Here is a 71,800-nt window from a genome sequence, read left to right on the forward strand (position 1 = left end):
CAGCGGAGAAGGGTGTCTCCTGGGGCTGCCTGGCTGACACCTTGATTTCTACTTCTTCAAGTGGCCACTTAGCAAAGACAGGAATCAATGGTTAATCAGGCTGAAGGAGTGTGGCTCTTTCCCGGTGAGGACAGTCACACTGCTTAGAGGAGAGGGAGTTGCAAAGGTGGAGGCCAATGGGGTGGGGGCACTGGGCAGACAGCAGGGTGTGGGAGATCTTCAGTCTGTGGAGCAGAAGCCAGGCTCCAGTGGGGACCAAAGGAGATGGTGCAGACTTGGGCTTTACAGGCTGGGGTTGGGTGTGGGACCTTCATGTTCTCCTGCCCTCTGACCAGCATGAAATGTTTAAGCTTCAGTGTCATTAGCGGCAAAATGGAGGTGACAGTTCTCCACTCCTATAAAAAGTATAAGAGGTGCTGTCTGTCCTCAACACCAAAAGGGATTCCAAGTAAGTCAGAGATGAGCTCTTCTGGGACCTTCCCCATCCTGAGTCTGCGTGTCACCACTTACCATAACGCTGGTGACAGCTGGTGTTTTGCTGAAGAGAAATCACAGCTTGCCACGGGTGCTTGGCTCTGGTTCTTCAGTGTGCTGTTCCCACGCTGCCTCGCTCCGTGCGCTGACTCAAGGCTCCCATGTCTCCAAGTCTGAATGAGCAGCCGGGGAATCCTCCTCCACACGGCACGTTCTGCCAACATTTGGAGTCACATGGAGTGAGCACAGCACTGTGTTTGTAATGGGGATAATATTTTGAAAATAATAACTGCATATTTTTTTTTTACTCCTCTCCAGGAAACAGCATGCCTCTGTCTATTCTGTGGATGGTGGGGGCAGAAGGAAGCCGGAACTTGGTGAAAGTTCTAGTCCGACAGGATGAGAAAATAGTACCCACCTCTTCTGGAAGCTAGTAGAATGCTGGTCGAAGGAAGGAGAGAAGAAAGGAGGGAGGGCTGGGAGGCCAGGGGATGTATCTCTATCTTTCCTCAAGAAGTTACATAGTTGCAGATCTAGACTTGCACCTGGGAGTATCTACCGTCCTTTCGCCCATGTGCCTGAGAAGAGGCCAGAATCCCCAAGAGTCCGGGACTAAGAAAATAAAATACATCAGGAGGACATTTCTAGCACAAGCACTAGGTGGGCAGCTAGTGACCCAGGAGCTAGAAGAGCGAGGCACTGCCTGGTCAGCCCAAGGAAGCAGCCAAGCCAGTCCTTCTGCAGCAGAGACTGGAGACTCCTGAGAAAAGTCATCGGGTCTACGACCAGCTGCTATGTACATGTCAGTGACTGACTGCACTGCCGTTGCCTGTCACTGGCCCAGGCGGGCGCCTTCTGGAGGTGAGTGGCCCTTGGGATGACGTCACAGTGTCTGGCCATGGGAAGCGAAGCTGACTGACTCTAGTGAAATAAGAGGACAAAATATCACCATGTGTAAATTCAGGTTCCACAACACCCAATTGTGGGCGGAAGGCCTTTGTAAGAAATAAAATGTTTTCTTCTCTATGCCCCTGTATACTGTGTTGAATTTGTAAACCACTGGGAACCGGTAAATTTAATGAACGTTTCCAACATCAGGCACTTTAGAGCGTTAGGAGGGCTGGAGATTTGGTAAGGAAGTAAGACCGGAACCCAGAGAGGGTACCTGTTCCCATACACCCCATCTTCTAACAGAGGTAGAGCAGGAAGTGTGTGCACAAGCCAGCCATTATTCACGGGGCAGCATTGTGATATTGTAGCTAGACGAATGGGATAGGCCAGAGAGAAACGAGGAGTGTTCAGAGGGAGTCACAAGGGATAAAAGAGAACCTGCCAGGCCTCATTCTCCCCCACACAGAGAGAGCTGAGGCTCTGAGACGAAGAGCCTGGCCAGAGGTCACCTGTTTAGCAACCTTTGTTAGATCCAGCTCTTGAGGCTGAGAGGGCTACAGGCCCTGCCCCTTTGCTGAGCTTTGAAGAAGTAACTCTTGATTGTTTGTTTGTGGTAGGGAAGTGGGGGAGGTATGGATCATTTGAAATCTGTGAGCCCATCTGAGTCGGAAGAGTTGGAACTTGTGGCCATGCAGAATTGTATCTTAACTATAGCGCTGCTCCCTCGAGCCCTCGCAGCCCCTTAACATTTCTGAAACGTAGTTAACCCTCTGTAAAGAGGGGTGATCCCTAGGCTTAAGGGAAGGGTTCAAGTCAAGGTATAGAGGTGCTGGAAAGCTGACCAGGGGTGTCTTTTGCCTCCATGTACTCATTCATCTGCTGCTACGTGCACATTGCTGAACTGTCACTGTCACCAGCTTAGTGACACTACCAGGATGGGGTCCCGCCATATCCCCAGGACACAGCATGAGTACGGGAGTGTGTGTCAAGAGTCTCAAGGGGCTTGCAGGGTCCCATGGCAGGGGATAATGGGAGGGGTCAGGCCCACGGGGGAGCAGAGAAAGTGAGAGTTACACTGAACTGAAGGGGCCCTGTGCAGGGTGCATGGACACTCTGTGGCACAGGAAGGAGGCAGCCTCTGGACAGGACTTGGATGGTAGAGAGAGAGACAAACCAAAAGAATCAAGGTTGACAAGGGCCGGTCAAGGAGTGGTGGTGACCTGCAGATATCCAGCTATGGGTGGGAGTGAGTGGAGGTGGGGTGGGGAGTTGGGCCCAGGGCAGCAAGACAGAAGGCCAAGACCAGAGAGGGAGATGCAGCAGCCAATGGATGGACTGGATGAATGGCAGGTGGACAGACAGTAGATGGAGGAAAAGTTACAGTCAGCTAGAGAGAACTGAAGTGGAATGGGTGGTTAGAAGGAGGAGCAAGGAGGGTGGATGTTGGTTTGCAAGGCTGCATGAAAGGCTGAGGCATATTCCAGTAGTCAAGGACCTCTGAGGAGTCCAGCTGGGCCGTCAAGGGTGGGGAAGCCGGGCTTGTTTACAGCATGGCTCCTGGGAGGTAGAGTCCCTTGTTGGAGTGGGGGTGGGCATAAAGAAAGAAGGAACTGGATGATGTGTTCAGGAGATCCCAGAGGTGTTCAGAGGACAGTTTTTGGCCAATGGCCCACCTAATATGGGAGACGGGGAGTGGGGGTCTGATTGACTGTGATGGGATAGACACAGGACTTCAAGTGACCCAGCAAGGGACTTCTCAGATGCCCTCCAAGTTGATATTTGGATGGACATGTGGATGGACACTAGTTGGGTGGATGGCCTACAGTAAGGCCATGACCAGCTGACATCCGGGACTGACTTCCAGGTGCCTAGGGTATGTTTGGGTGCCACACTTTATGAAAGGATAGAGGAAGGGTGGCCGGTTTCCACCAATCTCATGGGCCCAAGAATGGTTTTATGCCTCTTCTCCAGGGCCACTGTGTATCATGCCTGTGGCGGCAGACATGTTGCTGTCAGACTGGTCAGAGCAGTGCGCACTGTTGGTCGTTGGGCTGAAACTAGTAACAGAGACCTCCGAGAGGAGAACTGGGGCGGAACAAGACACCTAGGAGGGGTCTGGTGCCACTGCTCTGTGCTGAGAGCCTCTCCCCTTCCCCCGTCACCAAATCTGCCCTTAGAGCCCCATTCTGGGGGACAAATGGACAGAGCCTTATACACAGGCTGGCTGCTCTCTTGTCCTTGTCTGTTCCCCAGCTTGCTGCTGTGGAACACTGGCTGGGGTGGACAGGAGTGTGTATGAAGCTCAAGGTATTCCATCCCACACAGCATCAAGGTAGAGGAGCCACGTGGAAAGCCTGAGTGGTGTGGACACTTTTAATGACAGCTATATCCACAGTACCTGGCATGATAGTCCTTCCACTCTGCCTGCTTGAATGGGAATTCCCAGAGCTGGCAGCGTATCAGGTCTTACTGCTACCAGGAAAGGGCTGAGAAAAACATTTCCGGCTCAGCAGGGATCTCCACAATTCCTGGTGCCTGGAATACAGATGCTTGCCGGGGGTCCCTATCTTGAGGTGACAGCATTCTCAGCACGGGATCAGCTGGGAGACACATACACCCCTAGTTCAGGATGTGGAGGGCTCTTTTGTCCCTCCCCCACTCATTGAAGTCAGTGAGAGATTGGGGACCAGAAGGAAGTAGGGAAAAGCAGTTGTACCTCGATTATGGGGAGACAGTCTATGTTAGGGTCCTCTCGGTCCTTAGCAGAGACCAGTGCTGAAGGTTTAGGTACGAGCCCCATCCTTGTTGGCTGGTCTCTGTGTGACTTTGGCTATCAGAATTTTCCCTGATCCATCTTCCTACCCTAAAGTTGAGGACAATAGCATTCCTTCTCCCACTCTCCCTTCCGGCACAAGTGCAGGGACCCGACTGGTACACAGAGAGATGGAAGCTTGGTGAAGTTTTCCCGGTGAGGTCTGGAGCTTTGCACAGACCTCAGTGCTTCCTGCCCTGCTTCCTTCAGGCTCAGGCCAGTCTAGAGTGGACCTGCTCTTCCTGAGGCCCCTCTGCTGCACCATGGTTCAGGCCAGGGAACGGAGTACTGACATCCAGGCTGGATGGATGTCCTAGGACAGCAGTCACAGGCCCAATGCCCTTCCTCCTCCATCATGACAGGAAGATTCTCAATGCCCGGATACCCACAGCAAGGCCGGACCATTCTCCTGGAACCTTCTTAGTATGGTCCATGGGAGTCCTGCGTCTGAATTAGTTCCACCCAGGCAAAATGGAAAGGCTGTGGCTTTACCCTCGGCTTAGATGGAGGCAGTTGGTGAGAGGATGAGGAACAGGACGGAGCTTGGAAACGCCAGCCCTTGGGCTGGAGAGATGGTGCTTCATTAACAACACTTGATTCTCTTAGAAAGGGCACAGGTCTGGTCTCAGCACCCACATCGGGCAGCTCACAGCCATCTATAAACCCAGCTATAAACCCAGTTCCAGGGGATCTGATACCTGCTTCAGGCCTTCAAGGGCAAGGCCTTCAAGGGTACCAGGCATGTGTGTGTGTGTGTGTGTGTGTGTGTGTGTGTGTGTGTGTGTGTGTGTGTGTGTGTGTGTGTGTGTGTGTGTGTGTGTGTGTGTGTGTGTGTGGTGTGTGTGTCTCTGTGTGTGTGTGTGTGTGTGTGTGTGTGTGTATCTTGTGTGTGTGTGTGTGTGTGTATCTTGTGTGTGTGTGTGTGTGTGTGTGTGTGTGTGTGTGTGTGTGTGTGTGTGTGTGTGTGTGTGTGTGTGTGTGTGTGTGTGTGTGTGTGTGTGTGTGTGCGGTGTGTGTGTGTGTGTGTGTGTGTGTGTGTGTGTGTGTGTGTGTGTGTGTGTGTGTGTATGTGTGTGTGTGTGTGTGTGTGTGTGTGTGTGTGTGTGTGTGTGTGTGTGTGTGTGTGTGTGTGTGTGTGTGTGTGTGTGTGTGTGTGTGTGTGTGTGTGTGTGTGTATGTGTGTGTGTGTGTGTGTGTGTGTGTGTGTGTGTGGTGTGTGTGTGTGTGTGTGTGTGTGTGTGCGTGCCTATAATATGCATATACTATACCTGCTTCAGGCCTCCAAGGGCACCAGGCACACACGCACATATGTATATATGTGTGTATGTATATGTATATGTGTACACACACATATACACACATTCATTTATGTATATATATGTATATGCAGACAAAACATTCATACTCGCAAAAATGAAAAAAAAAAGTCTTCAAAAACCAAAGCGAATATAAACAGACCCCTGTGACTTTTGGATACACCAATAGACTTAAAGCACCTGCAAAGTGCCCAGCCCGCCCTGGGTTCACAGTAGCCTGCCTGCCCCTTCTTACTCCTGCTCAGGGTCCATCACCCATTACAGACAACAGTGAGGAGCCGTCTTTATAAGTACATTTTTATTGACAGTAAAAAAAACCTCGATGCCTCCTTCTTCGTAAGGAAGGGGCTGCTGAGTCTTGACGCGTGTACCTGCCCACCAAGGCCGTGTGCCAGCGGCAACAGTCGCCACACACACACACACACACACACACACACACACACACACACACACACACATTGCTAAGAAGGCAGAGTTCACGGTATTTACATTCATGCACTGCAGGTCACACACTACCTGGACTGTTTAGGTCATGTTTGTACAGATCAGAGTACAGTATTTATATATATATATATATATTTGTATAGATAGGTATCTCTTTATATATATATAACTATATATAGTATGCCTATATATTTTTTTACATCTACTTCTCTTTCATCCAAAATGTCTTCTAGAAGGCTTGTAGAAACACCTGGTAACTGGGAGAGCCTAAACGCTGTTGAGTTTTGACATGACTTAACCACAGTGAAAAGCGTCGGAGGAAACTCGTGGACACGGGCATTTCTTCTGACCTCTGCATCCATTCAGGCTGCACTGAGAACAGGTCTTCGTGGAGCTGACTCAGGGCCCTTTGAAGTGAAGGTCTAAGTTCAGGCTCTTGGTTGACATTGACTTTGTGTATGTTACAGCCATGTGGGCTTAAAAGCTACTGCCTTCTATTGTGATGTGAGACACGCCCTCTAAGTGGCCAAGCTTGAGCTTGAGAGGCCATTCTCCGGGGAACCCTTTTAAAACCTAGGCCCTTCCCTTGGTCTCCCCCTAACTGCGGGGTGGGGTAACGCAAGCCCACTAAAGAGAATTTACATGTACACTAGCCAAGCACAGTGCAATCTCAGCCATAGTCCCTGCTGGCTCATAGCACACACAAACACCGTGTGCTACCTAGGTTTAAGCCAAGGTCTGGACATAGGTACATGGAGATCTCAGACTCTACCCAGCCCTCAGGCCCCCTAGTAAGGAGCTCCTCTCCAGCTAGGAGTATTCCTTCCTCACTCCTGGGGCTTGATAACTGGAGGTGGGAATAGGAGGGTATTACTATCCCCTGTGAGGTTCCAAGGTGTGTATGTTTGCAACTAGGGCCAGGCCTCCTATCTGCCCAGTGTCTGCTGTGGGCACGGGCACCAGGAGACTCAGTTTAGATCAAGGTGTGATGGTGTGAGAGACAAGGCACTGGGGTGGAGCCTGACAGGCTTCTCACCCTTGTCGTGCCTGTCCCTGATCTACCTCCTCTGAGGTTTCATTTGGAATCCCATCCAGAGAGGATGGCCCAATGCTCCCCTGGGTGAGGCGGGGCAGCCCCAGAGAAGGATCTTGGCAACCCTGTGCTCCAGCACAGGGCAGGCTGTTAAAGGAAAATTCAAAACTAACCCAAAACCATGTCCTCAAGCAAAGGAAGGCAAATGTCATTTACAGGAGCTATGTCATGCTCTGGAACACCCTTTAACCTACACCTATTGACACAGGAGCAGAGCAGTGGCAACTTAAGGACACCCAGCTACATAGGACTGATCCTCATGTCTGTCAGTTTTACCTGGCTTTGAAATTCTCATGTAGCACAAACACCCACCAGAGATCTCTGGTGGCTGAGGAGGGGGCTAATGTGCCCAGCTAAATCTCTTCACTGTGGGAGCCTTGAACTCTCCAGTAGGTCTGCTTCCTTCTGGGCAAGTACATGTGGCTGGTGAGGAGAGTTGAGGGACAGGAGGCAAGGGATACAAAATCACAAGGGTCAAGGGATGGGCCTCACTGTGTGGGTGGCCTCCAGGGACACAAGCCTATGGGTGGAGGGTTATCAAGGCTAGACGACTCTTCTCCACTTTCTCTTCTACCCACATTCAGGAAGCGCGGGTGCCTTAAGAGTTCTGGCCCACAGAGAAAGCCTCCTCAGGGACACACAGAAGGCCACCTTCTCCTGGGAACTTTCTGATACCAAATTTAGGCTTCAGGGGACCGCTGGGAGTAAGCGGGTCGCAGAGCACTAGACCAGCATCAGCCTGGCACAGAGCGCTTGTAAGGTTTTGGCCCAAGTTTTGACCTCTGTCCAGTGAGGCAGGGCTTGGCTCACACCGATGCTTCCTGAAGATGCAGGGGTGGGTGTCAGAGTGGGCAAAGGGAACCTCTGACTTTCTTGAGACACCCTCTGCCTGGGCATCTGGAAGACACTGAGTTCACTCCCTGGGGGACTCTGTAGGCTGAACTCGCGGCTTCCAGAGGCAGGCTTGCCGTAAGGAGTCACAGGCTAGGCTGTGGTTGGGCGAAGGAGGGTGACACAGGCTCTGGAGACGGAAGACCATGGCAGATACAGCGATGGACAGGATGTGTGGGAAGCACCTTTGGAAGGGGACATTTGTCTCATGGCTGTGTGATGATGGCTTTTGTAAGAATGTCCACAGAGGAGCAGGTGGGTTTCCTGCAGAAGAGGAAGCTTCCGGAATGGGAGCTCACCTTTCTTCTGGCTAACGTGGGGTACCTCTCTGCCCCAGGCAGATGGACAGACCCTCTGCTTTCACTGGAATACATGCTTTCAGTGGTAACTGGTGGACAGTCAGTGTGCCCAACAGGAGACAAGGAGGAGTATGGAGAGCCCTGGGTGGTGGTGCTGCTCAGGGGCCACATGCAGGGGAGCCTGGCTCAGGCCTGGTGTCGGTGCCGCACCCCTCGGGAGTGGCCAGGGCTAGCCTGGGAAGAGGATGCTATCTCTTTCAGGAGGCTCTAGGCCTACAAAGCACGGAGTCCTGGACAGGCCCAGGGTCAGCTCATGTCCACCTGTCATCCATGTCCACCAATGTCACCATGGTGCCTCTCTGGCCAGTGGGTCCCAGGGCCTGCAGGTTCACACCACCGCAGCGTTCACATCCACCCCTTTGTTACTCGGCGAGGAGCTCATGGGGTACTCAGCAACACTGGCGCCGTTTTCATCTTTTCTCAGTGGTTTCCTAGAAAGGATTGGGGGTGGGGGGAACACAAGGACATCGTCAGTTCTGAGCAACTGTGACGGTGCAACCTCCGAGCCATAGTCCGGGTTAGCACCTCTGTGGGGGTCAATCAGACGCTGCATAGACTCTTAACTAGGGTGACCACATCATTTAGTATGCAAGCCAGGGCCCAGTGAGAAGGGAAAGGGAAGGAGACAACAATCTGAATGGGAACTGTTCTGGATAACCCAAACTGTGCGGTCAGCCTAGCATGATCGAGCTCTGATCGATCCCTTTGGGGAGCCGCCGGTTCACAAGGAGCAGCATTAGTAACCGGGGTTAGTATCTCGCCTCTGTGCAGTCAAAATGACGGTACTGGAGTGGGTGAGTGGCGAGGGTGGTGGAGGTGTTCGTCATGCGGGCTGGGCTGGCGATGGCAGTGATGATTACCGAGATGCGATGCTCCTGGAGGCGGTGGCTATGGTGATAATCGTGGTAGAGAAGGGGTTAGTGACAGTGGAGGAGGTGACGGTGGTGGTGGTAGATGGGTGATGCTGACGATTTAGTGTGCTAATGATGGTGAAGGAGGTTTCGGTAATGGTGATGACGTGGAGAAGGTGGTGCTGGTAGGGGAGGTGGTGGAGATGCTGGCGGTGCTGGTAGACAGCATGATAGCTGTAGTAGTTGTGGTAGTAATGATGGTGGGGGTGAGGGCTATGGTGGGATTTAATAGCTGTGGTCACAGTTGGGTTGATGGTGGTAGTGACCGTGACTGTGGTGACAGTTAAGGCAGGGGTAATGATGACCAATTTCCAAGCTGAGCTTCCAAGCTGAGCTAGTGCACGCCCTTGGATCTTTATCAGTTTCATCAAACCATCGAAAGCTCATTTCGGAGGCCACTGAACCCCAGGTCCATTCCTCCTCTGTATACAAGGGATCAGGAAGGCTAGGAGGGAGGCCCTGAAAAGGGTTTAACCCCCTTGCTGAGGGCATGACATCACACTGCTACTCCCTGGCCTGCCTGAAGCCCTTTTTCCTCCTTTGAGTCATTCGGGAGGTCTCTGGTCTCCACCCTGAATATCTATAACCTCCTGGGCTCACTGTACAATCCATTTCACACCGCTATCCTGCTGCCTCGTAGGTGGAGATGACTCCAGCTGAGCAGAGCTCAGGGACCCACTACGTCCCCAGAAGTGCCCGGGACAAATGGCTCTTGTTAGGTATTATCTAAACTAGACATTTACAATCATCTTCAAAAACTCGGGGATCGATTGCTTCTGCCTTCTCAAGCATCCTCAGAGCCTCCTCAAAGACAGGGTGGGCAGGATGGTATTTGTGACTGGTTCAAAGACCTCAGAATAGACTCTGCTTGCAGAATCCCAGCAAAGTGGGGAGGCAGGGAGGCGATCAGTAGTCATGAGACTAACAGGACACCTCACAGGACACACAAAGGTCAAGTTCACGGTCCCCTCCTTTTTGTAGCAGAAGTTTCTCACAGAAGAAACCACTGTAGCTGGCTCAGCCTAGCCACTGCGGCTTTTAGAAAAGCAAGAAGTAATCCACGTGTCCTCCCTGATGTGCCATGCATTGAACAGAGTCCTCTTGGGTAGAGATCCTTGTCTCTCTTCAGGCCTCCCAAAAAGTTGGGCTGGAATTAAGAGTCATTTATTATGCTGAAACTGAGGCTGAGTGAAAACTTTGACTTGCCAGGGCCTCAGTAGCATTGCAGTGGGACTTGGACATCATCCTTGCCTGTCCCCTTGGGTCATCATCTTCTGTCTGGCCCCTTGGGAAAACCTCCCTGCATCTCTTCTCAGAGATCCCTCAAGGTCTTATTGAGCCTTCCAAAGTCTGTCTCACCTAGCTTTAATCACAGGGCACAGAAGCACCCAGATGCCAGCTCATGATGGTGACACAAAAGACTCTCATGATACACAGATTTGGCCTGCCCACCTCCTGGCACCAGAGCCAAGACTTCCTCTGTTCTGTTCCCCATCCTTTGGTCATAGCTGTTTGCAAAGCCTTCTGGGATTCACTTATGCCAGGGAAGGTGAATTGTCCCCAAAGCAGAAGACAGCTCTGTGACTCCGTTCTCTCACCAAACAGCGCTCATGGATAACACTAGTCACTTTAAGGGGCAGCGGCCATAACTTCTAGAACCTCAGCTTTCCACCACTGTGTGAACTCAGGCAACCTATGCAACTTCTCTGAGCCCCAGTTTCCTTATCCATAAAATGGAACAACAGCATCCCTTTCACAGGTTTGTTGGAAGGATTAAACACATTAGTGCACATGAAGCATGTGGATAAGTGTCTACCATACAGTAAGTGCAAGTGCTCTGTAAGTATCTTTTAGCTCTCAGCACTCTGTCAGAGAGGCATCATGGGAGCTGATTGATTGGCCAGCAGTGGCCATCGTACCGTCTTCCAGTCTGCCCAGACTTCCTACTTAGCATGCACCTTCTGAGGCTCTGGAAGACCTAGCAGACATTGCTAGGACTCCTTCCGATCCTCCAATCTGTGGGCCAATCTGGGCTGGTCCCACCAAGCAAGGCAGAGGCCACAGAGAACTCCTTTAAATGGCCTGGTTCCTAAAACCAAAAGAAAGGGGAGTGAGTGTTTCTATGTGTCCTTGCTTCTGGGCAGAAGAGGTAGGAGGACAGTGGCCTTGCCGTTTGGAGACCTTCTGTCCCGACCCACTAGGTGCTCTTGATCTCTATCGGAAGCATCATGCACAGGGCTTCAGCCACAGAGCACCAAAGGGCCTTTGCAGGAACTGTCTCCACCCGGCCTGGGTTCTGCTGGCACCCAAGTTGCTGGAGGAGGCAGTTGAGGTGTAGCTCTGAGCAGCCCAGATACACACACACACACACACATACACACACACACACACACACACACACACACACGCATGCGACCCACAGAGGCCCAGCATGAGCCTCCTCTACAGAGCACAGACTTCCTCAATCTTGAGTTCAAAGCCAGAAAAAGCTTTCCCCAGCCACCAAGGTGTCACTGGGAGGAAAAGGTAGTGCTTGGGCAGTTTTCCCTCCACACCTAGGTGAAGATGAGCTGTGGATATGGCCTTTGGGCATCCTCCCATCAACCTTCAGTTCTCTGGATTGGCTCTGGGAGCATCAGAGGGCGTGGTGGGCAGGGGAAGGCCCCTTCCAGACTGCAGTTGTGGATCTGTACTAGATAGAGCACTTCCCGTGACAGATGCTGGACAAAGTACCGGTAGCCAGGACACACATGGAGCTCTAGACAGGGAACTCCTAGGATATCTCGGGCTCTCCGGGTGCTCTGCAACCCCCTGAGATGCCACATAGTCACGAGGGGTGAATATCACTTGTGGGCAGGGCTGTGGACAGAGGTTGCCCACATGGCACCTGACCCATTAAGGGTCTGGGCATCTGCTTTTCTGAGGCTTCAGGAAACAGAATAGACAGCTACGAAGCAAAAATTTAAGTGTGTCCTTGGAAACAGCCTCTACCTACTTCATTATGGCAATGGGTACACACAGGCCTCTGCTCTTGGGACTGGTTCCTAAGGTGTCCTTGGCAGCCCGGGAAGTCTTGTCCTGGGTTTCCAGAAGTCCTTCCTGGCCTGGGCTCCCTGTGTCCATTGGAGGCTGAGGCAGCAGAATAGAGGGTTTGCTTGAGGCCAGCCTGGGCTACATCATGAGATCCTATCATATATATATATATATATATATATATATATATATATATATATATATATATATCTCCTACAGTTTAGGGAAGGAACTGGACTGACAAGATGGCAGAGAGAGGAAGACAGAGTTGAATAAGGCAAGGTCTGAGCCCAAAAGCTTTGTATGAAACCAGATAGCCTGCAGCCCACCAGGACAGAAGGACAAGACAAACTTGATCATATTAAACAGTGGCCTTGTTAGTTCCAGGAAGAGTTACCTTCATGACTCAGTCAATGGTGGCATTGGCACTATCACCCCAAGGAACACAATGACCAGCCCATGCTCCAATTCCAAAAGTCCCAGAGACTCAACTACTGTCAAGTGGAACTGGGATATATCATGGCCCCTCTGAGTACCCACACCAGGCAGTTGTCCCTTGGCCTAGGGACCATCAGCCCTTCTGCCTGGGGTCAGGTGAGTAGTTTATGGCTAAACAATCTTCATCACTTATAAACACTACAAGTCTTTGTTAATGGAGCCAGCACACAGTGGGTAGTCACAAACCACTTCAGCAGTGGAAAGATTCCATCCACTTTGGAGTCCAAAGCCAGGTCTGGGCCCAGAGTTCCTGGGTCTCAGGGCCTCTGAGACTGTCTGTCTGTCTGACCTTGGGAGGACACAGACATCAAATCCCCACATTCCCTCTCACTACCCAGGAAGGGCAGACAGGCGTGTGGGAGCTCATCGTCAACTTTGGTCGAGCGCCCCAACATGGTGAGAGATGGACTTTGGCACCACACAATTCTGGACTCGAATTCTGATAGGATGGCAGCTTCCTAGCTCCTTGGAGACTCAATTTCCTAATCTGAAAACTTAGGTACTATGGAGGGAAAGGTTTGGGAGATGAACTAAGGACACGGGACAGAGAGATGAACCCACAGCATAGCCTGAAAATTGCAGGGGTCTAGTCAGTTCCTGAGTATCCTGCATTGGTATGGTCTGCAAAGGTCATCCTGTGATCTGAGTTCTAGAAGTAAAACCCCCACTCCCGGGGGATGTGCATGCCCAGGTCTGTGTAGCAGCTCAAAACTTCCCTCTCCTGCCCAGGAGCTTGAGGCCTGCGGGCCCGATCACATCCTCGTCCTAAGATTTCTTTTGTCATTCTTCTTGGTTTTGAATTATTAAACTGATATTATTACACAGAAGAGTGGACTCAGGGGAGGAAATTAAATATCTGAGATGCTAACACTTATTCTAATAATAATAATTAGAAGTAACTTTTGGAGCTCGGGGATTAGGGGAGGTTTCCTTCCCTAATCCTATTTCTCAGAAATATTATTAATGACTGTCGTCCCTTGGTGCTTGGCGGTGTTTTTCTGCATGGCTTTTGTATTTGCTGATGAAGACGTAGAACTTGCAGGATCAGAGGTCCTGACACTTGGGAAGTTATGTCTGCGATCCACTCTGAAGTACTAAAGGTATAAGGACGAAGAGAAACCACTGTAGCCGTTACGGCAAATTCATGGCAAGCATTGAACCAGTTAGGGACAGAGAGGGCCCCTTCCTCATCCTTCCCACTCCTTAACTGGGTGTCAGTCTTTATCATTAATGAAAGTAGCAGGGCAGTTAAAGGGCCGGGAAGCCCTGCTGGGCTCCAGAGGGGCTCCCCCAGGCACAGTGGCTGGACACTCACCTCTTAATGGCTTTGTAGCAAATGATGACCAGGACAGTCAGAAACACCAGAGAGGCACAGACCACCGCGACGATGATCACCAGACCAGACCACCAGCTGTCCTCCGCGGGGCAGGAGGTAGAGTTGGGAGCTGAAAGAGACCAGCGTCGGAGTGTCTCTGAGTGAGAGAGGTGGATCTGTGTGGCATTGGTGAGGGAGTGGCACTCACAGCTATCCATCACCCCAAGGAAGGCCCTCTGACCTTTCCTGCCTTCCCTACCCCCACCTCAGCAGGTGACATCATGCTTGGCCCCCAGCCAGCCCCTCCCCCACCCGGTGCCTCCACACTGCCTTGGAGAGCTCAGAGCAGGGGTTGAGCGCCTGGCTAAGCAGGCCTCCATCCTCCCAGGCATGAGCTAACTGACAGCAGGGTCGGGCTTAATTTCCCATGAAAAATAACAGAACATCTCATTCTCTCGGCCAAGGCATTAAATCCGGTGCCTCTGTGGTTGGGGGTGGGGTGGCAGGCTCGCAGGGGACTTAGGAAGAGGAAGGAGGGAGTCCAGCCCCCTCCAAGTGTTTCTGAAATGAGTTTCTTGTGAGAGGTTCGCTCTTCATGCCTGGATTTGGCCCAGGTGATGCCACCATCTATCTCAGTCTGCTTGGAAGAGGTCAGAGCACGTAACCCTGTAACATTACAGCTTCTCTCACACCTAGCTTTACAAGGCCTTCCTGTCCCCACCCTACCCATGAGGAGTCCTTAGGGTAAGCCTGATCCCTGGTTGGTCTGGGCAGTGTTGATGCTCACCTGGAGAATAGGTCTCAAGAGACTGTTTACTCCGCCCCATTCCCCCAGTAAAGCAGAGAGAGCCCAGCCCCATCTCAGAGGCCTGGGTATAACAAAAGGACTGGAGGAGAGGAGTGGACAGACCACACAGAAGGACAGTACTAGACATCGGCATACGTGAAGATCTGGACAAGAACCACAACTGTATCCCCAGCTCTGTTCTAGGCACCCCGAAGGAAGCCACAGGATGGGCGTAGCCAGTGAATAAAGCCCAAGAACCCAGGGTTGTGCCAAAGGGGATTCCTGCCGGTCAACGCATCTTCTGACAACAGTAACATGTCTACAGCAGCGGAAGCCTCACTCAAGACTTTCAAAATACCCTTGAGTCTCAACAGTCCCTAACCTCAGACAACCATCCTAACGATGGCTAAGATAATAGATAAGATTTGTTTGTTTCTGGCATTTGCAGAAATCAAATCATGTGAAAGGCATTCTTTTTGGTTTGTTTTTACTTTTGCTTTATTTATTTAGCATCGTTGAGATTTAAACAGGTAGCTCTGTAGTTCAGAAGTTTTCCCTTTTTGTGGATGAGTAATGTTCCCCTCTCTCTCCCTCCCCCCCTCTCTCTGTCTCTCTCTGTCTCTCTGTCTCTGTTTCTGTCTCTCTCTCTCCCCGTGTGTGTGTGTGTGTGTGTGTGTGTGTGTGTGTGTGTGTGTGTGTGTTGTGTGGTTAATATCATAAGCAAACACCTAGATTTCTTTCCCAGATGTTCCCACGCTGGTATCCTCCCAGGCAGAACCAAGGATAAGCAGAATAGAGAGAAAGAACTAAACACTGTAGGATCCCGGAAGACATTCTATGGCTCCCAGGGGATTGTGGTGCCCATTAACAAATGCATAGTCCCCAGTGTGGACCTTAGCTCCTCCCAAGTCCTGAGAAGAACCAGACACTCTGGGTGATACACTGAGGCAAGGATACCCCCAGGCTGCCGTCAACTGGAAAGAGCGAATCTTAGGTCCTGTGTCCCTCTACAGACTCTGAACGGCACTGCAGAGCCAGCAGGACCCATCCATGAGCTCAATCGATGGTTTTGTTGAAGTTGAAAAATCAAACTTCAAATCTCCCCCTTTGGGAGCATCCTTGACTTGGCGGAGTCTCCCCAGGGTAAACTGGTGTAGCTTTAACTCCCTGGCCACAGCTGCCGGGTCTATACTGTTCTGGCACCTGCAAAGGTTTGCCCCCTCTTTTCATGGATGAGAAAGCTCTTCTGTGTCTCTGTCCCAGGCTCTGACCTGTTTTGGGGCGTGTCCCCAGGTCATTCCACCCAGCATGTTGCAGCTGCCGTCTTCCTGTGTGTAGTCTCAGTGAGTGGCTACACCTCGGTCTAGTGTCCCAGGGCACAGGAAGGGAAAGGTATTCCATTGGCTAGGGATGGTCACAACGAGCTAAGTTAGAATTGTCCCCCAAAGGTGCCAGCAAGGCCCTCCTTAGAGATTCCATCTGCATGCCGGCCCTTAAGCCTCAGTCTGGAATTTGGCAGAGCCAAACTTCCTTGCCCTTTGCTGGTGAGGTGACGATTTTCCTTTCGACAGTCCTTTTTCAAAGCATTGCTACGAGAAGCAGCTAGCTCTGGTTGTGTGCCCTTCTGTCTGAGACCAGTGGGACCCAGCAGGTGCAGCTGAGGGCTGCGTGTGCAGAGGAAGCCAGCCCATCTGTGGAGAGGGGTCTTTCTGGAGACATAGCTGAGGCATAAATCACAGATTTTGTTCACAAAAACCAGAGATAGATTGGAAGATGGCATCTGTCTTTATCTTTGCTTGAGTTGACTAGAGAACTCCAGAGCTGGGTGTTGTCACTTCAGGACAGAGAATGAACACTGAAACAACTTAGGTGAGGACTGGAGTAGGGCCCTGAAGCTGTCAGAGCGTCCCACTAGCCTCGTCACTGCCTCAGTTTCCCTCAGCACCCCAGCAAAGATGATAAAAGCTCACCAGGTGGGCAGGCTGGAGGCTCGTAATTAGAGGCAGCCTCCTGATAGGACTCATTCATGCGTGCGTGAATGCATTCCCTTGGACGAGAACTGAGCAGGCTCAGTGTTTACTGCTAAGAGCTGGGGGTACAGAGATGAATCAGACGCAAGCTGTCCTCTGCCAGACCTGGCGCCAGCTGCCTAGGGATGACTATGGGGCTGACTAAGACCTGATCCTCTTGCAACGAGGAGCCAGCAATCTCCAAAGGAGGCGACATCATAGACTGCCAGTATGCAGGGAAAGGGAAGCTTCACTTTGAGATGACAATCTTGGGTGACAGGCAGGTGGCCCGACAGCGGAGTGCCAAGCCCCAGGAAAGAGCTGCTTCCTTGTCTCTGCTGTTTCTGTCACTCCCTTTAAACCTGACAGAAAGGCAGGAGCCGTCCTGACACCTCAGGGGTCGTGTCACCCTTTCTTGAGCCCCAGAGAAGTTGACCTGTCAGTCAGCTCTCCTGACCCAGTGCGGATGATGGTCAGGTAGCCAGGAGGGCACTGGAGAGGGCCCAGGCTCAAGTCTGCTGTGTCAAGGAGTCTTGTTCTTTTTAGTCAGCCCATGCCGAATTAAAGAGCTGGGAATACTCAACCTGGACCCCGCCCTGGACACCATGGTTAAAAGCATTTGACTTCTGCTTCTAGGCAACGCAGGGTAATGGAGTGGATTTGGCTGACTTTCCTGAAATATCCAGAAGATTCCAAATATACAAAACCATGGGCAACAAGACAGCGGTCCACGGATAACTTAGCTCAAGACCTGGAGCTCTGAAGCCATCAAAGGAAACGCACCAAGATGTAGGCACAGGCCAGGAGGTAACCCCAAGAGCCACCCGTGAGGATTGTATGCTATTAAGGATCTTTTGCACTGCAAAGGAAACCACAGTCAGAGCGAAGAGACAGCCTGCTAAAAATCTTTGCCAACCGCACATCAGAAGGAATTATCCAGAGTATATGAAGAGCTGAAGAAAACACATAAACCACTCAATCAATAAGCAGGCCAATGAGCTAAATAGGGAGTTCCTTTAAAAAAAAAAAAAAAGAACAAAAGAAAGTGGCCAATAAGTCCTTGGCGTCCAACATCCTGAACCATCAAGGAATTGCAAAGTAAAACAACTTTGAGATTCCTGCCCACACTGGTCTGAATAGGTACCACCGAGAAACCAAATGGCAGTGCGGTGGGGGAAAGAGGAGCCTAGATCCTGTAGGTGAGGATGCCAACAAGACAGGGCTGAGAGGAGCTGCCTCTCAGAAACCTAAGACTAGAAACTGCATACAGCTCTGCCATGTCCCTGGGCACACGCCTGAAGGAATCTATCTCACACACACAGGCTCACACACCCATGCTCGCTAGCTAAGCCATGGAGCCAACCCCCATGTCCATCAGCTGATGAAGTGATAAAGAAAGCATGGTCCGTACAATGGCACGTTTCTCGGCTGTAAAGAAAGGTGAAGCCTTTTTATCTGGGGAAAAAAAGGGTTAAACCAGAGATTCTTAAGTGAAACCAGATTCAGAAAGGTGAACACTACTTTCTCTTAGATGCACAATTAAGATTTAAGTGTGTGTGTGTGTGTGTGTGTGTGTGTGTGTGTGTGTGCATGAGTACAGTCTGTGAGTGTGGAATAGGATCATGGGAAGAGAGGAAGAGGTCTCTCATACAGGAGTTGGGTAAAGGAGGGGACAGAGAAATGTGTGTAACATCAAAGCAGGAGGGAAGATTCTTCAGGGGCAGGAAGGGAATGAGAAGAGAGAAGGGGATGACCGAGAACAGGGTATAATGGTGCAGATGTATGAAGATGCCACCGCGAAGCCTATTACTTCCTATATTAATTGAAAAATGACAATGACTGATTGTGATGATGGTGGTGGTGGTGATGTGGATGAGGATGGTGATAATGATGGTGGTGGTGGTGGTGATGATGATGATGATGATGATGAACATCGACCTCCAGTTTTCTGCCTCAAGGAATTTCTAGAGCAGTGTAGGAGGGAGGGCTCCAGGCACTGGCCAGGACAGAGGTGGTCCCTGCCTTGCGGAGTTCTGAGAAGTGTAGAAGAAGCCAATGGAAAGCAGAGGTACCACGAGGACATATATGTGGCAAGTGCTGGGATGGGAGGAGAGATCAGCAGATCAGGACCCACAGGACCCCGAAAAAGAAGCAGACTGACACAGCACATTAGATGCACCCAGTGGGCAGGTATTTAAGGGGACAAAGGAGACCGGAAACCCTCCCTGAGGGGACCTCATGACACACATCCATGCACTGTGGTGCCCAGGTTGATTGACTCCCTGTTAGCAGTGGGGAAACTGAGGCCACAGAGCCAGGGACTTGGTGGGGTCAAGTCAGCACATACTAATGGGTAGCCTGAGAGAGCCACCCATGCCTGGACCTAACAGGACGGGGTAGGGGTCGATGAGGCAGGAATGAATTAAAGAGACTGTCGTAGTTTTGTTTCCTGCTGCAGTGTTAAAATACCCAGACAGAAGCAACTTAAAGGGCAAAGGTCTATTTTAGCTCACAGTTTATGTACAGTCCATCACGGTGGGGAAGCCAGAGCAGCTGGAGCTCAAGTCACACCCATCCACAGTCAGAGGCAGCTGGGAGGCACATCGGAGCTCAGCTCCCACTCACCACTTTATCCAGGATCCCCGGCTCAGGGAATGGTCCTGCTCACAATTAGGATGGCCTTGACTTGAGTCACAAGTCAATGAGCACAATCAAGACAATCCCTCACAGACACTCTCAGAGGCTAATCGGTGTAGACAGTCTCTCACAGGTTTGCCCAGAGGTCTTTCTCCTAGTATTGAGATGACAGTTGATCCTATCGCAGGGGCTCTGAGAGGTCTGGAAGCCATCCTGTCTATAACCCATTGAGAACCGGTTTAGAAGGGAAGGGAATGATTGCTCAGCTGTTTAAGGGTCACTTCTCAGGGGCTGGGGAGGTGGATTGGTTTGCAAGGTACTGCATAAGATCAACGACAGGAGCTTGGTCCCATTAAGAGCCAGTGTGGTGGGGCATACCAGTAACTCCAGAGCTGGGGGAGGGGTAGTGACAGGATAGGCAGATGGTTGAAGATTATTATAGAAGAAATCCAAAGGTTGACCTCAGGCACCTAGACACACACACACACACACACACACACACACACACACGCACACACACACTCACACACACACACACTCACACACTCACACACTCTCACTCACACACTCACACAGACACACACACATGTACATGCACTCACACACATTCATTCACACACATCCACATATACTCGCACACAATCACTCATTCACACACACTCACACAAGTCACACACTCACACACAAAATCACTCACAGACACATACATGCACTCACACACATGCACTCAGTCACACACATGCACATACTCACATGTACTCATATATACACATGTGCACACACACGCACACACGCACATGCACTCACTCACATGCTTACACTCACACACTTACACTCTCACAGACATACACGTGCACACACACATGTATTCACTCACACACTTATACTCACACACACTTATACATACACACACACACACACACACACACACACACACACACACAGGGTCGGGAGGGACAGTAATTTTCCATCTTGAGCCATGTCTTTACCTGGTGCTCTGCCTCTCAACCCTATGTGGGGTCCTCTCCAGAGGCACCCTACGCTTAGGCCCAGACTGAATGCCAGGCACTGCTGGGACACCACAGGCCTCGAGGACATCATTGACATCATTAGACACCTCTCCTGGGTTTCAAAGTCTTTGGTGACTCATGCGCAGGCTGCCCTAGTGGTCTGTGGCTGGTTCCCTGGGAACTGAAAGGGTTGTAGGCCTAATTGGCCTTCATTAGGTTGACTATGCTCTGCTGAGGAGGACCTCCTACCCTGGGTCTCCTGCTTCCAGAGCAGCCCAGGTCCACAAGCAGTGACGAATCAGGCCAGCACTGGCTTGTCCTTGTACTTCAGAAGTCATTCCCTTGCCCCTCCAGGGGTAAGGACCCTGAACCTGCTTCCTGTACACTGTGAGGTACCTCAGGGAAAGGGTAGGTCAGGCCCTGAACATTATGTCTTCATGGCCTTGGCAATGTCGCTGGGTAGAGATGACAGAGCCACATGGCTGCTTCACAAGACAATTTTATGGTCCAGTTTGTACTTGGGATGTGTGTCCTCTCTCCTCTCTCCTGTCACCACAAGGTTGTCAAGGGAGCTGTCTTGCTCCTCTAAGGTTTGAGGACACAGGACACAGGACACAGGGCATATTGACAACTTGCCCCTGCCCCAGTGTCCTAGGATATGCCCTGGTTCTGTGTGGTTTCAAGGGAAGTGAGGAGGTCTGTTAAAGATTTGAGTTGTTCCAGGACCTGTTTCATGTCCCTTAGGGGTCAGGGAGGCCACTGAGGCTTAGAATCTTCTCAGGGCTTCACAGCAACCTCAGTCTGAGCCCACCTTTCTGATCTGGCCCAAAAGCAAAGCTTGTCCCCGCTCAGTTCCTTCAAAAGTTCCCAACTCTTGCCCTGCCTCAGTGCCTGAAGCCCTGGCACTGCTGGGCAGTTTGACACAGACCCAATGCCTCCTAAGGAAGGAGGTGTTGGGGGAGGGCCACCAGTCCCTCTCACGGCCTGTCCCTGATAGAGACCCATTGTCTGTGGACACAAGGAACTGACTCTCAGCAGCTGCTAGCCATTCACAGGCACTGGGCATCTATGGGGAGGCCTGTGCCAGGGCATCCACCACCCATGGAGGCCTTGTGGTCAGTATGGGGGTGAAGCTGTTCTGCATTTCTCACCTGTGACCATGGGTTGGGGCTAGACTTGAAACCACAGATTAACCACAGGGCTTTGGTGCTTGTGCAATTTGAACCCAGGCCTCACATCTAGAGTTTCTAGGGGGAAACCCAGTGAAATAAACACCGTATTCGAATCCTAGGCCACCATGCTAGCGGGTGGGGGTATGCAGACAGATAATGCTGTGCCTAGCCTATCTTGTATCTTGTGTTCTTTTGCAGCCATGATGGAAGTCCCCCTTTTTCATCCCCAGCCACCCAGGTGCCCCTGCTTGCTGCTGACAACTGGGGCAGAAAGGCAGCCACACTATGATATGAATAAAGCCTTTCCCAGTTTCTGAAGGGGGTAAGTAAGGTAGGGTAGGGTCAATGTGTCACCTGGACTGTATTTGGCTGCAAAACACAGGGGATGACAAGCCGGTCCCTGGCTGGGATGCTTAGAACTTTGGTCCTACACTCGGTGTAGCCCTTAAAGCCTTGTCTCTGCCCCCAGCTTCTTCTCAGTCTTTCCTGTGCATGCAGCATCTCCCAGATGTGCACCACTGGTCTGGCCAGTCCCAGGCTGGAGATAGCCAACAGTAAGGAGTCCTCCTCAGTCTCACCAGGAGCTGTGTCTTCACCCAGATTCACACTGGACGTTCTTCCTCTTGGGCTTCTATCTCTGAGTCTCACAGCCACCAACCAACCCCGTTTCGTCTTTCCCTTTCTCTGCTTTGCTCTGCTCCTGACTTCTGGCCTGCTAGGGTGAACCCATCTTCCTCGCACCCAGAGGCTCCTCCTCCCTGGGTGTCCATTGCTCAGTTTTGGGCACTGATTATCCACACTGGCTTTGAATCAGGAGCTGGAGTAAAGTGCAGGCTCTGAGCTGGCAAGCCATTCAGCATGTTTAACTCTATCTGTTTGAGCCATGATAGCCCGAAGGAAGCCACAGACCAATCCAAGGAGTTCCAGGATTAGACAAGATCCACAGACAGCTAGAGCAGTACCTGCCTCCTTCCCGCCTCCCTAGCAGAACACTAGTTCTCTTCCTATAGCGCGTCTGCCCTTCCCTGCAGAGGTGAGATTTCATGGTCTCAGGATTTCATGGTCTCAGGCCTGGTCACTCCAGCCTCTAGTTTAGGTGGCTTCTGGGTCCTGCAGGTCTAGTCAAAGGACAGGAGAGGAAAAGCCAGCTGGGAGCTTCTGGGATGTTCTTGCTCTTGAGGAAGATAAACGGGAAGAGGTGAACCTCACCTCTGAGGGGCCACTGTGTGTCCTCCTTGCTTTAAGTGAGAGCAACTTAAGGGGAAGGATGCAGATAAATGTTCCTCAGGGTTAGAACGCCCGAGGGCAGTCTTGAGGGTGGCGCTTGAACAAAGACTAGAGTTTGGCAATGGAGTTTGTCCTGAAGGTGTCTAGGGATGGGAGTCAAGCAGAGGATAGATCTGCAGTGAGCTTGTGCCCGGGAGTGTGAAGATCAAGGATGGAGATACTAGGAGACTGTGGGAGGTCTGGAGGCCGTGAGGAGGACAGGAAGTGAGGTGGGTATTGGAGGGTCCTGAGAAAGGGAGGCGAGGTCTAGCACTGTGTGTGTGTACTCACTGTGTGAGTGTATATATGTGTGCATGTGCATGTGCATATGCATGTGCATGCATGTGTGAATGCGTGTATGTGCCTGTGTGCCTATATGCCTGTGTGTGCATGTGCGTGTGCATGTGCATGCATGTGTGTGTGTCTCTGTGTGTGTGCCTATGTGTGCATGTGTGTGTGTATGCCTATGTGTGCATGTGTGCATGTGTGCATGTGTGTGTGAGTGTGTGCCTATGTGTGCATGCGTGTGTGTATGTGTGTGCCTATGTGTGCATGTGTGCATGCGTGTGTGTATGCGTGTGTAGGGTGGGGAGCTGCAAGGGAACCTGTGACTGAGCAGAGATGTTATTGTGATTCAGTGGCGCAGTTACTGAGAAGGGGCCTGATTCAGGAAATGATCTGAGAATGCGCATGCGTAAGAGACAGGAGAGTCTGTTTCATGAGAGGGGAAGATTAAGGACCCCAAGCCAGTCAGAGAAAGACCCCTGACTTCTAGCTCAGGAGCCCCTGCCTAGGCCTCACATGAAGCCTTTCTGTGTAGGAAAGGCAGTCTGGAAGTTTGCACTGCATAACATGGGTGTCTGTAGTGACTGGGTTGCCTCTTTCTGAATGTGTCAATCATTTCTAGGAACAGGCGTGAAGCCAGGGCAAATACTGAGTGAACCAGGAGCAAGTGGCAGATTGTCTAGAAGAGGGACTGACTGATGTCTGGTAAGGGGAGGAGTGGGAAAGACCCCAAGAGCCTTGAGGTCATGAACCCAAAGTTCAAGGTCATGTGTTTTGCTCAGACCACCTTCTACTGCCTAGGACAGGTGGGGATGTACGGAAGCCAAGGCTGGCTCTGTCCGGCAGGTCTGAAGAAATGAGAGCTGAGGGCGCTTGCAGGGAGCAAGGACAAGAATTGACAGCTGAGGGGACTGTGGCACAGAACCCAATGACGTCATCTCAGCAGTTCAACCTAGACAGGTTTGAACCTGTGACCCGCTAAATAGGCAGAACACAAGCAAGCAAAACTTCAGGTACAACGACTACTGAGACAGTGAGGCAGGGAGACAGGAGGAGCCAATGCAGTGTGGAAAAGGAAGCTGTTGTCACTGTGAGAATCAGAGTCCCCTCTCTCAGGAGACATTGAAGCTTAGTCCTACACAGAAGAGTCAAGGAGGTATCTCTAAAGAAATGTTCTATCTGGGTGATCCTAGGGTGACAAAGACAGACTAGATCCCTCTTAATACACGCACATGCACACGCACGTATTCACATGTACACGCACGCACACATACACACATGCACACACACATACACATACACATACACACACATTCACATGTGCACACACACATATACAAATACACACTCGTGCATACACACACATACACACGCACACACACATGCACGCACACATACACATGCACACACACACTCACACATTCGCACGCACACACACACATACACACATACGCACATACACAGGCGCACACACATCACATGTGCACACACATATACACTCGCACATACACACACATACACACCCACATGCATGCACACACATACACACACATACACACACATTCACATGTGCACACACACATACACACTTGCACATACACACACATACACACACATTCACATGTGCACACACACATACACACTTGCACATACACACACATACACACACAATCACATGTGCATACACACATACACACATTCACATGTGCACACATACATACACACATACACACGCGCGCACACACACACACACGCACACATACACACACACATACACACATTCACACGCACACATGCACACATACACACATTCACACGCGCACATGTACACGCACACACAGTGCTGTGAGAGCAACTGGGCTCTAGACGCTTCCATCTGTCATTCCAGTCAGCTGCCCATGCACCACGGACCCTTTCTCCTCTGATGTCTTTCTTTCTGCCCTGTGACTGGGCACAGAGCCCAGCGTGGTGGCGGTGTGACTGTTTATCATCAAGAGCACCATTTCTCAAGGCTCGGTTCCTGTGGGGCACTTAAAAACCCGGATACATTATTAATAATCGTCTCCTTCATTCCTGCGCCTAATTAGGAGAGGCGAATTATGAATCAGGTTCGTGTCTCTCTGGTGGGGGGCATCGACAGCTTTTCCTGGGTGAGGAAAAGATTACAGGGAGGTCTGGGCAAGAGCTGGGAACAGCAGGTCACAAACTGGTGTAATTAACTTTCCTTCTGTGGGGACCAAGAAACACAATCCCCTTACTTCTCACCCAAATAGCCCTCTTTGTTAGGTTCCCCAAAGTAAATATTTGTTACTGTGGAAGCCTGGCCCAACCTTTTCCTGTCTGCCTTGGTCCCCTTCTCAAATCTGTCATGCCTGCTGGCCCCTTCCCTGTCCAGAAGTGACAAGGAGGTGGCATGTCTAGAAAGTTCTGGGTGACCACTGAGCTGACCTTCTTGTCCTGGCCCTGTTGCTCACCCACTCCTGCACTGTGTTGTACACTGGGCTAGATGCTGGGAACCCCAGGGACCCTGTCCTCATGACCCCAGTGACCTGCAGGAGAATGGGCATTAATTAAATAATCATCAAGAAAATGCAGGCTGGGATTCCAACGTCTTCCAGACACATATTGGTGCAGGTGTCTAAGAGACGAACACCACAAAGCAAACAGTAATGGCCTGTATGGGGGCAGGGCTGAGGGTGGGGGAGGGGTGGGGATGGGGCTGGGGAGCTGATTGAAGATGGTGAACTCAGTCGTAGCCTGTGGATGGGAAGACACTCTTGCCATCTACAGTAAATGCCCAGCAGATCCTCCTCACTCTCCAGCATCAATGATGTCATGTAGATCTCTCCCCTTCACAGAGGTCTATAACCCATGATGGAGGGAGGCCTTGTGGAAGCCCAGGTTGGTAAAAGTGGTCTTGTTTAAACAATTCATTTCAGAGAAATAACTGCCCAGGGTCACCTTGGACCAGTGGGTAATAAACTCTGGTCTGAAGGCTGACTCTGGCCACTGATGGTTTTATAAATAAGGTTTTACTGGAGCACAGACACATACATTTACTGAGCTAAATAGTTAAGCCAGGGACTACGTGGTTGCAAGGACTGGAATATCTACTGTGTGGCCTTTGACAAAAGTCTGTTTACTTCTAAGGGATACCATTTTTACCCAAAATTCTTCAGCAATTTTCTTACCAGAGTCTTGGTCTGCCTTGAAATTTCATCTCATGTGTATTGTGGAGGTGAACATTCTGGTCCTTTCATCTTATTTATTTGTTTGTTTATTATTAATTAATTAATTTAACCAGATATCACACCAGTTCCGCGGGGTAATCGCTAGGTTTGTGACCCTGGGCTCTGTCTTTTCTAGGGTTAAGGGTGGCACTGTGATATCCAGTGAAGCACAGCAGACAGCCAAGGGGTCTCAGTTTGCATCTTGACCTGATAAACCATCCCGGCTAAGTCAGCCCCCGCCCCCACAGCCAGAGCACATACATCTCACTGCCCTCAAGTTCTCATCCACAGAAGCGCTGACAGCCTCCCCTGGGGGGCTTGAGGAAACTGCCTTCTGGTGTGAGCAAGGACTGTGGGGACTCTGCTTTGGTTGTCACTGGACCAGCCCTGCAGCCCTTCTTGGGGACACTCTGCCGCGCTGGCTGCTACAGAGACGAAGTGTCTCAAACGGTGTCCTCGACCAGTGCCTGGCAAGTGTCACCCGCTGGGGACATGTGGCAGGGCTTGGTGCTCTCAGCTTCTTCCCATGCTTCTCACCTCCTCTGTGGTGGGTCCCACATACTCCCCTGGAAACACCTGGTTTTAATCCTCATGTCCTGAGGACAAGTTCTACGTCAAGACACGGAGACACCAGGCCACTAAGAGCTGACAGTCCTTGGCAGCCTTGCAGGATGAAATTCTATCCCGAGGAGGTGCACATGAACTCTATGTTCTGGACGACTGCCTCCTAGAACCTCCTGCCCATTCCTGGGTTTCTGGCCAGGGCCTACGTCTTGTCTAAAAGTCTCTGGTGAGTGACAGTAGGGTCAGCTCTGTCCTAGCTCAGGCCACCAAAGCACCACGTACTGAGAAGATCCCTCTGCTCCCAGGGACTTGTTTAACAAAAGAAAGAAAACTAACATGTCTGTGGCTTTGGGACAAACGTATACTTAAAAGAACAAGTATCCATGCTGGTCACACAGGGGCACTCTGTCCAATAGAGTAGCTACAAACCACATGCGACTACTTAAGCTTGATTTAAGCAATCAATATAGCAGGGGCTGGAGAGATAGCTCAGTCCATAAAGAGCCTGCTGTGCAAGCATGAAGCCCCAAGTCTGATGCCCAGAATCTGCCTAACAATTCTGGAGGAACAAACTTAGAATCCTAGCCCTTAGGGGCCAGAGACAGGTGGGTCTTTAGGGCTCATAGGTAGCCTGCCTACATTACAATTAAGAGTTCCTATCTCCAACAGATAACCGCCACCCTAAAATGAAAAGGTGAAATGAGGAATGTCACCCCAAACCAACCTCTGGCCTTCATGTGCACTTAAACATGCACATACATGTACATGCACACGCACATGCACTTCCTTGGTGACACTTGCCCTTTGTCAAGCGCTCAGTAGCCACAGAGGGAGATGATGACTACCGAGCTACACAGACATAAACATGACCATTGGAAGTTTGTTGGATGGCTGGATGGCACTGGGTTGGACTTATGAGGACAGGAGTCCCCTTTGCAAATAACAGACCATAACTGCTTTACCTATGCTACCCAGAGCAAAAGGAAACAGGATGGCTCTCTCATTTCACCATTGTTGTCAAAGTGTGTGTTTCTCGCATTTTTCCTTCATTCTCAGATTCCTCCCATCAGAAGAGCAGCACAGCAGTAACTAGAGAGGCAAAGTCACATCGGAGCCTCTGAGTGGGAAGGCTTCCACTATTACCCCTGGGGCAGACCACAGTGGTGTGAGCTGTTCTCCCAGCATTTCAGCTCTGACCAGCCAGGCGAGACCTGTGGACCTTCCAACCCCACATGCAGCTCACACATGGCAGGGTGAGTGGAATGCCATAAAGCAGCCATTATTTTGTTGAGACAACAGTGAAACCTTCCGTGATTGGCAGACAGGCCACTGTAGGGACACTGATCAGGCCCAAGTCCATGAAGATCCTGTTACTGCAGCACCCACAGATAACTCCTCTACCCTTAGCTTGTCCCGAGCCTGATGATGCTGAGACTGTGTGGAAGGTTTCCCTAGCAACAAGCTCCACCTAGGCCTTTCCCCTAGCTAGACATGCAGATTCTTCTAAAGACTAAGGTCACACCACCTGGTCACCTCGACCTCTGAACATTTGTAAGTCACTTCACCTCCCTGGCTCTCAAAGGTCTACCTGCCCAATTAGAGTGGTGATCTAAGGCTAAGTCAGAGCCCCCAACATCATCACAACTGGCATCTCAGGCTGCCTGTGGCATCCCAGTGCTTAGGGGTTTCTCTGGCCTCTGCTCACTCAATGATGAACAACTGTTTATTTCTGGGAACCCTCTTCCGACTCCTGAGTTAAGTGCAGAAAGAAGCCTGTGCATGTAACAGTCAGCAGCAGACAAGAAAGCCAGAGTCGGGCTTCTGGTAAGCATTGCTCAGATCTGGCCAATCCAAGGAGGCCAACTTAATAGCCTTCTCATGGGATAGTCTGAGTTTCTAAGCCTTCAAAATGGCCCCCAGCTACTGAGAGACTGCACAGAGGAACCGTCTATAACAGGGTTAGGCATTTAGAGACCCAGACATACTTTCCACCCACAATTCTCTCTGCAAAGGCAGGCAGGGGGTGAGCACCTCTGCTGCCCATGGTCCAATTCATCCTAAGTGTGAGATCAAGAAACTCATTCACTCTGAACCAGGGTGCCTAGGGGTAGAGGGTAGGAAATAGTGATCTGACTGATGACAAGGGTCACAGAGAAACTTGGAGCAGAGAACAGACTCTAGTCACATTGCCTTGACAGAAGGTGGAGTGGGAACATTAACCAAGACATGATTTGCTTTGACCCACCCGAGACCTCTCCATCTTGCCCAGGCAGAAGATCCAAGAACAGAGTCTTTGTAAAGGCTGTTGAGACCTGGCCTCACCTAACCGGAGAGGCGACACCACCTCCTTCCAAGCACAGCCCCTTCGATAACTACAAACCATAGAGGAACAGAGATCCTCGGAACCCTTCCAGACAGGGCACTTCTAAATTGGATCACATCAGTCAACCTTCGGGATAATTCAGTTCTATAATGTGAACCAGATTCCTTCCCCTCATAAAGAAGTAAAGATGGCAGTGACAAGCACCACTGCTTTACGTTCATTTGAAAGGCCATGGTGGGCCACCGCAGGGATATACTAGGCTGTCTCTGTGCTGTAACAGGTATTTGTTGGTTTCCGGCCGTGTGTTAAAATGCAAGCAAATTCCAAAGGTTTCAGAAAATGTTGTAGAAGAACTCTGACTGGCAGGGGGCTGGGAGGACGGCTCATCCAGAAAAGTGTCCCTGTTGTGAACACAAGGACCTGAGTTCCGTCCTACCATCCACGTGAAGAGACAGGAGGGTCCCTGGAACCTGTTTGTTAGTCAGTCTTGTATACTTGCAAGCTCCAGGTCAGTGAGAGACTCTCTCTTAAAATTTAAGGTGAATGGTACCTGAAGAACATCACTGGAAGTTGACTTTTTGTCACACACACACACACACACACACACACGCACACTCACGCACACATACACACACATGTGTGCACACTTATATACACATGTGCACATACATGCACACACTCTCACACACATACACACATGTGTGCACACTTATATACACATGTGCATATACATGCACACACACTCTCACACATACACATACACACATGTGTGTGCACACTTATATACACATGTGCACATACATGCACATACATTCTCACACATGTACACATGTGCACACATATACGTATGTGCACATACATGCACACATGCATACATACATGTGTACATACATGCACAACACTCTTTCTCATACACATATTCTCTCTCTCTCAGACACACACACACACACACACACACACTCACCACACACACATACACTATAGTAGTAGTTGTTGTTCCTTTGACAGCCGTGTGTCACCTACACCTGCAGAAACATCACCTGACTTAAGTCTCCTGATCCTACAGGAGAGGTCCCGATTTGTTCCTATTTGTAGGGGTGAGAGCAAGCTAGTGGGGTAAGTCAATGGCACAGCTCCCTACCACACACTACTGAAAATTAGACAAGACCTCGGATACCAGACCTTAGTGAAGGCGCATTACCCAGCTTGAAGAACACAGAGGGGTCAGAGAGATGGCTCAGTAGTTAGCACTAGGTGATCATGCAGAGGACATTAGTTCAGTTCCTAGCACTAAGTCAGGTGACTTCCAGTTGCCTGTAACTCTAGCTCCAGGATATCGGGAGCTCTCTCCTGGCCTCTGTCAGCACCAAGAACAGCAGAACTCTAGAAGGACAAAGTTTGCTCCGTTCATACTTTGGACCTCAGGTGTGACAACGAAGAGAAGTAAAATGCTCATCAAAGGGAGAAAGGAAGAAGTGAGTTCTTACAGACTCTCATGTAGCCCAGGATAGCCCCCAACTCATTATGTAGCCAAGGATGACCTTGAATTGCTGAACTTTCTGCCCCAGCCTCCCAAGTGCTGGGTTTTCGGGCATTTGCTATCACACTCCGCTCAAAACTCAACCTTTCCTTGATGGTAATAGGGATTGAACTCGTGGCCATGTGCATTCTCTGGTCTCTCACTAAGCTATACTGTGGGAGGATACTTCCCATAGCACCTCCACAAGGAATTCTTCCGCTTTAATTCAGCATCATCTCAACCCTCTCCAAACACCTCAGTCTAAAATCCAAGTGACACTCAGCCCCTGACCAACCCAGTCCTGCCACCCGCTCTTTATTTTTCCTGACAGCTGGCCTCACGGGTCACCATAATCAACTGCTCCATCATTTCCCTCTGACAGGGAGATTAACGGGGCCTTGGAGGTGAAGACTGTCTTTCACAGACAGGTTGATACTTCAGAGTCAGCCGTGTCCACCAACTCTAGGAATCCAGTTTCTGCACTGTCCACGGTCCTGTACCCCACACGTATGCTCCTGCAAGGAACCCATAAGGTGGGCCATCCAAACAGAAAGGCTTGAAAGCAGGAGAGGGGGTGGTAGGAAGAAGTGGGGTCTCGGAGAGAGTGAGGGGGAGGGGATAAGACACAGGGAGTGAGCATGATTAAAACTATCATATGGGTGTATGAGATTCACAAAGAATACATTTTTTAAAAACAATTTAAAGAACAGAAAACCAGTTACCAGGCATGAGCAAGTCATTGTCCCAAGACTTCTAACCCCACCCCACATCTACCCTTTACTAGCCAGCTTCTGGGTGTTTCTAGAACTTTTAGCTCAGAACGGTCACCCCTTTCCTATGACCCCTTACGGATTCATGTGTTTGTAGCCGCCTCAAGTGAGAGCGCGCCATTCTGCAGAAATACTTCTGAACCAGTACGAGCGAAACTACTTTTTCTTGTCTTTCCGTAAGAACTGAATGGAATGCCACAGGACGCACCACCAGGCACCGAGATCCTTCCCTGAGACCGTTTACAGATGGAGGGCACCTCAGCCGGTTATCTGTAATTTCCAAACCGCTAAGGTTGTTTGGTCCCCACAGTGGAGCAGGAGTTGTGTTATCTGTATTCTCAACTCCCCTCCCCTCCCATGGAAACCCACAGATCTCGTAACAGGAATAGCACTGGGTGTTTGACAGCTCGGTGCTGCCCTTCCACCTGTGGTATACAGATGCTACTGCTTCTTCTAAAATCCCAGTCCTGGCGAAGTGACCAGAGAACAGAAGCTGCCTCCTACCTTTCTATGCCTCCCTTTCCTCCCAACCCACACCACATCCTGACCCTGCACTGCCTCAAGTTTCCATAATCAGTTCAGCTCTGGGCCTCAGCTCAGCCTTGCTACAGGGCAGTGTCTTGAGACGCTGCCATTGTCCAGAGAATGGAGGATCTGGACTTTTTAATGTACAGCATCTCTTACTGGTCAAGGTTTTCTTTTCTGATTTGGAAACTGGATGTGGCTGGTTAGGGATTTTGTGTTGTTTCTAATATGGTAGCCAAATGGTACTTCTTAAGAGCAAGGACCCAGTCCCAGACTTGGGGACTGATAAATGTTAACCCAACTCTTAGAGAATTAAGGAGGGACACTGTCACCCTGGAAGATGGAGAAGAGAGCTGTATCCCTGGCTCTTGGGGCCATAGTTCACTGGCCTCAGCTTCCACACTGAACCTGCCCCTGTCCATTCTCCCTTCAAGACCAACCCAGCCCCGCTGTTTCGGTTCTGGCTGGAGGCCACCTCCACACTTTTAGCTCCAGACCCAACCTATGCCCCGCTCCTGGCCTGTGTTCAACTGTGACTTGGCGTCTCTACTCAAGTGGTTCACGGGAGGCTCAGAGTTCACAAGAGACAATGAACTCACCGTCTGCTCAATCCAGGAAGGGTGGTCCTTCCTGACGATCTACATGACCCAACAGTAAGCCATACACTTCTTCCTAAGGCTGGCTCAGCAGCCTCCCACCCGGCCTCCCGTTTCCCCATGTTTCCCCTCCCTCTCTCTTCCTCACACAGCAGCCTAAAGTAGGTGCACTTCACCTCCGCTCCACATCCTCCAGAGGCTTCTTGCCAAAGACGGCTTGAATCCTAATCTATTCGTCATAGCTTTGCTAAACCCCGCTTCCATTTAAGTCACTTCCCTTGTAGAGAAGAATCTAGAAACCTCCTGAACAGTTAACAGAACTCTCTATTGCTAGTATGAAGTGCGAGAACTTCCGAGGGGAAGATGGATGTGTTACGGGATGTGTGTTAGGAGGGGAGGGGGGGAGTCAGCTCTTGCTGACTAACGGCCCGCACCTCAGAAACCGTGCCATTAACTCCCATAAGCCCTGGTATGTCTCACACCCTCACTCCCACTACTCTTCCACAGAACGATGAACAGTTGGGTGGAAATGTCAGAGCTGGTTAATCCCACAGGGCTTAAGGCTGCAGAAAGGATCTTAGAGTTGAATAGGAAGATAAACTGCTTTGTTGCCACAAGGCCCAGAATGTTCTCGGAGATGAGATGAAAATCCTTTGTGTATTTCTGACTGTGAAGGGATCCAGGTCCTGGCTTCAGGGAGGAAGGAAGGATTAGACTTCACTCAGTGATTTGCTGGTGTTTAAGGCCCCATGGGGAGTTATCCTGTCTGCTCTCCTCCATGCGGAGGGGTGGGCATTTAGGAGCAAGGGGCTCCATCGAGGTTGGAGCAGAAGCATGGAGGGAAAGGAATGAAAGGGAAGAATGTGGAGAGATTTTTTTTTTAATATCTCGAGAATAGTAGAGGAATTCGGCAGGTCTTTGTGTCACTGGATCATGCCATGACTAAGCCAAGAACTGGAAAAAGACACTGAGCTTTATAGAGGTCTTTGCTCTCAGAAGAATATGGGGTACATGTTATGGGGCCCCAGTTCCTTGTTCTGAGGCAGCTAATGGCATACTTCCTGTGTGTTTCCTATCACCACTGGATGGACTTCCTGTGGGCTCCCTTGGAGTGTCCTGCTGAAACCACAGCCTGATTCCACAGGTTCCATCCCTGTTCTGGCCCATTTTTCTTACTTGCTTCTGCTTCCTCGTGGGGACATGTATTCCTGAACCGCCTTAGCTCAGCTCTGCCTCTAGAAGGAACCAGGCAGGATGACTAATGAAAACATTAAAACACTGTTGGCCACATAGGACTGTGTGGGCCTAGAGTGAGACAGTGCCATGGACACAGAGCAGACCGGGAGGCCTGCCAAACAACTTCCTATCCTCCAGCCCAGCTAAAGTCAACGACCACAGCTGACCTGTGCAAAGCAACATATGATAAGCCCTGTGGGCTGTATTCATGGATAGACAGACCCATTACATACCTCTCTTCAGGTCAGCGGAGCAACAGCCCCTCAGACATGCTAAACTCTGCCTCTCTAGACCAGGTCTTGCCTATTTGTTTTGACAAGTGGTAGGGATGTGTGTATGTAAATGGTTCATAAATCAATCCAGATTATCATACAGAACCATGCAACAGTATGAAACCAAATCATCAAAAGATGTAGTCAAGGCCTTCCCCCAGCAGACAACAAAGTGGGTAACTGGGAGTTTCCCCTTAAAAGCAAAGATTTGACTCTCTGTGGGGCACCCAGGTGAGGCAGTGAAATATGGCTGCCTGGAAGGGAGGCTTGATGGGCAGGAGACTCACGTTTTTTGTGACAAATGGCACTTACCATAGCTCTAGCTGCTGCCCACTCTGTGCCAAGGGGCACTCACTCTCCAGCCCAAATGCCAGAAAATAGCCATCCCCACAGCTCCACACATCGGCAGAGGCTGAAGGAGGGAGACGCTGCTCCTGAGGCCAGGGGTTCAGGTGAACCCCTCTTCCTTGAATAAGGAGAGTATGAGGAAATAACTAATACTGGGGACACAGAGGGAGGGAGCTTGGAGGAGAGAGCCTGGAAGGAATAGCAAGAATCCCACGGCCATGCCCAGCAGTCCAGGAAGGCATTTCCAGCTGGTCAGCCTAGTATTCCCACTGCACACTTCCCAACACGGGGAGTGGGAGGTGTTCATGCAGAGAAGCATCCAGAAAGGACTCTGTCCTTTCTCTATGCCTGGTAGACTACAGCTTGGTCTACCACATGGCCAAGAGCTTCCCAAGCAGTCTAGCCCAAGACATGTGAGCCTTCACTGGGATCCTCCTGAAAGGGAAAGGGGAGGGCACAGAGGCCACTGCCAGCTCATCAGAACTGGTTCTGGTAAGCTCCAGCAAGACCCTGGGGTCTAGCAGATGACATCTTGGCATGCAGCTTGGCCATATTTAGAGAGAAGAAGGGAGGGAAGTGTAAATCATGTCCCTAGAAACACGGCTGCCAACATCTCGGCACAATCTTAGAAAGAGGTGGTTGCCACAGTGAGGCCCCCAACACAGACACATAAACAAGGAGAGATGGATCGTCTCCATGCAGTACTTAGCCCATGAGTCTCTCCAAACTTCTTCTGGGAACTGTCCCTTGGCTCTAAGTCTCCCAAGTCTAGCTCTAGTCTACCACCTGGACAGGATGACGACTTCTTAGCCAGCCCCATGTTTTCCCTATTCCAACCCCCTTTCCACTCACTGTCAAAGCCATCCCTTTAGGCCATCCTCACTGCCCTGAATCTCTTTAGTGGCTCTCCATTTGAAGAGGGCCCGGTTTGTGCGGTGAGATCCTGAATGGGTCGGTGCTAGCATTCCTGCCTCACCCTAGGACATCTTCTGTGAGCCACTGTCTCCTGCAGCTGTGAGTTTCCTAAAACCTGTGGCTGTTCTGTTCCATGGTTTTGAATATGTCCTCCTCTGCCTGGTAGGTTCCCCTTGGACTTCCACAAGGTAGTTACCTCGGCGAGTAGCCTGCTTGGCGATGCTGCTTGCCCCTCGAGTGAAGCTAATCCCTCCTCATGGTCTCCATTTTGGCCCTCCATTTCAGCCTTCTAGAACCCCACCTCCTACCACAGCATCTGGCCCACAGTGATTATCCAGTGGATGTTTATTGGGTGGAAAGAATAGGAGAGAGGACCCCTTGAACATCTGTGATGGCCTTCCATGGAACGGCCGGATTTTACTGTTATTTGGAACTTGGCCAAGAAAACTTAACGAACCAGACGTTAGGAGTTTTGCTTCTCTTCTCTCCATGCCTTCTTGCCTTGGACCATCCTGAGCCTGAGCCCCCTAGCTGCTGTCTTTTCTCCCACCTTGCTATTGTTCTCCTTCCTGTCTTCTTTCGAATAAACCCCTGGCTATGATGCTTACAGACTGCAGTGGTTCATCTCCACTGTCAACCTGACAGGATTTGGAATCACCATGGAAACATGCCTCTGGGTGTGTCTAGAGAGGTGTTTCTAGAAGGGTCTGAAGAGATTAGACCCGCCCTAAATGGAGGCAGCACCATCCTATGGGCTGGGGGCCAGAACTTCACGAAAGATAAGCCAGGTACTGACACTTAACTCTCTCTGCTTCTTGACAGATGCTTCACGGTCCTGACCTGCGTCCCTGCCATGTTGGGCTCTATCCCCTCAAACTCCAAGTCCACGTAAGATCCTTTTCTTGTAGGACATTTGGAGAGAAGAGTAACTGGCGCCCAGGCATTCTTGAAATCTCTTCTGTGTCTTCAGAAACTACTACCCTCTGATGTGACTTGGGACCCTGCCCTGGGCCAGGCAGCTCTGTAGATGCTGGTCCCTGGTCCCTAGGAATGCAGTTGGGGCCGATCCAGACTGTGCCACCCGATCCTAGCATTTAGCAGTGGTGACAGATTCTCAGCCTCGCTTGGGGCCCCTGAGGTCCCCACCTAGCAGGTGTGGAAGCCACTCCCCCTCTTTTGACTGTGCCACCATCAGATCACACACAGGCTGTTAAGTTCAAGCTAGGAGAGAATTGGCCTGTTTTAGCAGGTGGGTCTGACTTAGCTCCACTGTCTTGGACCACCATGACATCCCCTCTCATTGACTACAGCTGTTCTCTCTGCTCCCTGCCCTGTCCCTGTCCTTCCTCAGAGGATGACCCATCAGCACCCGATTTGCTCAAAAGTACATACAACAGGATCCTGCCTGGAATCTGAACCCTGCTAGTGGCATTTGGTTCCAGGGCCATCTCCTCTCCCCTGGACCACTGCAACAGCTCCTGACTTGTCTCCCTGCGTCTGCTCATCCTGCCCTCAGCAGAACAGCGAGAGGGTTCCCACTGGGAGTAGGTAAAACAGAGGTCCCCTTGGGCACCGTGTCCACACCCTCACAGTAGGCCCACGGACCACACTTTCTCTGCCTCTCTCTAGCCCTCAATTCCCACACTGCTTCAGACACTCAGGGACTTGGGCCACTCTGATGAGTCTACAGGCTTCAGCTTTAGCCCTGGCTGCTCTCTCCATCTACGGCGCTCTCCCTAGACCCTCTCCAAGCCTTCCTTCTCTCAGACCTGGCCTGCCCTGCACAGCTCCCCCCCACATCACAGCCCTGCTCCCCGCAGCACACCTGCCACAGTCTGGCTCAAAGGATTAGCACATTGATTACTTCTGGTGTTTATCCCCTGCCAGAATGTCAGTTCTGCATCCATTTTGTCCTAGAGCATATTCCAAGTTCTGAAGACATGTTTAATAAAATGTTCGAATGAGTAAAAGTTGGCTTGCCCCCAAATGTTCTCCCTCGGGCTCCTTGGGGCCAGCCTTAGGACCTTCGTTAGCATGTGTCTGTAACAATGTTAACTAGAACATCTGTGGGAGCCTTAAGTGGTCCTGACCACACCCCTGCTGGCTCACCCATTGGCTTATGCTGTCCCCACTCTAGGCTAGTACGTCTCCCCAAGACCAAATACATCCTTCCCCATTTCCCATGCCCTCAGGAGCTCTGCCTCCTCCTTCTTGAAGTCCCTGGGTTCTGCAAGCTTCCATCACTGATTGACTTCCATGGATGGCCCCTGAGTGGAAAGACCCACTTGTTTGGCCCCGAATGTCTCCTCTTTCCTTGTTCCTCTCCACTCACAGTGCTCAGGATCTCTGACTTCGGATGCCTAAGGTTGAATCATATGGTCGATATATGCTCATCTTGTGGCTGTTCTAACAAGAATTTCCACCCTCAACTCCTGTCTGCCTTCTGGCTCCTCTCCACATGCTAGGTGCATTCCTCAGACTCACCTCTCCACCCCCTCCCCCTGCTCCTAGTCCTCATAAACCTCAAGCCCTGCCTTCACCTCTCCTCCCTTCAGTCATCTCTGTGGCTCTCGTCCCATTGTGAATGGCTCCCACAGCGTCCTTCCGAGCGAGCGACAGTGACAGTTGAGGCATCTGCCTCAGCGTTAGACTCATGACTTCACCAAGGCTCTGTGGCAAACCTGGAGTTAGACTTCTGTTACCTCCCTGCTCCTGTCCAAGAGGCATCTGGTCACACTGGGAGTTCTCTCCCCCTACCATGGCAGTTCAGGAGGCTTTCAACCCTTTTCCCAGCCCTTCCTGGTTGGGCTGCGGTCCTAAGCCCTGGCCAGCTACCTCCTCTCTGAGTTTTGCCTTCAGCCCCTGCCACCCAGCTTCTGTTTACTGCACTCCCTGTCCCATCTCTGTCAGGGCACCCCCACCTTCTTCCATGGCCAGCCTTTATTTGAGACTTGTTTTCCTATCTCTGCCCATCTGGTGGCTCCTTCAGGTGACTTACTCCAGTCAGGTGCCTTCCTTCTGGCTAACCCTGGAGACAGATGGGCACTCTGAGTAAGTAGCCTGTCCTTCCTTCATATGCAGCCTCCCCTCTGATGTCACAGACATCTCAAACTCTACCTGAGACAAAACATAACGCCATGAACCCCACTGTGGGGTCCTCAGCTACTTTCCACTGGGCATCCTCAGTCACAGTGGGCATGCTCAAAGCTCTAGACATGTCTGCTACATAAAGGTTGGTGTGTGTGTGTGTGTGTGTGTGTGTGTGTGTGTGTGTGTGTGTGTGATATGTGATCCATGAAGGTGCTGTATGTTCTTGTGGGTACAGTGTACACACATTTATGAGCACACATCACCACACCTTGTTTTGTTTTGTTTTTTTAATGTGAGTCCTAGAGATAGAACTGGGATCCTTTGTCCTTTGCTGATGGAGTCATCTCCCTAGACACCTTGTTCCATTTTTAAGTAGGAGAGAGAGAGATGTGGGTTCACAGTGGAACCCTGAAAGATACAGACCCAAGTGAGTCTGACTGGGGGCAAGGTCAGCCATGGTGGCCCTATTGGAAGAAGGTAATCACGTATGGAGGACGCTTCTGGGACCTGTTCCCTCTCCTCCCAGGGAAGTGACACTCCTGTTCACCAGCTGTGACTAGTTAATGTGACAACTAACCCTTCCATCCCATGCCACCAGTCTGTCCTCTGCCCTGAGCTCCAGGACCAGGTGTGGTACCCATCATGCCTGTCCTTCACCCTCCCCTCCCTGAAGGTGTCTCCTGGGATCATCACCTCCAAGTGGCCAATGCATGTGACTTCTTGTCCAGCATCTGCCTCTGGAGAAACCTAAATTAGACAGGGTTCCAAGAATGAGGGAAACAAGATCTGACAAAACCCAGGTCACATGTTGGCTCCTTTCTCCTAGGCAGCCTCCCATCTTCATCACTCGGACATGCATTTATACAAGCACCGGGCATGCACTAGCCATGTGTCAAGCCCAGTGCCATCACTGGGGACAAAGATGTACAAACCATCCCTGAACCTGGGAATAGGAACAGACACTTAGTAGGCTAAACTAGTGGCTCCATCCCGGACACAAGTGGGGCATCGTAGGTGAAATTTGTAATAACGTTAATGAACTGACACACTGACAGATCCTCTCCCTTATTCCCCAATGATGGATGCTATCCCGAGCACTGTCTTGGCTCTCCCAAGTGAGTACAAATGAGGTCCTTGCAGCTGTGATGCTTCAGCCGGTTCCAAATCACTGGTACTGGGCAGCAGAATGCAGGCCCTGGTAGTGGCCTGAAGTTTGTAAGCGGACATGTTCTCACTTTAAGCATGACACTTCACATATCTCCTCTCCCAATTCTCAATTGCTTTGGGAGAACCAAGTCATCACCCACGTTTCCAACCCCAGCACCCCTTGCTTCACAGCACCCCACCGCTGCATCTCGGCCACCTGTGAACCCCAGCTCACAGCTCCTTCCCAGCAAGCGCTCTCCTTAAGCAACGTATTTGAATCGATCGGTTTCTATGCTAACTGATTATTTCTCTTCTCGCTGATTGGTTTCCAAGTTGCCTTCATTTGTAACTTAAAGTAAGGATAAGGCTATAAAACAGAACCCAGACCGAAGCAGATAAAACAAGACTTGAGTCATTTGCATCCGAGAGCATGTGTTTTCCTTCACGCTTCCCGGTAGTCTGTAAAGAAGGAACTGGGCTTTTTCATAGCCACGGGTGCTACAGATTCTGAGAGAAGTTTGCAATGCCTGCTCTTGGTGCTAAGCTGGGAAGGCAGTGGCCTGGAGACTGAATATAAACAGGGTGCACCCTCAGTACCAGCACCTGATGTCTACTGTCTTTGGGAATGGTCCAGACTTGAGAGACCTAGCATTTGAGAGACCAGGTACCTCATTGATGGCAACTTTGAGAGGGTCACTTGGTCCTTCTGAGTATGTGCCAGGCTTGCTAGAAGAGAGGGACCAACATGTTTTGGTGATGTGACGAGTTCGCCTCTCAACCACTGGGGTGTCAGGGACAGGTGATACCCAAGAACCACCACTTCAGATTCAAGGTCACACCTCCTTCTCCCTCCAGACGGTACGCCACAGCAAACGCACCTGCGCCTTGGCACAGGTTTGATGCCTCACAGGCACTGCAGAGTGTGGTATGGGAGCATGGAGCATGGAATTCAGCAGATGTTTGATGAACAATCTGTAGGATGGCCTCAGGTCTCAAGGGCAAAAAAAAAAATCCATCTACACCCAAGGGGAACCTGGCAGAAATCTTAAGTCTGCCCCCCCCCCGGTTGAGAACTGAACAAAAGAAACCAGTCTGCTAGCCTCAATGCAGATGATTCATCATGCCCCGGGACCCAGGAAGAAACAAAGGAGACGTAAGGGACAACTTGAGTCAGGTGAAGGATCACAATGGCCTGTGCTTGTCACTGCCCAGTGCCTGGACCTCGGTAGGAAAGCTCAAGGAAAAACAAAGGAAGAAATGAGTCAAGTTCTTGAGCCCACTGATGGGCTGGACAATGCGGAATGAGCCTGACCCAGGCGGTTATCTCAGAACCTTATCTGGGTGCAGCACCATGCCTGGGGTGCTCTGGGCTGAAGGTAGACTCAAATGTGAGAGTTGGTCCATTTTACAGATGGAGAAATGGGGTCTAAACCAGGTCACACATTTGCTAAAGTAAGATTCATACTTTAAAAAATTCTACTTATGGAGAGTGGCTGCTCACTAGGGGGCAGAGTCAGGCACGCAATTATGTTTTTATCTCCCACAACTACCTTCGGTTGTAGAAAATGGGAACCCAGAGAGGGAGGGTGACCAAGATACTGCTAGAGTAACCCAGAGCCCACCTGGCTTCCAGGTCCCACCTCGAAACACAGGAGCATGGATCAGTGACAAGAGGAAAGCAGCACCTCCAGCAACAGAAAAAAGACCCAGGAATCTAGCAACGCTGAGCGTAGACTAAACTGTGAGAGTTGGCCCACTTTACAGATGGAAGAATAGAGTCTGAACCTGGGAAGACCAACTCTGCATCAACACAGAGCAGGAAGCAAGATGCTTTCCAAGTCGCACAGCCCCTAGGTATGCCATACCCAAGCACTATCTGGTGCTTATTCCACATCCAGCCAAGGGCAAGGCCAGCAGCATCTATGGACCTCCAAGGTGGGGGTGGCATCCCTCACAGAAGGCAAGGTGATGGGGAATGAGTTTATCTACTGTGCCCATCAGCTTTTCGACCCCAAGGGCAGGCAGACCATGCCCCGCTCACACTCACGATCCAGGAGGACTCCTGTTTGCCTGTGGTGAGAATCTTTGCCATTTGGAGATTCAGTGGAGCTAACCCTGTGTTAATGCTGGGGAATTTGGAGCTTAAGATGAGAGCAATGAAACACAGGAGGAAAGTCGGGTTCGTGCTTCCCCTTGGCCCCACCTGATCTTCACCACCATCCTACTGTGAAATTACAAACCAGGAGAGTGCGAAGTAAGTGGCCTCCTCCACCCAGAGACTGACCAGAGCTCAGTAGCATCCCTGAATCCTCCACCCAGAGACCTCTCTCCTCAACCAGGCACAGCAGCCCTGGGTCTTCTAGAATGTTCTCAAATCCAAGTTAGCTCAGCATAACTCACCTGCCCCTAGCCCATCCTGCTATCATCACCACCATTGCTGGCTGGACACAACACCAGCCTTGTCCCTGAGCCCTGAGCTCTTCCCTTTTCCCTCACTCCCTTCCATGGGACCAGTCTCTGAAAAGTAGACATCTTACCCTGTAGCTTACTGGTTCTCAACCTTCCTAATGCTGTGACCCTTTCATACACTGTGGTGACCCCAACCATAAAGTTGTTGCTACTTCATAACTGTAATATTGATACTGTTATGAATTGTAATGCAAATATCTGTGTTTTTATATGGTTTTAGGCAAACCCTTGAAAGGACCGTTCCACAGCACCCCCAGGGGTCATGCTTCTTCCCCAGGGCTCCCTGCTTCTTCCAGATGCAGTCCAAGCTCCTTTCTGATGCTCTGTGTAGCCTGCTCCTGCCTCTTCATATCACCCCTTCCCCCATGACTATAAGGCCCCTCCTGTTTTCCGGGGCCAGCCGCCACAATGGCTTCTCTCACAGCCCAGGCATCACCCCACACAATGACCTTACACAGGCTGATCCCTCCGGTAAGAATGTTTTTTTTTCTCCTATCTCCTCAGCTTCCTCCTCTCCTTTAGGGGGCTCTTAGCTAACATGTGATCTCAGGTCCACTAGTGTTGGTGGCCATCCCACAACCCTTCAGAGCATAGTACATACACACTGTCTTCCATTTTCCTGTGCCGGGATGATTGCCACAAAGGAAAATGAAAGACCAGAGAACATGGGCCCATAGGCCAGCATGACCACCAAACACACCACGGGATCACATGCCTGTAATTGTTATGCCAACACTAGGGAGGCTGAGGTGGGAAAAGCATGGTTCAAGCCTAGCCTGGGCTATCTTGAAGAGAGTTCAAGGCCAGCCTGAGCCTATCTAAGAAAAGGGGGAGGGCTCAGGATGTAGCTGGATGAGGGCATTTGCCTGGCCTGTGCAAGGCCTGGGCTCCATCGCCAGCACTGTAAAAGGAAAAGTTGCGCACACATGTGTGTGCACATGTGCATGTGTACACACACACACACACACACACAGATGAACAGGTAAACACAGATGCTCATATGAGCAGGTAAACACACATGCACACACACACTCGTGTGAACAGGTAAAGGCACACACATTCATATTAACAGGTAAAAGCACGCACGCACACTCACATGTGTACACACACATTCATATGAACAGGTAAAGGCGCATGTGTATGTGCGCATGCACACACACACACACACACACACACACACACACACACACACACACACACGAAAAGAAGGGGGAAAGGTGAATTATCTGACCTTATCTGACCCTCCTCATGGAGAGCCGAGGTCTAATTCCCACTCCTTGATGAGTCAGTGCTGGCCACTTGATGCCACAGAACAGAACACAATGTGCACACTGTTATGTGCCCTTTCTCCACCACACTGTCGAAAGGAGCACAGCTTCTGCCTGCCTTGCACACAGGAAGCCCACACTGTGTGGTGACATCACGTGCATGGCCCAGCTTAGGACCCTGCCAACAAGTGACCAAAGCCAATGTCAACTGGCAAACCCGAGAGGGGAAGTCTTTGGGATGACCCAGCCCCAGGCAGTCCACTACAGCTCCATTGAAGACACATGCGGAGAGCATCCTGGCAGGAGTCAGTTCACACTGTAATCTGGGACGGGGAAGGAACCACCCTTCTGTGGGTCATCTATTGAGGAAGCTTGTTCTGTCGCCCAATGAAACAAGAATAGGGCGGGGGTGAGGAGAGATCCTCGGAGGCAGGCTGGCCCTTCCAGCTGGGCAGCCTGGAACAAGTAACTTGCGCCTTCCGAAGTTCTGGTCTTTGCAGAGAACGTGAAGATAATGCTACTTATCACACAGGAGTGTCTGAGCGTTCGCCGAGCTCCTGCCTGCAAGACCCAGGACTAAATACTGGTTCCTTTCTACTGTTCAAAGCGAGGGGTGCATTCCAGCTGAGCACATGTCTGCAAACTTATTACTGGGAAGACTGGGAGGATGGACAGTTCTAAGCCAAACTTGACTACAATGTGAGACCCCCGCCTCAAAAATAAAATTCTATAATGTTCACGGTTTAATTGGAATTTTGTTAATGCACGGCTCTTGGTGCATCAGGGGCCCAAGCGGCCCTATTCCCAGCTCTACCGTTGATGCGTGCCCTTTAGGGGAGTCACTTAACCTCTCTTCTGAGTTTTGTAAGAATTAAATAAAGGCAGAAATAAAAGCTAACCCAGTGCTTTGAAGTCCTTGGGCTCTGTGGACACACCGGCTCATGCCTCTCTGCTCTGCCATAGCTATTTCTGGCTTGTCTGCCTGGAAGCCAGTCTCAGAGGGGGTTCGCACGCTTTTCCTTGAGGGCTGGTATATGGTTCTTCTTCCCATGGCCTGAGAAAGCAGCTCAGGCCTCTGTTCTGGTGGCTGCCCCCCACCTTTGAGAAATAACATAGTAGGGAGAGGGTGGGGATTCCACTTTACTCTGAGGATTGCCCTAGAATGGGTGTGAATGGAATTCTCAGAGCTCCCTGTTTTGCAGAATCTACCCAGCTGGTAAGAGCCCACTCTATCCCAAGTTTATTCTCAGCCAGGTTCCAGAATCTACCGGTGGCCTGTTTAGGCCACTGCTAGTCTAATGGTTAGTGGCCTAAGATGACTACAACTGTCAGTCTTAATTCCTTTTTGAGACGGGATCTTATGTAGCCCAGGCTGGCCTTGAACTTGCAGGTATAAATCATCACTACCAGTTTAACCTAAATTGAAGTTTTATTACCTTGTTTCTCTCTCTCTCTCTCTCTCTCTCTCTCTCTCTCTCTCTCTCTCTCTCTCTCTCTCTCTCTCCCTGTGTGTGGGGTGGGTGGGTGGGGGTGATGATGATGATGATGATGATGACAATGACGACATGTGTGTGGAGACCGGAGGACAACTTACAGGAGCCATTTTCTCTTTCTACCTCATGGACCCTGGGGATTGAACTCAGGATATCAGGTTTGGCAACAAGCACCTTTGCCGTCTCCCCGGCCTAGCCTTCACATTTCTTGTTAGCTGCCACTGTGGTAACTGGGTTCTGGGCTCTCCACAGGTTCATTTGACAGAGATCCTGTGACCACTCACATGTGGCAGGGACAGCTACTTGTCACTCATGTGGCTAATGAGCAAAGGCTACAGGGCAGGAAAGCCAGGTTCTGAGTCTCGGCTCTGTGACACCACCTTTGGGGCTGCACAGAGCTCACCTAGGGTGGCCTGCAGAATCTCCAGTCTCCTTCCATCCGGTTCCTTCCCGGGTGAGAAAACTGAGGCCCAGAGAGAGCTACAGTTGGCAGGGTGTCACAGAGCTGAGGGAAAGGACCCCCTGGGTCTCCAATGCCCTTTGATTTAACTGTCATTTTCTAGGACTCTGCTTCTCAGAGTGCCCCTGTGACCAAGAATCAGCCCCATTTGAGATGAGGGATGAGTTCAGGCTGTTCGACCCCGTGATGACCTATTGAGTGAGGAATCCAGGGGATAAGGCCTAGCATCTTCTTAAGACAGCTTCCCACTGACTTCTGAGGACTCTGCTTTGGGGCTCCCTATGGTACAACTCACACACACTCTCAAAGAATGATGCCCCCAGGCAGGTGCCCTTTGCCCTATGGGCAGAGCGTGAAGAGCAAGTTGGCAGCAAATAAACACATTGTTCAAGAACCTTCCACGGCATATCAGACATGGTGTTTCATGCCTGTAATCCCAGCACAAAGAGGGTCGAGGGGAAGGATCTCAAGTTTGAGGCTAGCCTAGACTACATACTGTTTCAACAAACTAACGCATTCACCCATTCACCCACTTGCTCGTGCGCTCACTCTCTCACACTCGAACTTCCGCATCCCAAGAACTATGTCTATGCTCCTTCCTAATGGTGGGAAGGGTGAGGGGTGTTCGACAGCAGCACAGAGCTGGGCTCTACAGAGTGCAAGGCACCTGTCCCACACACATGCAAATACACGCGACCCGAATGAGCGCAACAGAAAACCATTTTTAAAATCACCTTGGCTTTGCCAGACAACCAAGTCTAAGCAGTTTCCCCACCATGAGACTTTGGGAGCTAAAACCAGGAGAGTCCTAGGGAAACTGAGACCCACTGGTCACCCTGAGCAACATGGATGCTGTTTGCATGGTGAGGGAGGGATGCTCAGTCATGTGGAGACCACAAGGGTCCAGAAAAGGCTTCTGATGATCACTTCCATGGAGTCTGTGCCAACGGATGTCAGTGTGCTTAAGCAGTCTACTCCAGACACATGTCCCCAGCCCTTGGGCCTTTGGAACACTTGCTCCCTGTCTTGTCAGCCTCTCTCAGCCCCATGCCTTCCTGACTTCCTCCTCATATCCTGCCTCCTTCACTGACCACCTGGTTCAAGATGGAGACACAATCACTGACCTTTCACACCTGAAACCAGACTGAACTCTCCCAAATTGTCTTCTGAACACTACACATGGGCTAGAGTACCTCCCTTCCTCTGCCCACAAAATACATAAATAAGTAAATGCTAATGTTTATGAGCCAAAACACACTGGTCAAAAGCCCATATTGCAGACCATGAGGAAGTGACCACTGTCATTTTGCTAAATGGATATTAGCTACCAACACAAGTGTCTTAGAAATATTTACGTATATGGCGACGGGAGGATTTCCTTTGTTTGCTTTTGCTGCGCGTGGGCAGCTGTTACTGCACTGAAAATAAATGTTGCTAGCCTGGCCCTCAGTGCGCCATGTTGATCACTTCCTCCAAGGATCATGTGGTCTCGGAAGAATGTGATGGAGTGTTGGGGGATGCTGTCTTCCGGGCACGACATGGCTGCCGCACTCTTGGGAACTATAATTTTCTGCATAAGACTGGGTTCGGCAATATTCTGTTGAGGATGGGGGAGGGGCTCACAAAGTCCCACTCTTCTCTGAGGATCTATAATCAGTCAGACATTTTCATCCCCCACCCCCAGGGGTGTAACCTGGGTGTCGTCCTGAACATGACCTCTCACCCACACTTCTAGAAGTAACTGTAATGACGCTCACTGGGGCCCCAGCAAAAAGAGTAGAGGGTGTGAAAGGAGGAGAGCGGGTAGCTGGGTAGTGGGTCGGTGAGGACTGGGGGATGGGAGAGGAAGGTGGAGGACAATTAAGATTGCGGTCCATTCAGAAGAGTCATTTCCGAGGCTTATAGCTAAGCTACGGTTTCAACCATGCTAATCTCGTCTCATCCAGAATCATCTTCCTGCCTACAGCTCAGCTCTGACCCCTTCATCACACAGCATCTTCAACCCACCCTCTACAGGACCCAGCCTAGCGTCGTGTGTCAGAGAGCTCTGGATATCAAATAATCTCAAGACTCACCCTCCCCCAACACACACACACACACACACACACACACACACACACACACACACACAATCTTGTCTGGCAAATCAACCTTAACGCACACTCCAAGTTGTTAAAATAAGTTATTGTCTCTGAAGCAGGAGGCGCGATGGTATGCCATCTGCCTGTCTAACGTCTCTGTAGGGTCATCACCATCTGGGCAGTGTCCCAAAAGATGGGCCTGTGTCCCTGCAGTACCATAGACTTTAGACAGCACACAGTGCTCAAACACACTGAGGCTCTTACAGTTTGGATCCTGAGTGCTCTCCAAGAGCCATGTGTTGGCAGTTTGGTGCCCAGTCTGTGGTGTAACTGAGAAGAGATGGGACCTTTAGGAGTGGGGTCTAGTAAGAAGAAGAAGTTATGTCATTAGGGCCATGACCTTGAAGGATATACTGTGACCCCAGGCCTTTTCTTACTTCTTTCACTTCTTGGCTGCTAGACTGTGAACAGGCTTTCTCCATCATCCACTCCCACCATGACAGGCTGTGTACTGACACACATATCTGAAGCCCAGGGTCAAACAATCATAACTGAATCTTCTGAGATGGAGTCTAAAGGAACCTTCCCTGTTAGTAAGGTGATTGTCTCGGGTGTTTTGTTGCAGTGACAGGAAGCTAACACAAAATCTGTAACGGAAACACTACCAACAACACAGCATGCTCCTTTTGGTTCTCTCATAAACCTTCTGATTAATATCTTAAAGTACTGGCTTTTTTTTCATCTGCTTGGGTCTATGGACCCCTTCTATCTAAGCAAGTGGTCCTGGTTTCTTGTTTATGCAACTTCTATAAAGAATCCTGCTCTCTTGCTCTTGTGCTTGCCTTCCAGCTCCCTGCTCTCTCCCCTTTCCCTTCCCCCACCTCTCTCTGCGTGCTCATGTCAGCCTCTACTCCTCTGCTTCTCTTCTCTCCTCTCCTCTCCTCCTCTCTCTCCTCTCCTCCTCCCTCCCCTCCTCCCCTCCCCTCCCCTCCTCTCTCTCTCTCCCTCTCCCCTCCCTCTCTCTCTCTCCTCTCTGCCTCCCTACTACCCTCTTGACTCCCCTCCCCATGTCCAGAATAAACTCAGGGGGAAGGGATGTCTCAGCATGGGGCCCGCTGAGGAGCTCCCTTTCCCCATACCTAACCACACGTCCATAAAACATATCCCTTCCTCTCTTTATCTTTTAATAAATACATCAGGAAATGCCATGGGGAATGGGGAAACAGAAGAAAAAGACTAATCCTATGGAAACCAGGGAATATACACAGAAAAGCAAAGAAAAAAATAAGAGGTGGTACTTGGATATGGGGAAATTGGTGACCCACCATGGTCCAAGGGATGGGATGCGGCTTGCTCACCCAGGCCTTGCAGACCCACAGGGCTGGAAGATCTGTCCCATGGCTGCCCCCTTTTGACCCTGCTGTGATTTGGATGTCATTTGCCCCAGCAAAACTCCTGTTAGAACTTGGCTGGCTGCCAACACAGTGACATGTGGAGATGGCACCTTAAAGAGGGATTAATGTCTTTCTCATGACGCCAGACGGGTTCTCTTGGAAACAGGGATGCTACAGAGCAATGGACTCTGAGCATCTTTGTCCCTGTCACATCGGCACATTCCTGCCCACCCTTCCGTCCACTGTGGCATGAAACAGTGGGAGGCCCTTACCAGATGCTTAGGTATTCCGGCCAACATAGCTCTTTTTCCTTTATAAGCTATCCAGCCTCTGGTATTGTCTTATAGCCACAGGACATGGATTAGGACAACCCCACTGAAGACTGCCATACCCAAGATGATGTGTCTCGCACAGTCCTACCTCCCAGGCTTTGCCCGCCTTGTTCTTTCTACTTGGATGTCTTCTTCACACAACCTCCATACCAACGCAGCACGGTCCCATTATCGTACAGACCAGGTTCTGCATGGATGGTGGGTCACGTGGCAATAATCCATCCTTCTCCTCAGCCATGGCTTACAAGAGACAGTTTCCACCCCAGGTGGAAGACAGTAGGGAGGCTGATTTGACATTTAGGGGTAGACTCTGGCCTAAGCACTCGGGACTGCCAACTGTTTCCATGTCCTCAAAGGCCACCCTATGGCTCACTGATACAACACCCTCTGCGGAGCCAGTGATCCCAGAAGAACAAATTATCCTCCCCACTCCGGGTGCATGGCAGCACGAGGGGAACAGACGTGACTGTAGCTGAATGTGGGGAGCTGTCAGATCTCAGCGCACGGGCCTGGGGGCCAGACACTGGGCTGAGAGGATGTCTCAGGAAAGAAAGGCGACATCTCCAGGGACAGATGCCAGTTCTTAGCATGGGCAGACGGGGCTCTCAGGATAAGCAAGCCAGAGAACACCCAGGGGTAGGAAGATGCTGAAGGATGCCAGAGGGCTCGGTGGAATTTGGTTCTCACTTAAACCTGCATCTGAGTGATCTCGGGCCATTCTAGGCCCTGGCCCACAGGCTCTGACTCATATAGATTTAAAGTAAACAAGAGAGACTGTAAGTAAGGTTGTTTGGAACTACACTCCCAGAAGCACAGGGTCACAAGGAGCCAATAAAAAGGAAAGAACCCACACAAACTGCAAAGATGGCCCCGCCCCCTGTATTTCCCACTAGGTACCAAGAGGCTAGACACAGCCTAGCAGACATTGAGTTTCATCAAGGTTATTTAAAATACACTCACGCTCAGTTCAGTGGAGACGTGATTGTTGGTGCACTCCAGGGCAAACCTGGAGAGACCCATCTACAGTTAAACATCTCCTTAGCCTACAGCTAAGAGACCCCGGGTCCCACCACTTGTAGGCAGAGAACTTAACTATGCAGAAGGCAGGATTGAGGCCATTTCTGGGTGAAGAAATGTCCCTTTGTTTTCGAGATTAGGCAGTTAAATCGTTCAGAAATTCAGTCACCCAGGAAAGAGGCAAGCCCAGGGGTTTCAGCGGGTTGGGTACAAAGGGCCAAAATGCAAGAGTGGATCCGGGCTCTCAGACCTTTGCCTTGGGCTCTACCCTAACTGCCTTCTTAAGCAGGCATCGGAATCGAAAATTAAACCGCGTGGGTGGGGTATTTAAGACCGCACTGAGCAGCTGCCCCCTTTAAAGATCTGGCCCTCGGAACATTCCAGGCTGGGTCACTTATCAAATGGAGATTGACTTTTATCCGATTAACCGAGGGAGAAGCATCCTTCTCCATCTTGCAGAGGCATTCTGGGGGAAGAGCGCTCTGCAGACTGCAGGGGAAAGTTGGGTCTTGGCTTCCCTCCCGCTCGGCCAGTGGAAAATTACAAAAGAGGCAGAGCTGTCCTCCATCTCCGCTCTTTCATCAGCTGTTCCCGGGCCCAGGAAAATACATAGAGTAACACGCACACCCCAAAACAAACAAACAAACCCCAAACAAACAATGAATGAGCCTTCACTTACCTGGGGCAGAGAGTAGTCTGGGAGGTGGCGGAGGTGGGGGTGGCGGGGGCAGAGGAGGTGGGGGCCGGCACTGGCAGATGTGTTGGCAGCTGTCAGTCACCTTAGAGCAAGACTTCTGGGGCTCAGCATGCGTCACCTGCAGATATAGGCACAGCCAGGAGATGTAGGAGGCCAAAGGCAGCTAGAAGCTGAGCCGAGCCTGCCCCCAGGTCCCTTCCAGGTCACAACCTGGGATATCAAAGGAATTGTTCCCACAGAATGGCAGCTGCTGCATCACACACGTCTATCTCCCTGAGACCGCACAGGCTGAGCCCTTACCTTTCCAGTCACAGTTCCTTTGGCCTTTCTGTGTCAGTCTGGGATTCGGTCCTCCCATCTTGGAGAGGAAACCTACCTGACTGACCCTCTTGTTTGCATCCCGTGTGACCAATGAACAGAGTAACTAACCTGATGCTCCCTGCATACAGCTGACTGCTTTGTGGGAAAGCCCTGTGCATCCTTCTCCCCCTCCCCCACCCTCCCGTCACCCTGGGCCATTGTGAAGGCAGGCTATCCTGGTCTCCACTTCACCCTTTGCTCTGCTTTCTTTTCCCCAGCCGGGCGGACCTCCTTCTCAAAGGTTCCCTCGTATCATGGCTCATGTCTGCTACTTAACTCCAGCCTGTCTCTCCCATGCGACTGTAAGCTATGCCAGGCCTTTCTATGCCTTGGCTTCCCTCTCGTTATTAAAAACCGACACCTAAGGGAAGGGCCCAGCGTTCACAGACAGCTGGCCAGTGAATGAACACACATCAAAGAGTGGACCGGAACGCAAGCCGCCTCGTCAGTCTGGGTCTGACGCCCTCCCAGGATGGTTCTCTGGCTCCTTAGTCAGCTAGAGACGACAGTAGTCAGGTAATGCTTGACTCTAGCTTCCTCCGTCCAGCGGGGTCCTGGAGGCCCCTCCGGCAGCTCTGACACTTTCCTGCCTTTGCCCTGTCTGCGACCAGTGAACTGAGCCGTTTGCCGGGGAGGTGGGCCTGGGGTGTTTCGCTTTAGTCTCCCAGTCAAACACAGCCCGAGAACCATGGGTTAGAGAGTTGCCAGTGTCCCTCTATACGCAGAGGATTGTAGAGCCAGGAGTCCAAAGCTGGCTTCCAGACAAGAAGGAAAGAGCTGGGGCAATGCGTTGCCTCGGCAAGAGGCACGGCTAATTATTGTGGCTTCATAGAAGCATTTAGAAACACAGAATCCCAGTGTCCCTGCAGCTTCCTCCAGCCTGCCATTACAGTTGGGGACCCGAGAGTCCCTCTGCTGTATGTGTGTGAGAGAGAGAGGCTTCCAATGCGCTTGGTGGCACAACAGAGCATCGTGGATGTCAGGGTGGCAATGAGAGGTTGGACCAATTTACAGTCCCTAAGGGGCCAACAGGCTCTTTTGGACCACCTCTTAGCATTTTTAAAGGGCCACAGACTATGTTTCTGACCCCAGAAACAGTCCTGTCTCCCAGGGTAAGGCTTCATGGCTCAGAGTATGAACTTCCTTCATTCTTGTAGTGACATCGTCAAGCCCATCCCCCAGAGAGCATCACCATCTAAGACTCTGAGCCCAGCCAAAGCAATTCCTTCCCCAGTCTCCCAGAAACACTGAATGCCACAGAGTTCAGGAGCAGCACATTGGCCTGACCCGGCCTGACACAATGACCCATATTTTTTTCGAGAGGACACGAGAGCGAAGATCTACAGGAGTGTTTTTAATACGATCAAAGGGCAGACAAGAAGATTGGGACCAAGTTTCAGGACCAAAGGAGGAAGAAATGAAGGCGTTCATTGCCTCTTAGACGTCAATGGCTCCTGGTCTCTCTCATGGGAAGGCTCCACTGAGACCCAAGGGGGCAACTACTCAAGAACCTGTCCTCACAGAAGGGCCAAGAAGGACTGTACTTATTGCCTGAAGGCGGGCTCTAGCTGGGGCCCCACTGGAGTTCCTATAGGTTGGTTGTGCCTGAGCCTCTAATTGATAAGCCTCCTTCCACTGACCCCTTTATCCAGCAGCACGCTTCTCTTCACCCTTCAAAGCCCTTTCTTACACAATCCTCTGGGATAAGCTGTCCCTAGAGCCCGACTTGGGCCTCTCTGCTCATTGCTGCTTCTTTACCATGGAAATATTGTCCTTTGAGGCAAGTTCCCTGCCATTTTATACTGTCTGTCCCCTCACTCGAACTGTGGGTGTGTTGGGGCAGACAAGTAGATGGTGAGTGTTGTACTTGTCCTGAGCGGGTGGCATGGTAAGCCCTGCCAGGGACATACTATCATCCCTTCACGAGGTCAACAGATACAGGAAGCTTATTAGCCGTACAACAGGCAAGACAAGGGGTCAACAAGCTTAAATGGCGTGCCCAGCATCCAATCCAACACTGTCCAGACCCAGCGACCACCCAATGCTTCTCTCGGTTACTTTTTCATTTGTGGTGACAAAATGTCTGACTGCAGAAGTTCAGGAAGGAGGGTTTTAGTTTGACTCACAGCTCCAGGGACAGCCCTTCGTGGTGGGAAATCCCCTGCCAGCAGGAGGCGGATGTGGTTGGTCACATTGTGTCCACAGTCAGGAAGCAGAGGGACATCAATGTGGACAGAGGGAAGCAAGGACTTTATTGGGAAGGGGCTGGAGGTCATTCATGGGGTGATCTGGCCAAGAGTTCGCCTGTGTCCTAAGGATGTGAGTGAAGCTGGGTTCGAGGCCAGCTTGTATGGCTCTAACATCCTGTGTGGATGGTGCCTCCTGAACGTGTTCAGGATTCGCCTCTGTCTCGACATTCCCTCTGTTACTGCCCTGTGCCAGGCAGCCATGTCTACGCACGGGTAGCAACTGCCTCTTACCTGTTATTGCTAGGGAAATTGTCTTGTTAAACTTGAACAACGGGTAAACAGTAAACATCGCTATATCTTACAAATATCTCCAAGACCGTATAGAATAGACTCATGATAAAAGTGAAATGGGGCTTGGCAAATGCACACTATGGCAGCCCTGCCCCTCTCCGTGTGCCTCCTTGCCATCTTGTCTTGTGCTCTGGAATCCGAATCCATCCTCTCTGGAGACCCAGGCCGAGATGTCTAAAGTGACAATCTGAGACGGTGTCACATCTGACTTTGAACTCTTCACTGCGCTCAGGAGTCCCAGGGTCAAATCTGAACTTCAAGACAGTTAGGGGCTTGCCTCTCCTTCCCTCCCCAGGTCTTGCCAACCCTTATCCTTGCCCCTGGCTTCAGGCTGTTACCTCTGTCAAACATTTAGCTGTCTGGTGTATCTAGAACTCTGTCACATCTCTGTGGTGACACCTCTGTGAGAGGTTTCTTGGATTCTTTCTCCTACCTCCAGGTCTAAGCCATTTGCTTCTCCTGAGAGCGTCTGCCTGGGATCACTTGTTCAATGACGTCACCGGCATAGCCTGTCAGTGCCATGACCACTGGGACCACTAAGCCACTTGCTCTTGACATACAGTCTGTCATCTGGAGGTGCCCAGTAAAGGCTGCTGCTGGAAAATGCAAGCTGAGGGAGCTGAGCGGAGGCTCAGCTTCTACTAAGCCTGGGATAGCTTCGTGTCAGCACACAGAGACACATAAGGCCAGATCCAAGTCTGTCTCCCTAGCACTTGCTTTAGATAAGTGCCCACAAGCATGATGGCTTCTGGCATCTTTTAAGGAGAGAGGCCAGGACCACAGTAACTTGATGAGACACACTCCTGTCACTCCTAATAAATCTGCCAGCCTGTCATCCTCGTCCCTTACAAGAAAGGAAAATCAACTGATGTGAACTTAGAAGAACCCTAGATCACAGAAGCTCCATTCCAGACACATTCAAAAGGAGGGAGGGTTACGGAATGACCCCACCCACCGTTGGCAACTTAAATGACATGGGACTTAAGCAACTCTTATCTTGCCACAGCCAATGACTTTCACCAATTTCAAGGGAGGAACTTGCCACACGAGGGACTCAGGTTTCTGGCCTCATCTAGTGGCCCGTTAATCAAAGGACGGTTGCATCAGACCTATCCTTTACTCTCTGGAGGATTCTTAAGCAGAGCAATCACTCATGGAGGCAGTGATGGCCCTGAGATCTTTCTCTATGTTCGGGAAACTCCTAGCATCTGATGGATTTATTCTGTTCACTTAAACACATGGCCTTTTGAGCTTGCACACTTCCTTCTTTCCTCCTGTGTCCCTCCCCAAATCCAGCTTTCCTGCTTAAAAACCTAGACCCAATTCATTGCCAAGCCTCCTTCCTCTCCTCTGGCTTCCCTAACCCTAGCGTCTGTAGATGAATTTTCCAGAGCTTCGAGCCAAGATCTGGCCCATTCTATTTAACTCAAGGATTCTTTTCTAATTGATTTTCATGAGAATTGATTTGTATTGAGTCTGAGAATCTGAAACACGCATGTACGAATGCTTTTGTAAACACTGCCTGGCGGTAGGACACGACAGTTTTGTTTTGTTTGGTGTTAGTCGTCTGACAGGTTGGGCAGGTAACAGTGGCTCATCTCTTTAGAGCCCTCTGACATACATGGCCCCTCTGTTGTCCCTGCCATCCCTCCTCTCTCGGTCCTAGCTGAAAGGTTTTGAGAAGACAGAGAACCAGGCACCTGAATACACAGGTGAGCTCCACAATGGGGCTCAGCTAGAAGTTGAACAAAGGGACCGAGTCTCAATGGTCCGAGGGTTGAGAAGTGACAACCCCGGATCCTGAGGACACAAAGCACATTTAAACAAGGCAGTCATAAGTCAGACGCAGGCCAGAGCAGAGAAAGCAGAAGCCTTGGCCTGAGCTGGGGTCGAGTGTCTCTAGGGGTGATGGAAGTGTGTGTGGTGGGGTGAGAGGCTCTCTGTCCACTGGATGTAACATCTCACATCCCAGCAACGGCAAGGACAGCTACTAACCATGTTTCCTGTGATCCAGGTGATATAGCAAGCAAACAAGTACTGACGCCATAACAAGCAGGAAGGAGAAACCCATTGTTCAGTCACTCTGCTGGTAAAGGACCGAGCGGAGCACAGGGATTCTGGGCAGGACTAGAGGACATCCTATGCAATCATTTCTCCGCCTCGAGTAATTGGAGTTGGTGGCTGCTTGCTTGGTCTCTGCCCTGAAGACTGGGAGGCCAAAGGTGAGAGTTTGTCCTCTGGCCATTTTGACAGCCTGTATTCTGCATGAATGGTGGGTCACCATCTACCTCCCCAGCCTCTGCTTATAAGCACAGCCCTCACTCCAGGTTGAAGAAAGTTGGAAGGCTAATTTGAAGTTTAGAGGTCCAATCTGGTAGGAAACAAGGCACCACTATGGGATTGTTTTTTGTTTTTGTTTGTTTGTTTTTTATAAGTTCGTTTCTTTCCCTAAAAGCTGCAGTTGAGTTCACTATGAGGTCTTAGTGCCTTCCAATATCAAGTTCAGTCCTGCAGGCCTTAGACCGCAGCTGAGGCTCTTTGAGAAGTTTCTTATTTTTCCAGGGTCAGAGCACGTTAGACTCGACCAGTTTTTCTTTCTCCTCAAGTCTCCCCAGGACCACTCAGTGGATGGCTGTAGGGGGAGCTCTGAAGTGACCTTTACCCCCTTCCCAGGAGGCCTCTGCCCGCTTCTCACCTGAACTAAACCCCAGAGTGGGTGCAGCGCACAGTGCAGCAGAAGTGAGGGCCAGCAGCAGCCATGGCGCAGCACCAGGTCCCGGAGAAGCATCTCGGCCCGCGGCGCCCACTGGTGAGCTAACTGTCAAGGGAGTAAGGCTTGAGTCAGGTGGACACTGCATAGGCACGGTAGCATCAATTCAAGAACCACGCGATGAGCACTCACTTGCCCCGCACTTTGGGGCACCTGCGCAAATCAAGTCTTCACCTTCCTTCCAGCGCGCGCGCACACTTGCTGACTCTCAGTGCTTTCCCAGAACTCACGCCCTACCTGTCCTGGCGCACACCTCCGCCCCTTCAGAATACTGCATGCACACCTTAATCCTATGCACACCTCCAGAAACATCCAAACACACTTACTGAACCTCATACGACCCAATAAACGCTCATGCACAACTCTGACTTCAAACCCAGCGAGAATCACTCGCTCTGCGCGCGCACGCACTGTGACCCCCCATGCACCGCCACCGACTCCCGCCCGCACACTCCTTGACTCTGCTTGCACAGTACCACCAAATCACTCGCTGCGTGTAGTCTCCCTGCCCCAGGGACTTCACTGCGCACACTGTCACATAGGCACCTCCGTGTGTGTCCCCATTTGCCGCCCAAACCCCAGTTACTGCTCCCAGGCAGGCGTAGGTTTTCCTGCACGCCCCCATCACCGCCCGCACCCCTCCGATGCCTCACGCCACCTTGCCTGGTGGCGACCCCCACCGATCGTCGACACGGAGAAGGGAGCTCAGGGTTCCCCCCAAGGCAGCTCTGTTCTCAGCGGCCCGACAGCCCCCATTTAAAGCCAGCCGCCTCCCCAGTCCCCCGCCCTCTAGGCGGGGCCTCCAAGCTCACCCTGGCGGCTGCGCGCGCGCTCGGGGGCTTCACTTGCAGAGGACGAGCGCGGGCCGCTGAAGCAAAAGTTTGCGCGCTGCGTGGGCCTCCAGGGCAGCTGATCTGGGAGACCGGGGCGCGGCGCGCTCGCACGGGGCTCCAGGCTCCGCTTGGCCGCGCGCGGGCAGGGAAAGGCGGTCACCTCCGAACCCGTGGTCCCGGTCGGGCTGCCCAGGCAGAGGGCGGGGAAAGTGTCCTCGGATCCTCCGCGAGCCGGTTGCACGAGTCCTCCTTGAGCCCCGCCACGGGTCCCTGCGCCGCCCCGGTCCCCGCCCTTCCCGGTGGCGCCGAGCGGCTACCCGGGGCGCAGGGTGCCCGGGGCCCGCTGGAGGCAGCGGGCTAGAGGCGCCGGCCGGGAGCACCCGCTCCGGCAGCAGGGCCGCGGGCGGAGGCGAAATAAATAATGCACGAAAAAGGAAAACAGACGTGAGCGGAGCCAGAGCCTCGCCCGCCTCCCTCCCGGGCTGCGCTCCCGCCCGCGCTCCCCGCTGCCGCGGCCGCCAGCGCCGCTGCAGTGATTCCTCGTCTCCATCTAGCGAGGCTATTGTGTATTGGGCGCTTAATAATTTATTTATTCACCCTAGAGGCCGAGGACTCCCAGTGACAGTGGCAACCTGCTTCTGCTTGCCCTTCCCTCAAGTTCATCCTGCAGGCTGCGGGAAGGTAGTAGTAAGGTCTGACAAGTGGGGACCCCTCTGCCCGCAATCCTCGCGGACGCCCCTCAGGTTCTTCATGTGCCGAACTGGGATGGTGCTGGCTAGCCCTCCCAGCAATGTGCCTGACCCTGACCTCCCCCCTTTTGGCAGTCATGACCTCCAGACCTCTCTCTTTACTCAGTTGCGTCTTAGGGGGAGTTGCGACGTTTCAGGGAAAGCCTTTTCCCCAGAGTTTTTCCGCAAACTCCTGTTTGATGCAAGATTATCAACAAGTCGGTTCTTCAGGAAGGAACTGGTTGGATCTCCTTCAAACAAGCTGTTTGCTGCTCCTACCTCACAGGAACCTTCCCAGGCGCCACGCAGGCGCCCTGCTCATCTGGTGATAGCGCTTTATTAAGTGCTCTGATTGATGTTCCGGGGAGGTGGGGGTGTGACAATTCCAGTCAAAGTCCCAAAGAGCTGGGCAGTCCTGTCTGGGGTTGGATGAGAGAAAGGGAGGCTTATAGTGGAGGATAGATATCACAGCCCATTGGTTAAGAAAGTTACTTAGTTCCCCTTGGCTGTCTCCAAGGGCACCCTTGAGTCACTCCAGGTAAACTCACGCTTAAGTACAAAGTGCTTCGCAAAGCAGGTTTCAGACCAGTTCTCCGGGAGCTTCCTTCATCAGAGCACAGCAGCAAGGCCTCTCCTCCTCCCCGAATGCCTAGGTGATGAACTGGTGAGCCCCACACATGTCCAGTTCTTCTAGAGATGGAACCACAGATGTGAATGAGGCCTTCCCCTACCAAGAACTGGGGAGGGAGGGAGGGTCAGGAAACTATGTTAGCAAGCTGCCAATATTGTGGTATCCCGCTGTCATTGAGATGGGTTTGGCCTACAGTGATTAAGAGAACAGATTGGGTAAAAGCCCAAGTGCCCCGGGGCTGTGGGAACATGCCAGCAGGTCTGGTAGTCCCTTGGACAAAAATATAAGACATTTGTACCTTCGTTAATTCAGCCATTCGTTTCGTACAGTATTCCCAAGCACCTAGTAGGTGCCAGCAGAGTACTGGGTGTGACCAATCATATACCCTCACAGTCAGGGAGAAGGGATAGAGACAGGTTTGATGAGGGTGGAGTTGCCTAGAACAGTGACCAGGACAGTCTGGAAAGGGACGAAGAGGCATAGAATTGAGGTCTGTGGATCAGCTGAGGGTAAATGGTGTGAGTGTTTCCCTGTCTTTGTAACCTAAACCAGTTGGAGTGTTTTGCCCAGTATAGGACTCCAGTCTTTAGTTAAGACAACAGCAGCTGCCTCAGGGAACTCTTTGCTACTTGGAAATAGCCACTATGTTGCATTTTAAATTCTCTCCTCCTCCTGCCTAAATTCAGCAATTGTTCCATTTGGAAAGTCCAGAGATGTTTTCTAGCGGGAATCGCACAGCTATTTCCCTAAGATTCACAAATACTAACTTCCAATTAAAGGGTTAAGACATCCCATGCTGGGCATGTAGCTCAGTTGTTCGAGTGCTTGCCTACCGTGCACAAAGCGCTGGGTCAGATCCCAAGGCCAGAAGCCCAGCATAAACTGGGCATGGTAGTGCATCTCTCAAGTCCCAGGATTCAGGAGGTATAGGTGGAAATGGGAAGGTGAGAAGTTCGAGGTCATCCTTAGCTATATAGCAAGTGGGAGGCAAGGGGGATGGGTTTGTATGTTGGTATTCGGTTTTCTGATGCTGGACTTAACCTATGAACCTCTGGAGAGTCATCTGGTCCCCCACTTCCTGGCCCATCCTGACACTGGGAATATCACAAACTCCCTTAGAAGTCCATGAAGACTGTCCATGACATTGAAAACCTAGGCTGGTCCTTCAGCCTTCCTGAGTTCCATGGCTTGTGATGTCTAATGACAATCACCAAGTGACTTTACTAAGAGATAGTTCTCCCACCCCTTGGGAAAGCACAGGCCAGCTGAAGACAGTAGATGAAGAATGAAGGGAGGCCTGGCTATGGAATCTAGTGGTTTCATTTGGCCTATTAGGTGTTTCCAGTAAGTGTGGCAGAGGACTGGACAGCACCCTCCAGCTTGATAACATTTAATCTTGTGTTCGCCTCTGTCCTTCCCTTTCCGCCCCACCGCCCCACCTTATTGTTGCTCTAGGATTTTGTTCCTCACCAAAGAGTATCTGACAGGTTTCTCCAGAGGAATGAAACAAACAGAATGGGCTAATAAGAGGTGATTTATTAGACGGGTGTACACAATCAGAGGCCACGTAGTCTCGCAGGATCTGGCTGCGGGCTTCAGGAAATAAATGACTAAGTGCACAAAGCTGGGCACCTCAGAACAAGAGAGAACAACCACCAAGCCCCAGATGAAGGCAGGCGGCTTGGAAGCCTTGAAAATCACTGATGCAAATCTGTAGTCAAATAGTAGAGAACCTATGGGGGTCTGACGATGGCAACAGCCCCTCCCCCAATCACCTCTTGATAGGAGTAGCTTGTGCCCTCTGGACTGAGAAAACCCCTTTCTCCTTTTTCACCAGTGTAGGCTCACAGACCATCAGATGGCGCTTCTCCCATTCAGGAAGTGTCTTTTCCCAAACAGTTCTCTGATCTGTCGATTATCTCTGGAGAAACTGTCACAGATACACCCAGAGTGTGATTCACCAGTCCTCAGAGTGTGCTTCACCAGTCCTCTGCGTGTCTCCATCTACTCTAACAGACCTGCCAGGCATGGCCTTGCTTACTGAGAGGTCCAAGCCCGACATCTCACGGGGAAAGTCTGCTTGGCAAGACCACTTATGGTACATGTAGGTTGTCCCTGCAAGCATGGATGATCTTGGTTGTCAACTTGGCTAGATTGACAAAAAAAATTTAGATTGTAAAAAAAAATTAATTACATGTATGTGGGGGTGGGTGGCTACATGCACAGGAGTACAGGTGCATTAAGAGGCCAGAAGAAGGCATCAGATTCCCTGGAGCTGGAGTTACAAGCGACTGTAAATGACCCACGGGTGCTAATGAACTAAGTTCATCTGGAAGAGTGGAAAACACAAAACCGCCTCTCCAGTGCCAGCTTGGGAATGGCTAAAGCGTCGTCTGTGGCTAATGGGAATGAGGAACTGGGGGGAGGCAACGCTTTATGGGAGCAAAGGCTTCAGAGTGAGAGCAGTGGTCATTGTAAGGATGTGGGGTTGGTCAGGGACCTTTTCTGGGATCATTGACATTGTAGGAATAAAACAATGGACTTAGAGCATTGATTGCCTAAGCCGGGCCTCATTAAAAAAGCTTGAGGAACACTCTTACCGCACTCCAGACAGACTGAAAACCAAGGGCCTGGTTAGAAGGGTAACTAATGAAAAAGGAGACCGAGTGCACAGGACCCCTGTATCTTGTGTCCAAATCAGGGCTCCTATAGGGAATAGATTGGGCCTTATAATCTTGCAGAGATGTTTGAATAGATAGGCATGAAAATGTTTAGCAGCCAAGGCCCCCTAGCATGTCGATGAATTGTTTTTTCCATTGTTAAAATAGAATCGTGATAAATATAAAGGTTTCGTGTCTTTTATTTGGGAACTAAGTGATCTAAGGTGGGGTAGAAACCCCCAATTAATATTTACCACAACAAATGGCTCTGCTCTGAAAGCCAGGAGCTGGAATCGATGATGGTGGAAATTAACTCGCTTGTTACAGTACAGGGCAGTGTGATGGCAAAGGCCGGGGAAATGTATCAAGTCGGAAGTCACAACGTGGGCATAACTCACAGGGGCACCAAGTCTCTCATGGCTGCGAGGTCACCTTGCTCTGTGACATCGCATGTAAGTAGGTGGGGGACAGAGAGAACAAGAGTGTTGATTGACATATAAACAGTTCTGTATGAGTGGGTCATGTAGGTGTGAGGGTGTGCACATGCAGGTGTGCATGTGTAGGTGTGTGCACATGTTTGTGTAGTTCAGTCCTCAACCTCAGGTGTTGTTTCTCAGGCGCCTTCCACCTTGATTTTTGAGACGGGTGTGATGGCTTGTCTATGCTCGGCCCAGGGAGTGGCACTATTAGAAGGTGTGGCCTTGTTGAAGTAGGTGTGGCCTTGTTGGAGCAGGTGTGTCACTGTGGGTGTGGGCTTTAAGACCCTCATCCTAGCTACCTGGATTCTGCTAGCAGCCTTCAAATGAGAATGTAGAACTCTCAGCTCCTCTTGCGCCATGCCTGCCTGGATGCTGCCATGCTCCCACCTTGATGATAAGGGACTGAATCTCTGAACCCATAACACAGCCTTAATTAAATGTTGTCCTTGTAAGAGTTGCCTTGGTCATGGTGTCTTTCACAGTAGTAAAACCCTAACTAAGACAGTGGGCTTTCTCTCTCCCTCTCTCTCTCCCTCTCCCTGTCTCTCTCTCTCCCCCTCTCTCCCTCTCTCTCTCTCTCTCCTCTGTCCCTCCCCCTCTCTCTCTCCCTCTCTCTCCTCCTTCCCCTCCTTCTCTCCCTCTCCCTTTCCCTATCCCCGCCTCCCTACCTCTCTTAGACCCTGGCTTCGCTGATTCAGCTAGGCCACTGGCCAGCCACCGAGCCCAGGGATCCTCCTGTCTCTGCCTCCCCAATACTAGGAATATGAGTGTGCACCTGCAGACCTGGATTTTTACGTAGGTGTTGAGGATTGAGCTTAGGGAACAGATGTTTATCACTAAGATATCTCTCCAGACCCACATGGTCCTTCTTCAAAGATGCTCTACCTTTTTTATTCTGAATGAACTTAAGGTTTTTCCCTCAGAGTAGCTCATCTGTCTGTTTTTACACTTGTCTGTGGAAGAGGAAGAGATGCCCCTCACCCCTTGCCCCTTGCCCCCTATGGCAGGTGGGAGAGCTGGCCCAAAGTCATGAGAACAGGAGAGCTGCCCCTGCCCCTCACTGGCTGAAATGCTTAGGAGAGCAGGAGCCTGGCAACCTTGACTGGGTACCATAATAGAGCCGACCCTGCTGGCATGGGCATGAGTGAGCTGGCCCTGAGGACATGATATCAGGAGAGCTGGCTCTGCCCCTTGCTAGCCATGGCATTCAGTGAGCTAGCTGGGGCAGTACTGAAGAGCTCACCCTGGAGGTGTGGTTACAGGAGAGCTGGTGGGCTGACCAACTCAGCCGTCCACCAGGCCCAGATCCAGGGCTTTGAGTTGGTCCAACCCTACATTTACCTTATGGATGAACTTGTAAAGTGTGTAGAGGGGGAGGGGGAGATGAGTGGGACTGGGGAGAAGGACATGAAATTCACAAAGAATCAATAAAAGGTTAAATGAAATATATACATTTCAGGGTCTGGGGACATGGTTCAGTCAGTAAAGTGCTCGTCTTGTAGGCATGAGAATCTCAGTTAGATACACGTGGGCATGTGTCCCCACATTCATGTTCATACAGAGATCACGAACACATACACCAGAAGGAAAAGAAGGACCATGCTACTGGGCAGTCCGATGGCCAGCAATAACAGCTATCCAGCAATGTGTGACTGAAGGTCAGTCTTGAGTGGCTCCAGAAGCAGCAGGCTAGCTGCTAGACAGTTGGCCCAGATTCTCGGGTCAGAAATATCCCCTCTTCAGTTTGAAGCAGGAGTTTCATCTCAAAGTCTAGTAGTGGGGAAAAGAGCTTCAACTCTGTACAGACTTATACACCATACTGGTGCTAGCTAGACCATTGGTGCATGCCATCTGAGCTGGTCTAATGAAAATGACCCCTAGATGCTCATAGAGAGTGTCACAATTAACAGGTGTGGCACGAGGCCGGGGACAGAAGCCCAAGCCAGGCCTAACAGTTCACTGTCTTGTTCTGCTACCTGCAGATCCGGATGTAGAACTCTCAGCCACCTCTCTAGCATCACGTCTGCCTGCATGCTGCCATACTTCCTGTCATGATGAAGATGGACTAAACTTTCGAACTGTAAGCCACCGCCAGTTAAATGTTTATAAGAGTTGCTATGGTCACGGTGTCTCTTCAGATGGAGAAAACCCAAACTAAGACACCATCTTTGTTCAAGGACAGGAATGAAATACAGGAAAGGGCCTGAGGTGTACACCTGAGCTGCTTTCTATGAGGGAGGTAAATGATGGGGGGTGGTAGCTTAAGAATATGCAAATAGAATGCTTCACTCCTTTAAAAGGGGAACAAGAATATCATTGGGAGGGAATAGGGAGGCAAAGTTTAGAACAGAGGCAGAAGGAACACCCACTCAGAGCCTGCCCCACATGTGGCCCATACATATACAGCCATCCAATTAGACAAGATGGATGAAGCAAAGAAGTGCAGGCCGACAGGAACCAGATGTAGATCTCTCCTGAGAGACACAGCCAGAATACAGCAAATATGTAGGTGAATGCCAGCAGCAAACCACTGAACTGAGAACGGAACCCCCGTTGAAGGAATCAGAGAAAGGTCTGGAAGAGCTTGTAGGGGCTTGAGACCCCAGATGAACAACAATGCCAAGCAACTAGAGCTTCCAGGGACTAAGCCACTACCGAAAGACTATACATGGACTGACCCTGGGCTCCAACCTCATAGGTAGCAGTGAATATCCTAGTAAGATCACCAGTGGAAGGGGAAGCCCTTGGTCCTGCCAAGACTGAACCCCCAGTGAACGTGATTGTTGTGGGGAGGGCGGTAATGGGGGGGAGGATTGGGAGGGGAACACCCATGTAGAAGGGGGGGAGGGGTTAGGGGATGTTGGCAAGAAAACCGGGAAAAGGAATAACAATCAAATGTAAATAAGAAATACCAAGTTAATAAAAAAAAAAATAGAAAAAAGAATATGCAAATAAGGCCAGGCGGTAGTGGTGTATGCCTTTAATCCCAGCACTCAGAAGACAGAGGCAGGCAGGGTGGATCTCTGTGAGTTCAAGGCCACCCTGATGTGCAAACCAAGTTCCAGGACATCCAGGGCACAGAGAAACCTTGTCTCAAAAAACCATGCAAATAACACAATTAAAACTCTAGTGGTGGTGGTGGGGCTGTAGGCAGTGAATGGCTAGATTTGTGGAGATAATGTGAAGTGAGGGCATCTCTCACTTGAGGGCATCCATTGCCAATGTGGCTGCCAGAAATCAGGTAGGCAGGGTGGCAGGACCTCTCTCATTGGTTACCCTGTGCTTCCACAGACACTGGAATGTTCCACGGAAGAACGAACTGCGTCATCCAGCTTAGAGATGAGATTTCCTGGACTAGAGAGCTGCTCCCTGGGAGATAGAAAGAGCCAGAAGATGTGTTCGCAGTAACTAAAATGTACAAGTCAAGAAACCAAACAGAAGGAACACCTTGGGCCATGAGTCCAGCTGCTGGCGAGAAACCTGCAAAGCTACGCCTCTTGTCCCAGCCATCTTGGACTTCAAAGAACTAATGGACCTGGATTCCAAGGTGTAAACTATCTGCCAATGGAGGGGTCCCGCTAAACTAGACACGGACTGTGGCCTGGCACCTCGGAATCCTCGTGTCAATGAGTAAGAGGGACTCCGGGAGGGGTAGAAGCTAGGGCTGTTATCACACAGAGGTGTATGCCTGGTGCCATGAGCTGATTCTGGTCTCCCCAAATGCCTACGATAAAGCTCTCACTCTCAGTATAGCTGTATCTGAAGACAGGGTTCTCAGGAGTAATTAAGCTTAATTACTATGGATGGGAGTCAGGGGCAATCACACCTTATTTTTAGAAAGGTAAGAAAACCCAGAGCTTGTTAGTTCTGTCCATCACCCTAGAGCAAAGGTGAAAGGTCATGGTTAGAGCAAAGTGGCACAAGCTGTTGACCTCATCAGGGACGGCTGAGTTTCGGTCTGGAACTCTCAGCCTTCAGAACTGTAAGGAAATCAGTCCCTGTTGATGGAGCTGCCCAGCCTGGGGCGATTTTGCTACAGCACCTGGCAGTCGGAGATCTTCATTAGGAGCAACTCCAGCATCCAGACACCCTCAGGTTAAGAGCTTCAGATGGAAGCCTAGAACGGATGAGGGGGAAGGGAAAGATAATTGGTGTCAATCATGGCCTCTGGGCAGCTGCAGGGACCAAACTCCAGCCTAGCTTACTAATCCTTGCCGTCATTTTTTTTTTTTTTTTTTAGGAAGTTGGAACTGACCACATCCAAGATTGGGCTTTCTCAGATTTCAGACTGATGGTAATTTTGTCCTTAAATTAGATGTAAATATCAGAGGACAAGAGCTGCATCTGCCTCAGTCTATTTCCTGTCATGGAACCCTTAAGCCCAGGGAATTCATAATGGAAGGAGCTGATCTTGGCTCTTGGGTCTGTCAGCCCAAGAACATGGCACCAGTACCTTCTCGGCTGCTACGCAAAGCCATGTGACAGGGAAGGCAGCTTTCACAGGAAGCCACTCACAGGAACCCTCGAGCACCTTGAACTTCCTGATTAGCTCTTAAAGGCCTTACTTTCTCTTGACACTTCCACATCGGGACAATAGGCTTTATAACAAGTCTTAACGGGGACAAGAGGAAGTGAACCAGAACATAGAGGATGGTTGGGGCACCTACAGGTCTGCTTCCTCTTCCTACTGCTAAGTGGAGAGAGCTGAAGTTGCTGCCATCGTCCGATCACAAGATGCCTCCAACGGTCCCACCCTCCCACCCTCCCATGGGCAGCTGACCCCGAACACAGCTGCCACGGTACCGACCATGGGAGAGGCAATTGCAGCAATGGAGTACAACCAGAGCGGGCTGGAATCACACAATCTCTGTCTTCCCAACCTCACATGGTGAGCTGAAGCAGCCAGCTTCCCCTCCAGCTGTCAATGTGGGCTGAGGAATAGACCCAGCGGTGTAGGAGAGCCAACTCTCTAGGGGGATGGACTTTGATCAATGACAGGGTCCAGATCTGTGGATGATTTATCTCCCCTTCTTCATCTGCAGCTCCATATGGCTTAGTCCAATATGTCTTGCGCAACTGAACAGCTGGCTGTTTTCCCTGGCAAGGCTGCGGCTGGCTCAGCATCACCCGTGAGCTGCCCTCTCTCCTATCCCGCCTCTCTTGCACTTCTCCTTCTTCCTGCCCTGGACTGTACACCATGATGGGTTATTACAAGGAGTTTCTCCTCTAGCCTCCTTGGGGCACTTCCTTTGATATATGTGGCCACAATCTCTGGGACACATAAAACTAAGGGGTTTATGTGCCCCAGAGGTTGTGGCCATATACTTCAAATGAAGTGGAACAATGTAGCAACCGGAATATTGTGTATCGGGACCATCTGTGTGGCTGTGTGCAATCAAATGAAGTGGCTCCTTAAACACGAAGATGGTGTTCTTTAGGCTCTCACCAGGCATTGCAGCATAGGGGAAGGGATCGCAAGTTTGAGGCTAGCCTGGGCTACATTGCAAGACTCTGTCTCCAGAACGAACAGAAAAACAGACAAATAGATGCAAACTCTTGAGCCAGAAGACACCTTGATTTTCACTATATCAATCTCTGAGCAGTTTTTAAAGACCTGACACCTGATTCCTCTCCCCATTATGGTTTAGAATGGTATTTAAATATAATTAGGTCACGTTTTTTTGGGGAGAGTTAACACCGATGATTCTTGAAGGTTATCAAATAGCAGTTGGTCGAAGGGGGACCCACTACCTGTAATGGTTTTGAAGGGTTAAGGGAAACGTGGTACAGGAACGTGAATTGGCATCCAGAATGTTCTTGAGCAAAACACGAAGAAAACAACGGAAGCCCGTTAGGCTAGGAAGGAAATGCTCATTGTTAGGCTTCCCGTTTCATTTTCAAACGATGCATGTAGCTAAACATGGTTATCTACAAAGACACTGGCCTTACCCCAGTCATCCACTACTTCCAGCTCAGTTAACCATGTGGCACAGCACAAGACAGCTATGCCTCTGGAGAGAGGATGTTTCACCATTCACTGGGTCTGAGGGAGGGGCCGCACGTTTCTCCTGGGCTTTCTCGGAGACATCACTGGGCCTTCTGTGGTTTGTCCCACCTTCTGTCAATGACCTAAAAGCGAAGCAGCAATCTGCCCTCTGTGGTGTGTGGCAGACGAATTTGCTTCACCTCAAAATGCAATTTTGTTCTTTTCCCAACACCACGTTTAGTCTGAAGCTTGGAGGCTAGAAGTTTACATTCAGAAGTGGGCATAACGGAGCCAGGAAGAAGCCCAGACTTTTACTTTTACTTTTACTATCTCCCCTATATACACAGAGAGAAAGAGGGAGGGGGAGGGAGGGGGAGACGAAGACAGAGACACAAAGAGACAGAGACAGAGACAGAGACAAACATATAGAGAGGAAGACAGACATGCACACAGACAAATATATACATGCAGAGAAACACAAACACACACAGAGACATACATACACACACAGACAGACACATACATAAACAGAGAGACAGACCTGTAGACACACACAGACAAATACACACACACAGAAAGAGAGAGCCAGACAGACAAATGCACAGACATACATACACACAGAGGCAGGCAGGCAAACAGACACACACACACACACACACACACACACACACACACACACACACTTTTTGGCAGTACTGGAAATCAAGCCCAGATCATCAAGAGCACTAGGCAAACGCTCTACCATGGAGTCAACATCCCAAGCCTTCCTGTTGCCCTTTCTTTCCCACTAAGAAAGAGCCAAGAGTTGGAGAAGTTTTCAGGTCTGGGCATAGTTGATTGTCACTCTGGGCCAGGGCCATTTTTCTACATCAAAAGGAAGTCCAAACAAGAGATCCAGAGAACATTTGGTTGGGCCCATTTGGCTGACCAATCTCTTGGCCAGGGCAACTGAGTCCAAATGCCAGCCCGACGGGCAGAGCCAGCTCCAGGTCCTGGATTGAGCTGGGCACCAACATGTGCTGTGGCAGCTAGAAGCCGTCAGAAAGGAAGAGAGTTCTACTCTCTGAGGTCTCACATTTCTTACACACAGCACTAAACTGCAAATGGGGCCGTGTCTTCTCCCTGCTAACATAGCCTCGGAGGACCGTCCACCCCAGGCTCCTCCTGGTCTGGCTCACTGAACCTTTCTATTGTACATTTTATGTATGTATACTATACATTATGTATACTGTACATCTTTACACCTGCTGGCTTATACCTCCTTGTCCTTGCCCATGCTCCTTCCTCTGCCCACAATCCCCTTTCTTCCTGGGAATCCTGCTAATTCCCATGGCGCTCTCCTATCCATCTCAGGCCTAGCACAGTACACCTCTTAATGGAGTCTAATTATATGATTGTGAGATGGGTTTAATGTAGTTCATGTGTTAGGGCTTAGTCATCAATATGATGATACTAAGAGACATTGTGACCTTTCTGGGTGGGACCTAGTGGGAGTTAGGTTATTACAAGCACTGCCCTTAAAAGGGATTCACGTGGCCTGCTCTGTGTGTGAGTGCAGAGCTCATGAGACTTGCATTAGTTCTTGCGAAAGTGAGTTGTCATGCAAAATGCAGACTGCCCTCACTGGATCCCTGGGTTACACGGATGCTTTCGCACGGACATCCAATATGAAGATGTCTACCGTTCGGCCCTCACCAATCCTAGTTTTAAATATTTCAAACTCTTGCAAGAGAAATGGTTTGGCAGTCAGCGGCAAGTGCTAGTGTAGGAGCACCCAAGAAGTGTTCCTAGAACCCATGTGGGGACTCACAACCACCTGTAACTCCACACATGCCTGTGGGTATCCAGCCATCCCCCCACGTATAGTTAATTAAAAATAACTCCTTAAAAACGTATTTAAAAAGGAAGTTTCCAACATCTAAAACTATAAGCTAAATAAAACTCTTTTCTCTGCAAAGTACTCAGCCCTAGATATTTTCTTATGGCAACAGAAAATAGGCCGGAACAGGGCTCAGAAAGACTGCCGGGAGAAGTCTGATCTTGATGTCACTTGACTCCAGGACAGATCTGGGAAGTTTTCTTAGATTTTCTGAGCCTCTGTGTTGCTGACTGTAATATAAAGAAGGGGATAATACCCTTCTTTCCTGTAATGAGAAATAATAAAAATGCCAGTTGGGCCTGTAGCCCAGGCCCTCCACAGAGCAGGTCCACACAAAATCCTGGCCGGTTCATAGCTGCAAGTCTGCCTCCTCTCCTGGCTGGGCATCTGCAATCCATCCAAAAGGGCTGGTGAGGCAGATGCCCCCTCACATCTCCTCCACAGCCTTTCTGCGACCCCATTGTGGAATGTATGGAGGTCTTTGTGCTCACAGATAATCAATAGGAGAAACTGAAATGCTACACACACCGGTTGTTCCTTCAAGGGAAGGAATGTGATGTCAGTTATTTTTGCCCAGAAGGGCTGTGCCCAGATGTGCTTACTAGACCGGTGACCATGTCTCTAACTGTGCAGCTGTTTAAGTCTAAGAATCACTGAAGCCCCCAGACTCAAATAGTGTGCAAACGCAAAGAGTGTTTATTTTGTAGAAATTATCAATATTCGCAGGGTCAACCATTCAGCAAAATGTCGATGCAGGTCTAGGGGAACTTTCCAGAAGGGTTAGATACCCTCTAATATGACCTTTAGTGGCTACGTGGTGACACTGATACACTTTTGGTTGCACTATGGGTTCTATGATGGTTCTATTATAATTGGTGAGACCTTGAAGAATTTTGGAAACCAGTTCAGTTCTGGTCTTGTTATCTCTTCCAGTTCAGTGTCCCAGGAGATGACTCTGCTCCCACCTTACCCTCCCTAAGTCAGAGCTGTCACTAGCTAAAGACCCATGGCCAGTGGCTCCCTCTGAGATGCCCAGCATGCTTCCCAGTTTGCTTCGATGTAGCCGCATCTGATTTGTAGTTAGCTGACGTTGATCCTCAAGGGAACTGTGTATGTTTTGTTGTGCGTGGTGGGATTGAGTTAATTATTTCCGGAAAAGTTTTCACCAAAGTATCATACGTTTAAATATGCCTAAAATAAGCTACTCAGGGTCGGACTCCTGAAGTTTGTACCAACACCAACCACCAAGTCCTGTTGGGCTGAACTGCCTTCTTGTCTCCCATGGCTTGTCTCTCTGCAGCCTGCTGAGGTCATAGACACCCAACCCCTGCGACTCCAGGTCAGCCATCTTGTTATTTCTCAAACCCTCTGACCTGAGTTTGCCTCAGCCAGGTCCTTCCAGACGTCTAGACAGCTCTTGCCCAGTTGCCAGGACTTGTCAACAATTCACACTGCTGTGGTTTGAGTACTTCATGCCATCCAAGTTCATGTGGGACCTTGAGCCCAGGGAGGAAGCTGGGGACTAGTGGGAGGTGTTTAGGTCATGAGGGTTTTGCCTCAGACTGGACGAGCGCTCCTATGGAAAGGGTACAAGATGCCATTTTGGAAACAGACAGGGCTCTTGTCAGACACCAAACCTCCCAGCACTTCAGTCTTGGACTTCCAAACCCCCAAACTGTGACAAATGACCTTCTACTCTCTATAAATTGAGTCATCTCGTCTATTCTGTGATCTCTACACCAAACACACGGGGACACTTAACCACACAGCCCTGCCTCGTTTATATCAACCGACCAGCTCTTGCACTTCACACGTGAAGGTCAGAGGACAATTTGTAGGAATGATTTCTTTCCTTCCACCCTGTGGGTCCCAAGGATCAGATTCATGTCCCCAGGCTTAGGGGCAAGCCCTCACTCTCAACCCCCTCAATGTCCCGTGCTTTTTAGCGCACACTTTCTACTACCTATCTCTTTCGTTTGTGACTTG

General features: G+C 50.7%; 1 protein-coding gene across 1 annotated transcript; it reads right to left on the reverse strand.

Moving 5' to 3' along the window:
• Positions 1-5,776: 5,776 nt before the first annotated feature.
• Prima1 (proline rich membrane anchor 1) lies at positions 5,777-57,348 on the reverse strand. Its single transcript, XM_032908300.1, has 5 exons — positions 57,277-57,348; positions 56,544-56,666; positions 50,931-51,066; positions 14,038-14,167; positions 5,777-8,711 (listed from the first exon to the last, which is right to left on the reverse strand). Exons 2-5 carry the CDS (start codon positions 56,634-56,636, stop codon positions 8,609-8,611), a joined length of 462 nt encoding a protein of 153 aa, XP_032764191.1. The 5' UTR covers positions 56,637-56,666; positions 57,277-57,348; the 3' UTR covers positions 5,777-8,608.
• Positions 57,349-71,800: the final 14,452 nt, after the last annotated feature.

Source organism: Rattus rattus, chromosome 7 (genome assembly GCF_011064425.1).
Source record: "Rattus rattus isolate New Zealand chromosome 7, Rrattus_CSIRO_v1, whole genome shotgun sequence".
Lineage (NCBI taxonomy): Eukaryota > Metazoa > Chordata > Mammalia > Rodentia > Muridae > Rattus > Rattus rattus.

Bases quoted from the DNA above. Each gene is read 5' to 3' on its own strand.
- Prima1 (XM_032908300.1), bottom strand. From the start codon at position 56,636: ATGCTTCTCCGGGACCTGGTGCTGCGCCATGGCTGCTGCTGGCCCTCA. The intron at 51,067-56,543 runs GTGAGAAGCGGG...CTATATCTGCAG, and splicing joins CACTCTGGGGTTTAGTTCAG to GTGACGCATGCTGAGCCCCA. The intron at 14,168-50,930 runs GTAAGTGAAGGC...GGTCTCTTTCAG, and splicing joins CAGACTACTCTCTGCCCCAG to CTCCCAACTCTACCTCCTGC.